Source organism: Cheilinus undulatus, linkage group 19, assembly GCF_018320785.1.
Source record: "Cheilinus undulatus linkage group 19, ASM1832078v1, whole genome shotgun sequence".
Classification (NCBI taxonomy): domain Eukaryota; kingdom Metazoa; phylum Chordata; class Actinopteri; order Labriformes; family Labridae; genus Cheilinus; species Cheilinus undulatus.
The window spans coordinates 6,164,081-6,231,258 of NC_054883.1; the positions used below are offsets into that span (position 1 = coordinate 6,164,081).

Genomic DNA, 67,178 nt, shown 5'->3' on the forward strand with positions numbered 1-67,178 from the left:
AATGTGTGTGAGTGTGTTTATTCTCCACCAACACACCCAGCAGGAGCCTGTGAATGCAGTCAGCATGTGCGAATGTAAGTTTGCAATGCCACAGATGGAGAGCCACTAATTTACTCATTATGGAGATTTAATATGGGCCAATGGTGCTGCAAAGATCACATGTAACTAATGCACTGCACTGACACTGTGGGCTTGATTCATATTCACATCCACTGAAATAATCAAACGAACAGACATGTAGTTATTTTATCCCTCCTAAATGCTTGAAATTAAATCAATCTCTGTCTTTTTATTTGTTTTTTATGCACAGGAATGACACGCTCAGTGCAGCAGCAGCAAATGGAGCCAATTCATGCGCTGGTTAGTCGTCTATTGGCTCCCTGCTGAGCTGAGCTCTGTCACAGCTCTGAGAAGTTAACACTGCTTCAGGCCTTTTATGGCATGATGGCAAATGGAGCAGTTTGACTTCATACATGTGCAGAATCATCTGCTAATTCTGCTCGTCTCCTAATAACACACCCTTCTGCTGCTCTGCAATATGGAATCATGTTTTATAAACAGTCATAATGCTTTAGAAACTGTGCAAATCTGATATCTTTAACCCTCAAACAGACCAGAGGATTTGAACACCGTCTGCTGGTTTCACTGAAATTATTATGCAAGCTTACTTTCATATATATGGACTACTAAATTATAAAATAAATCTGCAAAATGTCAGTGCTCTGTGTAACTTTTCTCCAATCGTATTTCCATGCACTGAATCAGCATTGTTTCTCCTAAAGACTCAAATCAGAGCTCTGCTGCTAGAAAATGGACCTGACTGTTGCTGAGCGCTAAGTTGTAACAATGATGCCCTCTGCTGGCAGCAAGAGGCACCGTTCATAAAACATGGAGGAAAATAAATTGGCAGGTAATTTCAAAACACCAGTAAGTGAAATATGTGAAAGTTCCCAAGATCCAAAAGTACCAGTGTTTTTACATTTTGAAATGTTTTGACAGAATGTTTTTTATTTATTTATTTTTTTTTTTCATTTTTCCAATCCTTTTTTTTCAATTGCCAAAATTTTAGAACTTTTTTGGTATAAGTTTAAAACTTAGTAATACAAATGTAACATTTTTGAGGAAAAAAAGGTTTTAAACAGTTATCAAAAAACATTTCAAATATGTTGGGAAAAATGACAAAAGTTTTCCTAAAATATTGAGCAGTTAAAAAAAAATAAACACAACTTATTATTTATCGGACAAATTACTGATTTTTTTTTTTTAATGAAAAAAATGCATTTGACAAAAGATTTACCAGTGTGTTAAAGACTGTTTTGAAACTTTGAAAGCTTTTTTCAAAAAATTCCGACAATTTCAAATATTTAAAACTTTTTTTGAAAAGGTTTCAGTTTTGGGCAAAATATTGGGAAATTTCAAAAAGATTGTAGATGAAATTTTAAAAGAAAATGTTAAAAATCTATTTTTCATTTTGGTTGAAAAAATTCAAAAGAATTTTTTAAAATTTCAAAAGATATTAGGGACGCTGGACAGTAAAACAAAGCTTTAAATTATTGAAGGTTTTTTTTTTTTTTTTGAGAAAATAAATTTGACAGAAATTTTGCAAGGAATTATGAAAACGATTCTGTCAAAACATAAAAGTTTTGTGAGACATTTCAACAGTAAAACATGTTGACAATAGGATAGAAAAATAGGTTAAATAAATGTTAGCAAAGAATTTCAAAAAATAAAAAAATGTTGAGAAAATTGTTAAAATGATAATAAATCAAAGCATCAAGGCTTTTTTCAAAAATGAGAAAATACACTTTTTTAGAAGTTTTGCAAAGGTGTTTTAGAAATCTCTAAAAGTTTTGTCAAAAATTTCAACAGTGTCAGGGCGCACCGGTAGTCGAGTGGTTAAGGCATGCACCGTATACGCAGGCGACCAGGGTTCAAATCCAGCCCATGGCACTATTCCTGCATGTCTCTCCCTGTTTCTAACTCTATCCACTGTTCTCTCTCTAACAAAGGCACAAAAAAGCCCAAAAATAAATCTTAAAAAAATGTTTTTAACAGTTTTTAATATAAATATAAATATTGATATATATTGAAATGTGGGAAAACACTGACAAAAGTTTAAAAATTATTGAGACAAAATTTTGCCCAAAGAAATTGTCAAGTTTGACATTAGTGTAAAAAATGTAGTGAAAAAAACAAGAATAGAGTACAAAAAGAATAACTGAAGAATAAAAATATTGAAGAGAGTTTTTAAAACATGTTGGGAAAGATTTTCAAGACTTTTCCAAAAGTATTGATTCAAGTTTCACATTTTTAAAGTTGACTAAAGTTTTCCAAAGAGTTTAAAGAACATCTTTAAAGTTTTGACCAAAATTTTGACCAAATTTTCAAATGTTTTTAAGTAAATTTGAACCAAAAAAAATTTTTCAACCAAAATCCTAACAAAAACATCAAAAGTTCTTACCACCAGACCTTACAAATGTTCTTTTTATTGTTCTCTACTGTAATCTGTTACCTGAAGAAAATCCTGATGCATCTTTGGCTCTCTCTCACTAGCTCACTCTCTCTCTTCCCCCTGCAGACAGCGTGTGTGCACCTTTGATCTGTTTCTCTCTCTCTCTCCTGGAGCAGAAAACCATTACACACACTTTGTGTCCAGATACACTTGTCATGCATTGCGGGGCTCAGATCCCGGGGAATCAAAGGTGCGGGTGATGCCTCCAGAAGCTGCATCAATTTGCATGAGAGCGGGCGCTGCCCTATGATGTAATTGCAGCAGCGGCGAAGGTCAGTGCCTCTGCTCGGCCTGTGTGTGATATCAAAGCCTGAATACACATTTCTTCTTTCTTCATAGTGATCTCCATGCACTTTAAAGACAATGATAACTCTGCTGATAGATTTTAAAAAACAGCTTTTAACTGTTTTCTCACTAAACTTTTTTGTGCTCTCTGAATATGTCGTTGAGCTCTCCTTGGACAAACATCAGTGAGTCTTTCATCCTGGGAGGGAGGCTGTTTACATGTGGTCCTATTCTCAAGGCCCTGCTGGTTCTGAATATAATGGACGGTCCTTTTTATTCATGTTCCAGCTCTGGCCCTGATCTGGTCCCAAGGATTTCACTGTATATCCAAGCCCAGTATCCTCATATTCAATGAAAGGCACTGAAAAAGTTCCTGACTACAGATCCCTTGCCGCTCAATAAAATGCATTATATGCTTTATGAGCTAAATCCAGCATGTTGGCCTTTGTAGTGACTCATTCTTTCTGAACATTGTGACATGATGTAGCTTCAGTTGTTCTCTGTTCTGGTTCCTGCTTGTTTTGGATCCTGTGAATCCCTCACTGCCACCACTGATTGATAGAACCAGGGCAACGTAAAACTTCTGTCACACCAATTTTGCCCCAATTCTGTCACCTCACATGGCTCCACTTAATGTATTACAGTATTTATCATACAATTGCACTGCTCCTTGAGGTATTTTAGCTGAAAATGTTAAGAAAATCAGTCAGATAATCTCTTCAGATGAAATCCTAAATCCACTGCCATCATTCAAAACAATTCAAGCGATCAGCTCACAGCTGCAGATCTTAGTTTTCTTCAAGTAAACTTTTTTTTTCAGCTATTCCTACCATGTCATTTTGTGCCATATCTGTTTAAATGAAGGTGTGTTGACTCAGCAGAAGCTTTATTCCTGCTAGAAGCTCTGCACAGCTTTAGCTGATATTGTTTCTTTTAGCTGATTAGCCGGCTAAACATTAAACAACCCGTCTGTTGAGTTTAGAACAAAACAGTTTTGAAAATAAGGATAAAATTTTCCGAGGCTGTGCCAAGTTATACTCACATTTAGCCAAAGCAGGAATGTGAATGTTAACATTTAAAGCTCACATATTTTACCCTTTTAAGACAAGTTTATATCAGTCTCAGAGGTCCCCAAAACATGCCTGTGAAATTTGTTGCTGAAAAAACACTCCAGTATCTGATTTTTGCATGTCTATAAACCTCTCAGTATCAGCCCTGCTTAGAACGAGCTTTCTGTGTCTGTGGCTTCAAATGTTACTGACCTGTCTGTCTCCGCCCCTGACTCCTCCCCTCTCTGGAAATGTATGTGGTTTAATGTATGGGAGGAGGGCGGAACTTTCTTCCAAGTGGGGAGGGCCAACCAAACCTGAGGGTGGGGCTAACTCCCCACATGACATCATGAGGGGAAAATATGAGAACGTGTTATGTAAGGTGGTGTTGTTGGACCCAAAATGCGGAAACGGAGGAGCAGTTTTAACAGTTTTATTGTGCAGGTAAGTGAGCAAGGGAGGGGGGATTCCAAGAGTCCAGGTGAGTGAGAGAGTGTGCTGGTGCTGGCTGCAGTGATCTGGGCTGGAGGCACTGGAAGAAGAGGAGAGGCACGTTAGAGGTAAGTCCAAAAAAAATCAAGCACTGGAAATCACTGATATCAATCATCAATAGAACACTGAGAAACTTCTCTGAGGATATCGAGAGAGAGTGAGCCTGGAGCTGGAGTTTACCGTCAGGTAAGGTAGGCAAGACTCAGGCGCTGTAGAGAGCTGCAGCCGATCTTAAGTAGTGTCTTCAATGAGTGATTCGCTGCAGGTGTGATCTCTCCACAGCACCGGGGGGGAGGGGTGAATGCCTCAGGGAGAGCAGAGGAAAGTTAGCAGCCAGCACGAGACTCCAGAAACCAGAAGTTTACCAAAATAAGACAAAGAATACAAATAAAACACCACAGAATGGCTTGTTTATGCACACATTTTCTGAAATGTTGGGGGGGGGGGCTTTTCTGGTACTTGAGGGGATTATGGACAGGCAAGGGGCACATATTTTTGTTAGAAAAGCCTGAAAAAGCATATTTTGTATATTATGTGACCTTATAAGAGGGTTGAAGGCCAGTGGTGCTAGCACCGCTAAAGTTAGCCTCACTCTGCAATCAAATTTGTATTGTTTACTCACTGACTTAGTAATCCTGTAATAAATAAACTGCTCTGTTTCATTGTTTCTGAGTTTTTACCTAAGTTTAGACTAGCAGTAACCTTGCAAAGCAGATGGATACACCTGTTTCTCACTGGCAAATCCATCTTGCAAAGCTCCCGTCTGAACTGTTTGGGCCTAGTTAGAAAGTGACAGGATCAATCAGTGTCAAAGGGCAGTACTTTCAGGTGCAGCGGAGCCGTGACGTAAACGAGCAGCAACAAGAGGCCGGTGCAATTCTGGCAAAAGAGCTTAGCATGGATGCTGCTAAAGCGCCAGTTTTATCAGAACTTGACGACATTTCCATCTGGCATGTCAGGTTATACTAGCAGACCAAACCCCATTAAAATGAACTAAATATGAAATTATTTACTTGGATCATCACTTTTTTTAATTTACATATTAGCATGCCTCAGCTAATGACTGTATTTTAAGATGGATAACACATCTCCATCTCCTCTCCTTGTAGGAAAGTAATTTTTTAGACATGCAGTTAAGAAAAGCTGGATTATTGTGCTAGTCTGATTTAAAGTGAGTTTTTTTAAATGCATATAAACATGCAAGTCTGACTGAAATCATACGAAATAAAATTCCACAAAATCAGACTAATATACTAGTAGTTGAAGCTTGATCCTCTCTTAGGACACTTTTTTATAGTCTACATGATCGTCTGGGGGATCTCTGATCTTTGTGGTGGTATCGTCCCTAATAAACAGCAATGAAGAAAATCAGCTGACGGCCGGCTGATCCCAATTATCGCCGGCTCCCACAGCCAATCACAGCTCTTTCTCTCTACACAGCAGTCCATCTAAATATGACTTACTTCTCACTAATTCTTGCTTGCATTAAAACTGATGCACCACGCTGCTGTTACTGGCAAAGCCTTACCTCTTCCACCCCAGCCTCCTCCTTTAGAGCACCCTTGTATTGAGATTTATTCTATTATGTATTGATTGCTTTTGAGCTAATACTATTGTAGTCAGTACACCTTGTCATTAATGTTCCATCCATATGGGGGTTTCTGCTCCATGGGAAGTCAAAGCTTGCTGCTTCACCAAGTCAAACTGTTCATTTTACAATAAAATTGTAAATGTATGATGAGAGTCAACCTGACTCAAATGCATTACATGTTGATGTGGTCAAGCTGACTTACTGAAGTTCAAACCAAGCATCAGAATGGGGAAGAAAGGGGACTTTGAACATGACATGGTTGTTGGTGCTGGTCTGAGTATTTAAAAAAAAAAAAGCTGATCTGTTGAGTCTTGATTTCAGCTGCGACATTCAGATGGTAGAGTCTGAGCTTTATGTGAACAACATGAGCGTGAATCCATCCTGCCTAATATCAACAGTCCAGGCTGCTGCTGGTGTAATGGTGTGGGGGTATTTTCTTGGCCCACTTTGGGCCCCTTAGTACCAACTGAGCATCATTTAAACTCCACAGCCTACCTGATAATTGTTGCTGTCCATGTCCATCCCTTTATGACCACACTGTACCCATCTTCTTATGGATAATTCCAGTAGGATAATGCACCATGTCACAAATCATCTTGAACATGACATCAACTTCACTGTACTCCAGTGGCCCCCACAGTCACCAGATCTCAATCCAACAGAGCACCGTTGGGATGTGGTGGAACAAGACATTCACGTTATGGATTCACAGCCGACAAATCTGCAGGAACTGTGTGATGCTGTCATGTCAAAATGGCCCAGAGTCTCTGAAAAATGTCTCAAAAACCTTTATGAAACGATACCACAAAGAATTAAGGCAGCTCTGTATGCAAAAGGGGGTCCAACCCCATACTAGCAGGGTGTACCTAATAAAGTGACCAGTGAGTGTATATGTTTCCCAGAAGATGACGGCCAGTATGAACAGCAAGTAAGGCAGCAAGCTGTTCAGAATGACTTTGTATGAGATGAATGAGTCAGTACCAAAGAAGAAGATGAGCCAGAGAGAGAGCGAGAGACTGTGATGCTTGGCGGGTATCGACATGTGTTTGTCTATTTGTATGACATCACGTATATACAGCACTGTGCAGAACTTTTAGGCATGTTTGGGCCAAAACTTGAGGCTGAAGTAAGGTGTAGATGTGGTGAAGAGATGTGCCTGCGGGCAGGGAGGTCTGACACAACCTCAGTCGTGCTCTGGATGTCCTTGCATATTACCAGGGGCATGGGAAAATAATCTGTTGGAAAAATAACAAAGTCCAAAACTTGGGGGTGGATGTGGGGAGTAAGCATTGCTTAGGGCCTTGATTCCCAACGTGGGGTCTGGAACCCTCTTAGGGGGGCCCCGGGGGGGGGGGGGCTCTGTCTGCCCTGAGGTTGTTAAAATCAGATTTGCACATATTTACAGAAATCATGGTATAACACTTATAAAAATGCATACAATGGTTGTTGGGTAAAATAATTTGTATTTAGTATTACTTTGTTTGGATATACACAAAAAAATAATTAAGATTTATGTTAATTTTGGCTAAAAAGTATAGCTATTTTTTTTGCATGTTGTTGGGGCTCAAGTTTTCTTAAATATACATAGGGAATGTCTGGCTTAGGGCGTCATCCAGGCAGGTAGTAGAGGTGCTATAAGCTCCTGATCTTTCTGTGGATGTCCCAAGGGCCTGAAAACTGGCAGCAGTTTAGGGCATATTATCAGTGGGGAGAGGCCCAGACAGTAGAAATGCTGTTGAGCTTGACCTCGGCTGCAGAGCGATGCATGTTTGTCAACATGTGTCAAGCTTGGCTCTGCCACCCAGCCCCACGCTGTGGCACACATTGTGCCCCATTATGAGGAGGAGACTGGAACAAGCCCAAAATGCTTGTGCTGAACTGTTGGATATTCAATCTCCATGATATTTCTCTACTGTGCATATAATCTATAAAAACACAAGCAGAGATGAGATGAGAGCGTAGTCAAAGTATGAAAGCTTCTCATCACTCTGAAACTGGACTAAAATGTTTCTGAGATTTCATCAACCAAACCTAGCCTATTATCTAGACTAGTAGTTTATAACTACTTAACTCACCTGGGCAGAAAATGCCATTTATACAACCCCCATTCCAAAAAAGCTGGGACACCGTGTAAAATGTAAATAAAAACAACGTAATTGTTTTCAAATCTCGTAAACCCAAATTTATTCACAGTAGAGCGTAACATATCAGATGTTGAACTGAGATATTTTACCATTTCATGAAAAATACGAACTCGTTTTGAATTTGATGGCTGCAATGTATCTCAATAAAGTAGGGACAGGGTCATGTTTACCACTCTGTAGGGAAGTGAGGCAACAAGTTGCTGAAGTTTTGGTAGAGGAATGTTTTCCCATTCTTGTTTGATGATGCTCAACAGTTCCTGATCTTCTCTGCTAGCAAATGTTTTCTATTAGTGAAAGGTCTGCAGACTGGGCAGTTGGACCTGGATTCCTCTACTGTGGAGCCATGCTGTTGTGATGCATGTGGTTTAGCATTGTCTTGCTGATATATGCAAGGCCTTCCCTAAAAGAGACGTCTAGATGGGAGCATATGTAGCCCCATATCATCAGAGATGTAGGCTTTTGAACACGCTAGGATAACAAGCTCGATGGTCCCTCTCCTTTTTAGCTGCAGGACACAGCATCTGTTGTTCCCAGAAAGGATTTCAAATTTGATTAATCTGACCACAGAACAGTTTTCCATTATTCCTTAGTCCGTATTAAATGAGCTTTGGCCCAGAGAAGACAGCAGCATTTCAACTGTGTTGACAAACAATGAAGTCTGGAAGTGTTCCTGAGCCCATGCAGTGATTTCCAGTACAGAATCATGTCTGTTTTTAATGCAGGGCCATCTGAAGGACAGAGGATCACAAGCATCCAGTACTGACTTTTGGCCTTGTCCCTTGTGCACAGAGATTTCTCCAGATTCTTTGGATCTTTCATGATATTATGTGGGATATTCAGAGTCCTCACAATTTTAAGTTGAGAGACATTTTTATGAAATTGTTCCACAAATTTTAGACACAGGTTCAGCAAACCTCAGCCCATCTTTACAGACTCTTACCCCTTTTCCATCAAAAGAACCAGGTTCTCATTTGGTGCTAGTGCTAGTGCTTCCCTGAAGTCCTTTTTTAACTTTTTGAGTTTATTTAGGAGCTGCATGTATCCTGCAGCAGCCTTCTCCCACTGGAGCTTTTCATATACCGGTTTTGTCCGCGAGGCTCCGTCCAATTTCCCCTGAATCTCTTCAGACGACCACAGTGCGAGGAGGCACTGGGTCTCCTCCTCCGACTTCTGCTGTTTCAGTTTTCCCTCCATTTCAGGTTTTGAAAAATAACTCCAACAAAATAACAGACGGCTCGCTCGGCAGCTTTAAAAATGGCTGTTTTCCACCGCTTCACGATCGTAACGATAACCCCGCCCCCTGACGTAGTTGGTGCTTCGCTCTGGCCCAGCAAAGAGTTGGCGCTTGCTAAGCACCAGTTTTTAGCACCTGGAGCCAGTGCTTTGTTGGTGGAAACAGAGAGAACCAGTGCTAACCCAGGCACTAGCCTGGAACTAGCACTAGCACCACCTCCGTCGAAAAGGGGCTTCTGAAATGCTCCTTTTATACCCAGTCATGTTACTGACCGCTAACCAGTTGTTTTTATAGTTACACTTAATTTTCCAGCCTACTTTTTAAAGATGTATTGCTGCCAACAAATTCAAAAGGAACAAATATTTTCCATGAAATGTCTCAGTTTTGTTTTGTTTATGTTCTATTGTGAGTGAAAATGTGTTTATGATATTTAATTGCATTTTGTTTTTATTTACATTCTACACAGCGGCTCGTTTTTTGGGGAATTGGGGTTGTAATTTGTGGGGGGTAACAGGTTGCCAGTTCTGTGGGAATTCCCCCTAAATTAGCAGCATAGTGCGACACTTCCTGTACAGTAGGAACTAAGAAGATTTCCTTGAGCCTCTGTCAATGCTAATAACCACAGTGGTCTCACTGAGCGCTCCCCCAGGGCTGTTTGACCATGCAGGCTATGGAGAGGGGGTGGTGTTTGAGCTGAAGCCTCTCAGACTGTCTGAACTCATTTAGCTCTTTGGGACACACTCCATCTCTCCGTCTCTCTTGCAGGAATGAGGTTCATCATAACCCCGCTGTGTTTGGAGATGACTGAGGATGGTGAGAGCACAGAAGCGAGGAATGGGAGAGATTCGGGAGCAGACAGTGAGGCTGAAAGACAGAAATACAGACGGACATACAAGTAGATATTCACAGGCCGACCCGAGGGGGGGGGGTGAAGGGGGGCTTCCTGGGCATGCCCCAGTGCTGACATCAGCAGAGGCAGAGCAACCCCCACTGAGCAAGAAGAACAAGGAAGAAGAGAGGGGAGGAGGGGGAGGGGATAAGGACGGGGGTACAACACTTGTAATCGGATCATTGGCTACAGTGCGTTGAGTCGATGTGATCAATAGAAACTGCACATGCAGCAGAGAGCTTTTTAATGGCCCTTCATCTCCATCAGACCTGAAGAGGAGGGAGAAAGAGGAAGTCACAGGAGCTAAGACGGCCTGCATCATATTACAACCTTAGATACTGCACAAAAACGCACACACATTTATAAATCTATGCTACAGCTGAACATAAAGTCCCTCCTGGTGCCTCCCAGGACTCCAGGCATGTCGTATTTCATTCCTCTGCACCTTTTCATTTCATTTCAAATGCATTACATTTCAGACCTTTCCATCCTGCGCCACCCCCCGCCATGCAAAAAAAAACCCTCACCCAGAACACCAGCACAGGACATACTCCGACCGTTGAATCCAATAAGCAGCCTGACTACAGCAGAGACTGTTCCTCATATCTAACTCAACAGAGATAGAAGTCTAGTCTGAAGTTTAAATGTGCTACCAGAGTCATATATTTCACTCATCTGCTTCATAGGATAAAAAATCATATTTATGAGTGCCTTAGAGAAGCCTCAGAGAAGGGCAAAGCAGTATAATAAACGCAGAGGAATTATTATTGAATCAAAAAGGTTCTTCTTTCTTCTTGTTCCTTCATACATAAATAGTGACACTAACCTGTCTCTTCAGGGCAAAGCAGAGCTGTTTTTAACCCACTCTGCAGTGAGCCATGGCCCACATATGTGATCTTGAATCAGAGAGCTTTGGGTATCTGTAAGGGTCGTCTCATTTGCCCTCTTTGTTATTTCCTCCATTAGCCGTAGGCGCTCTCTCCATTATGAATCATCATAGAGCCCGACTCATGATGCCATCCTCTTTCATGTTTCTTGTTTGTAGTCTGAGGGACAGGAAGGAGTGCAAAGGTCTGGGAATACATAAATCTCCACATTACACTGATAAACTTTCACAGCTTCATCTAGCAGTGACACACAGGAATATGTGCCTCTGACTGGAGGACTTAAATGGACATTGATAGGTGCTCCTTGTTGCCAGGAAACATTTCAGATTGATCTCACTGAGCCTTGAAATATTCCCTCTTTCTTGGAATATTGCCTTTACAAATCGCATACATTTTATTTGTTCAACAAACACAGTGCTAAGAGGTCATTAGTTATTCATTCTGTTGGATTTGTTATTAAAAAAAAGGTTAAAAGTGGAGAAAATAGGATGCACAGTGTAGCTTTTAAGTGTGTTTATAGTCTCAGATTTTGCTTTTAAACAGGAGTACAAAAGTAATGTCTGGTAGAGATGAATTCATCAATCAGCAACCTCAGGTGTTAAACATTTTGAAACTGCAGTTCCTCAGATGTCCACTTGAGGCTGGCTGCAAAAATAAGTCAAGCCCCTTAGGTCCCATGTTAAAATTTCCATTTTGACAGCAGGAATAAACATATTTACAGCTTAGATCAGACTTTTTTTTTTTGGTTTCTGTTGCTCATTTTGTGTAAGTACACACTGTGAGGTTGGTTTTTTAAAAGCTAATTCATCCCCTTTTTATTATATCAAGAGCAAGAGTTAGGCATAACTGGAGGCATTGCTGGTTTAACAGACACGTGGGCATGTTGAAGCTGATTGCTAGGAGCCTTAAAGGGATATTTCTGTCATTTTGAGGTTAGTAATATTATTTTATTAGCTACAAGAGATTTCAGTCTGCTTTGCCTCCTTAACCCTTTGACTCCCACACTAAGAAACTCATTTGTAAAAATATTTACCCAATCAGGAAGTGGATATGTGAGTCAACCTGCTGACTTGCCCGTTTAGGGTTTTTCTGGACATGTATTGATTTCTTTCATTTCTGCAATTTTTTTTGTTTGTTTTTTCATATATAAACATCACAGAGAGTAGAATTTGTTTAATAACGTTTCATTTATTTAACAAATATATTTCTTGACTTATGTGTAAATACTTTTCAAACCAACAATTAGGGTTGTTCTGATTCTGATACCAGTATCATAAATACATCCGATACTGCTTAAAATGCAGGTATTGGTATCGGTGAGTACACGAGTTTATGCACCAATCCGATACGGTTTGTTTGAGCTTCATGCTTCGTTTCCTTTAGCCACGCTAAATGTCAGTGCTAGAAACTGGAAATCAGTTCTTCTTCACTGCCGGAAAGCGCTGCATGCACAAGCCACAGTCTATGAGGCTACCCAGTGTGTGAAACAAATCCATCTGGTGTGAATCAGCAGAAAAACAACTTTAGGGTCTCAGAGATGCTACATCAGGCCTATTCAATTACAAATTCAATTAGGCCAAATTTTAACATCAAGAAATGTAGCTGGGTCTGACATGTTCGGCACCCATAAGCAGCTGGTAATGACAAATTTCAAACCAATACAGATCAATTTGATGAGAAATATACACTTTTTATTCATATTCTTGCTTTTAAATTTGGCAACATGACAAAAGCACATAAAAAGGGCGCAAAAACACAACAACGGAGCTGTATTTGAACATAACCTGAGGTAAGAGAAATGTTTGGGGGTTTTTTTTCACTTGAATAAAAATAAAATAAATTGAATGAAAAAATAAAATGAAATTCTGTGAATAATAATTTTGGTCACATCTTACCCAGGCATATCTTAAAGTGCATAAAAACTAAAGTAGCACAATTGTAGCTACAGTTGAAAAGGATGTGTTTTATGCTCGGTGTTTTGGGTCTACTTTTGCCAGCATCAATAGCCACGCTTCAAAACAACGCAGTACATCGTAGGTAGACTGTTCCAAGGCTATGCAGAGTGTTGCATTCATGGTCTGAAATACTGTAGGAATTTATGAAAACTTGCGAAACAGGTTGCCCTCTGCGTCTCTGGCATGACCACAGTCATGGCCCAGACTGTGGGCCGCTAATTGAATAGGTCTGCTTTAATGCGTCACAAAATAATACTGTGACTATCAACACTTTGAAAAGTGTAAATTGAACTCAGAACCCATGAGAATTATATATACTAGGGGGAAGCATTGAATTAAATGCTGTGGGAGTTGGCAATTTGGCTTTTTACTGAATGATATCCGACTGAAGGGACCCTGCACTACACCTCTGCATACAAGGAACTAAAATATGGGATGCCAAGGCCTCTGCTGCTGTGCTTTTAATTCCTTTCTATGTGCCTTTTTTAGTCCTTAACTTAACAAAAGCATGATGCTAAATAGCTGGAATATCCTTTTTATTCAGGCCCCATTAGGTCTTTCAAATGATTGCCGTCCAACACGGCTCTATTTCATTTGTTTAAGCCCAAAAATAATCTGCATATTGTGGTAATCATGAGCTGAAAATAAAGGTGAGCGCTAAAAAGGCCACATAGTCTCAAAGTCAGACTTGAAAGGGAAAAACTGTGGTTTTCTAGACATGGATTTTAGTCAGTCTCACATTTTAATGGCACCTACATAAGGACATCAAGGACAGTAACTGTGTAACAAAATGTGCAGCCAAAGAGATTTTTAAAACATTCATTCTCCTCTGTATAAACAGGTACGATTACATCTAATATCTGCAGTCTGACACTAAATAAAACCACATTTACTGGAATAAAGATTTTAATTGTCTGGCTATAATTTGAAAAACTATTCAGCAACAAGTCTTTCATTTGTTCCATTGAAAGCAGATTTTTTTCCTCCCTGCTTGGATCTACATGGTATCTTTGTGTTCAGCCAAATGCTCAGCCTCTACTTTCACTTCACGGATAATGATATAACCATGGCAACAGAGACACCTTGGAGAAGGGCAGAAAGAAAACTTCGACATTACTGTCAGTCAAAGGCCAGTGTTTTCAAATGAAAGATAAAACAGCTGATTATTCCAGCTGACATGCTGAGTAACGCCTCAAAACTGTAGCTTTGAAAAGAGGACTCAGCTGTGAGACATCACAACTTTAGTGTCAAGAAGCTTTAACCAACAATGCTAATCAGGGAAGTATTCACGAATCTACAGGATTATCCCAAGTCGCTCTGATCATCTGCATGTCAGATAACATTGTCATCATTAGGACTAATGTTCAGCGAGGACTCTCTGAGTGACACTTCATGGCCCACAGTGTGAAATCCTTCAAAACACTGAGAAAGTGCCAACCCTGAGACTCGGCCTAACCTTGCCTTGAGCCATGTGTTGATGAGTCTTGAGTGTGACTGAAACTTCAAAGGCATTTCAGCTCATGAGGCAGAGGATGCTCCTTCTCTCTCATCTTCACTCGACTGAATCCCTCTGCAGAAGGACATTTTGATGGAGGGGAGAGAGGGAGACAGAAAAAAAGGGGAGAAAAGTTTGCTTGGCATTTTCTTAGAGCAGCTTTGACCAGTGTGGATGGAGGGAGGGGATTAAAACTGGTGACATTGAAGTCACCAGCCATTTAGTTTGAACTTTAATGGTAAAAAACAAACATGATAAGCCATTTAGATTATTATTGTCCTGTTAATTTCAAGCAGAGTGCAGCAGTTCTAACAAAGTCAAATCATTGCACATCAGAGGTCTCCAATCAAGCCACTGTTCTGCATATTTGCGAATGTGTTCATGTCAGCAGCATCAAACATGAAACTAGCAATTGTGAGGTGAATAAAAAGCGACTTCCCCGCTTGATTTTTCCTTTTTTGTGCAAACAATTGTAGGCAGGAAGAGTGCGATCTTTTCAAAAACCTGATGGATGCACAAATTAACACACAGAGGAGAGAAGTCACAATGTTATAATTACAGCCCTTTCTTCCTCCTCCACTAACATAGAGGGTGGGATTTAATCTCTCTCTCTCTGCTCCACCTCTCAGTGCACAGCTCGGGCGATCGAGCATTAATTGCTGCAGAAAAAAGCGGTGGAGGCACAACAAGTGCTTCTCATCCTGTTGTAATTGTGTCTGCAGGAGTTGGAGGGCTCGAGAAGAAAGAGGGCTTTGCTGTTCTCAGGAGAGGCTTTGAGGCGCCTCTGGGGAGCGGGTGATGGGTGAGTGAGCGTGATGTGATGGCGCCCTCTGCTGGACTCATAATGGAGGAAAAGTTTTTCTGTTTCAGAGTCAGAACATGACAGGTGATCATGGAAAGTAAGGAAAAATGTAATGAAAATGCAAACCATGTTTTTTAACCTCCTTAGACATGAGCTTTTGTTTGTAATGAAATTTTAGTTTTTCCAACTTATCTGTGATCAGAAGGACCTGAGAAGTTTCAAAACTCAATCTTGTCTTCAAACAGGAAGTAGTTTTAACCAGAAGTGATGTTGCTTTTGCAGAAAATACTCAGTGCAGGAAATGTGTCGGTCATTTAGAGACATCAGTAGTGGAGTCACTTTTCTCAGTCTGATGATGGACCACAGGGACGCGTTTTGGCCAAAGTTTAAAATTTCTTGGAAATTTTCCTTTTCAAATCCCACACAAATTACTGATATAATTTCTATAAAAATCTTAAACATATTTCTAAAGTACTCCATCAAAAGAACCAAAAATTTCCTAAATATTCCAAAAATGTTTCAGCAAAACTGTGTCATTAATTTGTCATAAAGTTTAAATATTCCAATAAAATTTTCCCCAAATATTCCTCCAAATTTCAAAGCTAAATCCCCCTCAAATATCTTATAAAATTCCCAATAATTTAGAAATACCTTCCCCAAAATTTTAGGGAAATGATGGAAAATCCCCCTAAATATTTAAATAAATTCCCTGAAAGTTCCTTTAAAAATCTTGAAAATGTCAAAGGTCATCCCCTCTCAAAATCCCAAGTAGATTATTTAAATCCAAAGTTCAAATCATTTTTCCCAAGCTTCCATGAGAAAACCAAAAACTTCAAAGCCATTCCCCAGCCCAAAAAAACTCAAATCAAATCCCCCAAAATTAAAACACGGATCCAAGACTGAAAATTCCCAAACAAGTGTCCCAAATTCCCATGAAGATTCTCCAAAAACTTCCACTGAAACTCTCCAATGAACTCATCCCATAAAAATACTTGAAATTTTAAAGCAAATTCCCAAAAATTTCATGACAAATTCTCCTGTTTCAAGCAAATTACTTACAATTTAATGGATCTTCTTAACAATTATCTAAAAAATTCCAACAGCAGAAATAATTAAATCAGTACTTTGTTGTAAGAAAGTTAAAATGTTCTCATATGTAAATGCAGCGTCTTATGAGGTTTTTCCTCCTTTAAAAGATTCATTTTTAATAGTCCTGTTCAGCTGCCAGTGTTAGTAAAGCATTACCAAAGCAGAGTAAAGATACGGTATAAGAATTATGAAGGAGTTAGAAACACAGTTTTACAACAGTTTTACCACTTACAAGTTATTATGGAGGAATAAACATTTGTTTTTATTCTGTTGTAGACAGGACGGAGGATAGTCTGAGACTGGAGACAGAGCGAGTGAGGAAGATGTGCAGCAGCGTTTGAAACTGAGCTGTTCATGACAACAGTCTGTGAGCATGGAGGGAGTGCACATAAACACCAGGCCAGATGGTGCTGAGCTAGCACTGCAGCGGCCCACAGTAGAATCATTAAATCTTTGTCATGTTTTTGCCTTTTCAAGATAAATAAGTCAACTCCAAGAAAACAGCCACAAGTGACTCATCATCATGGTTGAAAAGGTCAATAAAGGGGCATTTCCCCTCATGGGCCTCTGTAGGGAGACTTCTGTTACCCTCAGGACTGAAATGTAATTCCTTTAATTTTCCTTATAATAAACTAAAACACTTTTATTTTGGAGGTTGGAATTTTTAAGATTTTTTTATGGCAAGTTAACTTTGAAGATGGAACAGCTCAGGCTTCAATATCATAGAAATCAATGTAGCAGCAATCATCGTTTAGTAACAGCAGATCGTGTGCTGTTTATCAAAAACCCATGTCAGGGCCGTGAGTCCACCCTTGTCTCTGGTAACAGGAAGTATTTTTTTTTTTTTACCAAAAATGATGTCAGCAGATCTCCTGAAGGTCTGTCTCTGCAGAAATTCAGCACAAGTAGAAACAGTGTCAGTCACTGAGAGAGAGATGGTGGTGGAGTCGTTCTTCTTATTTTGGTGATGGACCACAAGGATTCATTAAGGCCAAGCATCAACAACTTTCCACAAAAGTCCTGAATTTATTAGAAATGTTCTTTCTTAAATCCACACAAATAACCTAAAATTTCTGAGAAAATTGTTTAACATGTTTTTTTTACATATATTCCATAAAAGTACCCAAAATTTCTGAAATATTCCCAAAAGATTTCAGCCAATCCTTATCGTTAAGCCTACATATTCCAATCAAATTTTCCCTATAAATTCCATGTAAATTTCAGAAAAAGTTCAAGCAAATGGGCTCTATGCATGAACTGCTTCCGCATTTGGCGTTAGACCGCTCCCACACTTCCAGTCGGGAGAAGAGAAAGTTGATGATGGCAAATTCGTTGCGGTTTATTCGCTGTTTGCATGAGTTACCTGAGCTGACCGTCAATGACACCACCCCCTGCCGTGCATAGAGCCCATTCTCCAAATTTCAAAACTATTTCCCCCAAGTCCCATTAATTCCCAAAAATATTCCCCAAAATTCAATAAACTTTGAAAAATTCCTCCAAAATATCCCCCCAAAATTCAAAAAATTTCAATTTAAAATCTTTGAGAAAAAGGTTGATAAAATTCCCACAGGTTTACAGATACTTTCCCCAAATTTCCATGAAAATACTAAAAACATCAAAGCAAGTTTTCCCCAAAACTCAAATTAAATTCCCAAAAGTAATAAATATATCCTTTCTGAAAGTTCCATAAAAATCCCTGACATTTTCCAAACAAATTCCCCCAAACACTAAAACCAATTGCCCAAATTCCCAATGCAAATTCCTAACACTCCTAAATATACAAACATATCCCCCAGATTTCCGTAAAAATACTTGAACATTTTAAGTAAATTCCCCAAAATATACAAATTGCCTAAAATTTCCATGGAAAACTTGAATTAAATGGCCTTTTCCTAATTCAAGCAAATAACTTTTTGACATTCCAGACAAACAGCTCAAAAATCCTAATAGAAATAATCCCTATGTAGTAGGAAAGTTCAAATGTGATGTCCTCACGTCTTCTTGCAGGTCTTAGCAGGTTCAGAAAACAGATTTAAGTCGAGAGCTTGTGAAAACAACCATACGGTGTTGTAGTCATAGAAAAATCTAGCAAACATGAAAACCTGCTTTAGGCTTGTGTATGATTGTAAGATTATAAGCCAGTTTAAAGTGTTTGAATGTTACTGTGATTCATGTACAGGAGGAAATGACCTTTAACTGTTACTACTAACAGCCCAGATCAGTTTGAAACAGAAACAACAACAAAAAAAAACCAAAGATGACTGAGCCACGTGGATTTACCTCAGCTTAAGTGTAAGAGTAGTAAAACCAGTCCAGTCTAGGTTAACATGTGGGGGCTGAAAAAAGCAACTCTACTTCGCAGCTTTCCAATGACAGCTGACTAGAAACAGTAGATTTTGGGATGGCCAATGAGATTCAAGGGGGGCCTTGGTTGACCCTGGCTAGCCTTTAGATCTGCCTGTGGCCAGTATGAGAAAGACACTGCAGCAGTGCAGCGGCTCATCTCCACATTCATATTCAAACAGGAGCAAACCGCTCGAAGCTGCCAAACTTTATGATCAGTGTGACAGGCTGTAAAAACTGGACCTGAAGACCCAGCAGAGGCTAATGATGGTGATTTTTGCTGATTGCTTTAGCCATCTGGGAGTTATGTATGAAGATATTGTTACTTTGGTTGTCGGTTAACCTATGGAGGGTGTTCAGGGCATTTGTGGCTTTTTTTTTTCTTTTCTTTTTTTTTTTTTTGGCAATTTTCTGATTTTATTTCTAATAGTATTTTAGTGTTCTAATCCAAATTTTGGAGGGTTCTTTTTCCAATATAATTTTGACATTATAATACCAGAACCTGTAACAGGTCAACTTTATAAATTCATTCAGGGTGTTCATCACCTAAAGTGCCCTGTTATAACTCATTAAGCAACCCCCCCCCCCCAAGCCAATGAAATTTTAAAATAATAATAAAAATAATAATAACAGAAAGCATTTTATGACATTACATTTTCATTCTGAAGTCGTTGCTTTAAATTTGCAGTTTTATCTTGTTCGTCACCAAATGTCAGCTGTTTTCCCATGAGTGGAAATTGCATGTTTATTTCTTGTTTTTCTATAGGGGAACTATTGAATCAGAATCACAATCAGATTGGTTATTGTAACAATTTATAAAAATCCTAAGATGAAAAAAAAAGCATAAAGATTATAAACAAAGGTGTTGCTTATTATTGACCGATACAAGGCTATGATAACACCCTTTAAGTATTTAAAAAACTTTTAAAATTACAGAAATTGAAAAGGGGGTTGGTACTTAACCTGGCATTTAAAGGGTTTAATTCTTTAAATGAATCAATACCCAATATTTATGATCGGGTCTGATTTTGATTAAAAAATTACTGCAAATAAAAGTAGTTTTTTAAAATATATATTTTTCATTGCTATTTATGGCATCCATTTTAGTTATTTACACCATGAGTGTAATAGTTTAAAAAATCTTAAAATTAGAAAAAAAAGCATAAAAATCAAAGTTTTTGCTCATTAATAAATATAGAAAAAAAATTAGTAGAGCCTGAAAGGAAAGAGAGGAAAAATATGATTGCTTGTGTGTGTGTGTGTGTGTGTGTGTGTGTTCTATACATCACAACTATCAGGATTTTGCACTAAAATTGGCATTTAAAGGGTTATCAAAAAAAGTAATACATTTTTATGAGCAGGTCTGATCTTGATTGAAAAAAATAAATGCAAAAAATATTTTTAAATGTATATTTTTACTGCTATTTATGTGTGGTGTCCATTTTAGCCATTTACACCTTGAGTGTAACATTCTATTATTTTTTTAATCCCATTAATATCAAAGCTGTTGCTCATTATTAACATATTCAAGGCTTTGATAATCCTCTTTGAGGAAATTCAATTTTCATGTAGAATATGAAAAATATTAATTTTTATGTGTTTTTTTTACATCATAAACATCAGGATTTGCACTTAAATTGGCATTTAAAGGCTTAGATTTTTCCAAATTTGATATTAATGAGCAGGTCTGATCTGAATAAAAAATGTAGATGCAGAGGGAGCATGAATGGCCTGGTTGTGAGGTAATGTCCCAGTTACACAGGGAGCCCGGGTCTGGCGTGTGGCTCCTTTCTCACGTGTCTCTCCCTTACTCTTTCATCCCTGTTTCTGATTCTATCCACTGTCCTCCTCTATTAGCAAAGGCAGAAAAAGACCCAAAATAAAAATAAAGAAAAATATAATGCAAAAGAAGCTGAAAATAATAGGAATATAATTCTTGTTATTTATGTATGCTGCCTTCTTCAGCCACTTAGAGCCTGAGAGAATATTTCTTTGACACCATATAATAATTAAACTTTGATCTTGGTTTAGTCCGTTTTAAAAGTATGTTGATGATTTCTTGTCAAAATGTTTGTTTACATTATTAGCACAGCAGGTATAATACTGTCAAGTACAAGCTTCGTGTTCTAATGCAGGCCATATTAGCATCATATTTACATTTTCACACTGGTCAGTGAAAAATGAACCTTGGCCATAGAGTAGACCAGGGGTGTCCAAACTTTATCTATCGGGGCCACATACAGAAATATATGATACACCTCACCCTGATATTAAAGTAAGTAAAACCAATCTAATACAGGCCAAGATATACTCGATTTGGTGCTTAAATTGCTAGTTGATGGTTGACAAAGCAAATAGCCAGTCATTTTTAAGAATTTCAGACAGGCCAATCAGATTTCAGGGGGCCCTGCTCGGCTCTGGCTACCACTGGCTCCGCCCCTGGAACATCATTGGTGCTGCTATTTGCTGCCCTAATCCATTTATTATGAATCAAGATATCTTTATTATTTTGGTTGCCAATATGTTTACTATTTAGTGTTGTCTCAATTTAGTCCTTAAAAAAACAGCCAGTGTTAGCATGGTAGCACTGCCTTGTGCCGCAACTAAGAAGAATAATACAGTCTGGCACAAGCTTACTGCTCTACTGAGGGCTCTATTTCATTTAAAGATTTTTTGTGGGGCCAATCGAAACTGGCCCCTGGGCTACATTTGGCCTGCGGGCCATAGTTTATACACCTCTGTTTTAGACAGTCAAAATCCAAACCCTGCCAGAGACATGACCACACAATTATCGTTTTTCCACATTTATAGGTCAGAGGGGCTAAAACTAGTATCTGTAATGAGAAAATGTATAAGATGGCATGAATATATAAAAGCACAAGAATTTCCACATTTATTTCATCCATAGTCTAATAACTGATGTTTGCATCCTACGTCTTTCTCTCTCTCCAGGTAAGAGTGTGTATTCGAGTACTAACTGTTTCTCCTGCATTTGTACTGAAATGTTAACCCCACTTACAGCTGGCAGTGCTGCCTCCCACATAGCAAACATGTTGATACAGTGTCATCTTCAAGTCTATTTATTGTACACCTTTGATATTTTGAGTGTATAGACAACCCCCGCGCACTGACACACTTCACACACATTGTCAGTTTAATGTGGAAATGCAGAGCAGATGTGGAAATGCAGAGCAGTTACTGTACACACGGCTGTTTATTTAGAGGAACGTAGGCAAATAGAAAGTGAAAGATCTGCTTGTGCTGTAGGAGGAGAGTTGTGTCCCAGTGTATATTTGTGACATGATGAAGCATCGAGGTTATGTTTTTATCTGTGATGCAAATGAGTAAAACACAAAAGCAGAGGTTTGCGCTAAACATGGGTAATTTTATTTAGCTAGTGAGTCACCTAGAGGAGAAAACTGTCACATCCTTGTGGTTGATGTCTTGCCGTTTTTTGGGGGGGGAGTCCCGGTCAAGCCAAGCAGAAAGAAGAGAGTGATGTGTGGGGGTTTCTCCCAAAAGTGCACAGAGTTGTTTTGGACAGTCAGTCTGATTGAGCCTGAGGTACAGCAGAGTACATCGACACCGGAGCAGCAGGTTTCTCCTCAGACAAATGCACTTCAGAATGACAGAATCACAAGAGAAGAAAAAAAAAGATGTGCACTGGCCGGCTGATTGCCAGCCTGCTGCATAATTGTAATCTTTTGGTACACAGAAACAGATGCAGAAAGGAAGGGAACAGGTAGAGGGAAGGATTCGTCCTGTGATTGGCATGATTGTGGCTGTATTCCCAATTATTCATCCCACCTGTCAATCATCCGAACGTCTGTCTAAGGAGGATCAGATGTCTGAATACAGATTCAAGTAGATTTATTTATATATATCATCTTTAATTCTCTTCATGAAGCTCGCTGATCTCCCAAACAACTGAGGCATTAAGAAATTAACAAATAAGCCTTTGAAATCTGCTGACTACTCGGGTTAGTCAGTTAGTCGTTCACAAACAAAATCAAAGAAGAACACAGTTAGATAGTTAAGGGTGATGGTAGAGGCTGTTTAGGAGGACTGAAAGTGCTTTAGAGGAAGTGGGTTACGCTGTTTTTTTCTTGTGAGACAGGAACACAGGGTTTGATGCACCAGATACAGATGAGTCCACCTAGCGTCATGTTCAAGTGTTCAGATACATTGTCGTCTTCAGCGGAAAGATTTTGAGAGCCTTTCCTCCTCGTGGTTAGGCAAAAATTTGTATTTAAGGTCCTACGTCATTAGTGTTGCAGTTCTAGCAGAGAGCTTGCTTGAAGCTTACTGTTTATTTCTATTGCGCTCCTGGCAAGAGACAAAAAAACAGAGAGAAAGATGATCAGTGGATGGCATCAGAACAACAACATGGGGCACAAACAAGCAGCTACAAGTCCAACTTCAGAGCTGATCCCATTCATTAGAATAATTAAAGTAGTTTGCTTGTAGTTTACACTTCTGTGTCTGAGTAGAAGTTGAGATTTTTGGCACAATAATAAAATGTGACTTCCCTTAAGTCCTGAAGGTATCATCGATTAAAAGACAGAATCCCCCTCTATTAAAGGAAATGTTTTCATTCTCAGAAGACGCAGCGAATAAATGCCTTTAATGTGTTTATCTGCATATCTTCATTACACTCTACAAACATCTCTAAATGTCTCTTTTTGAGGGCATTCATATGTTCTGAGAAATATGCAAAGAAATCAGTCTAGCAATGAATGTTCTTTAATTAATTACCACTCAAAGACGTGCAATGAGTTTACAGCTTCGCTCACTTTGTGATAAATGTTTCAATTACAGTCCATTTAAAGCAGTTTCTATACAACTGCTCCTCTTAAGAGGTTTCATTACTTTTATCAGTTTTAATCATTCATGCATGAAACTAAATGATGGTTTCAGAACGTTAAAAAACAGGAAATATAACTTTTAAAGAGGTCTGGCAATTCAAAATAGCTGATTGCTTAATTTTGCACCATCATATACAACGCTACAGTACATTTTCACTTCTAGTAGGGTGTCAAACACAGAGGTGGAAAAAGTAAAAGACTATTGTACTCAATTAAAAGTACAGTTAGTCTGGTTAAAATTGACCTAAGTCAAAGTTAAAGTATTGGTCTATAAATCTAATCAAGATTTAATTAAAAAATGTATGCAAAGGGCATACATTTAAAATTTACTCAAAGTACTGAGTAGCTACTAGGGCTGGGAAATTAATTGCAAAATTAGATTCAATAGCAATATGGCCTGCTGCAATTTACAAATCGCACAAGTTGCAATATTTCTTTAACTTGAAATGTGTCAAAATACAAGTTTAATAAACCCATTTATTCTATTTTTTGTAGCAGAGAGTTAATGTATAGTGCTTAACAAATCTATTAGACCACCTGTCATACTTGTCTCAAAGCATCATGAAGTGCTTTAATTTTAATAGGGACTCTTTCATTTTCAGTGAACTCTCCACGTTTTACCATTTTGAACAGGAATGAGGAATTTCAAACTGAATTCACCCAAATTTGAGCCGGCTCACTGGGCTTCTCTGAGAAGTCAGAAATGAATCAAGAATAACATTCAACCACTAAAACTCATTTTTCTCTTCAGGAATGCAATTAAATAACTATAATTTGAATTTATCAAGAAATGTTAATGTGCTTTACTATTTTTTCAGTTTTTTTGTAAATCAGTAAACTTGAAAATTCATGGATAAAAATAATAATTATATTTTAGCATTAAAAATATTTGAGTTAAAGAGCTTCTACATATTGGTGTATTAACCATTGTAGAAACATAAAAAATGATTTTGGTAATTACCAATGCTGTTAATTTAGGGCAGCTGTGGCATAAACCTTACTTTGGTTAGTCTAATAAATTTGTTAAGCACTGTACATTATGCCAAAATTCAAGTCTCAAAGCTTTTATAACGGTCTACAAAAATCCTCCCTTTCTTGTTATAAGTGTGTTTTTCTTAAACAAAACAAGGATCATAAAAATGATAATGCCCTTCAATAAAGCAATTGACATCAAAATTGCCATATGAGCAAAAATAATTAATTCTATCCAAATTTGATGAAGCTTAGTGTTAAGTTCACATAAGTCGTATCCAAAGCTGTGGTCAGCTTCACCTCCTCCACCCCAGCCACCTCCTTTATAGCTTAAAGCTTGTTGCAGCCTCATATTTAGATTCATGCCGCTATGGATTTATTTCTTCTGAATTAATTTCATTGTTTTTAATATACATTGTCATAAATGTATCTATTCATATGGGGGTTTTTAGCCATGCACTCCCTGGAAAGTCAAAGCACCCAACCCAAGGAGCATCTTTTGACCAGAGCCTTCTTCACCAAGTAAAACTGTATATCCATTTTGCAATAAAATGGTTAAACGTATGATGAGAGTGTTCCTGACTGAATGTTGGTTATAATATTGAATGATGTATTGCTTAAATATACATGCATATTTTTTTTGCATATTAACTCACATTTGTGTTTTAGGGGGAAAAAATTGCAATTCGATTATTTTTGCAAACATTCAGCCCGAGAAGCTACCAAGAGGCTTTAAAAGTGAAATATGGCCTGTCCTTAATGTGCAATAACAACAAGAAAATATGGACTTCTAACCAGGTAATTCATTATTAGGACTGACCTAACCTAAAGTACAATGCAACAGCTGTCTTGGGAAGAAATGTGGAATCATTCTCTTGTTATGTGCATGTACTGACCGTCATGTGTTGTGCAAAGTTAATTTTGGCAGCTATTTTTAATTTTAGTCTTAGTCTTTAGATGAAATGTCTTTTAGTTTTAGTCACATTTCAGTCATTTCTACCCATTCTAGTTTTCGTCTATGAAATCTCTCAAACATTTTAGTCTAGTTTTAGTCCACAAAAAGTCCTCACATTTTAGTCTTTACTTTTAGTCAAAGTATTCATTTTCTTGCCTAAATCTGGTACCAAATCATGGTAGTGTGTCTTCCAGTGTTAATTTTGGCAGCTATTTTTCAATTTTAGTCTCAGTCTTAGTCTTTAGATAAAATGTCTTTTAGTTTTAGACGCATTTTAGTCATATATATCCTTTTTAGTTTTACTCTAGTTTTAGTCAACGAAAACTCCAAACATTTTAGTCTAGTTTTAGTCCATAAAAAATCCTCACGGGCCAATCAGAGCAACAAAACACGTGACGTCGTAGCTGCTACCAAGAAGTAAACTCCATAGAGAGCTGCATAACACGAACCATGGAGATTGTAGACATGTCAGTACACGACTTTTGTTGTTTTTGAAAAGAAAACAACTCACTGCTGTTCTTTGTTCTTCTTTTAACAAAGAAATGTCGTCAAGTTCTGACAAAACTGGCGCTTTAGCAGCGTCCATGCTAATCTCTTCCAGCATAATTGCACGGGCCTCTTGTTGCTGCTTGCTTGCATCACGACTCCGCCGTACCTAAAAGTATGGCCCCTTGTCGTAGATTGGTCCTGTCACTTTCTAACTGGGCTCAAACTGTTCAGATGGGAGCTTTGCAAGATGGATTCGCCCGTGAGAAACACGGAAATGGGCATATCCATCTGCTTTGCAAGGTTAGGATTTTGAACATCCAACTTAAACTACATTACATTTTAGTCTAGTTTTAGTCATCTTGATGAAAACTGAACTTACCTTTTGTCAGTTTTCATCATCACAGATTTATTTTTGTTAGTCTTAGTCTAGGATTTGTCATGGAGAAAAAAGCTGTCAACAAACATTTTTAGTCATAGGTTTAGTTGACAAAATTAACACTGGTGTTGTGAAAGCCAAACAACTGGTCGTTTTCATGTTGTTGGCAGAAAGCTTAGACCTGCTTGTTGTTGCTTTTAGTGTTCATTTTTTTTACACAGTTCTCGATGCTTTTTAAAAATGTAATTAAGTACAACACTTCACTCAAAACATACTTAAGCAAAAGTAGCGATTTAAAAAAGTACAAGTACACAAAAAAGCTACTCAATTACAGTAATTTGAGTAAATGTAATTTGATACTTTCCACCACTGTTTATAGTGAATCTTTCTTCTGATTTCCTATGGTATCTTATCAGTGTTGGGGGTAATGCAGTACAAAGTAATAGGTTAAAGTACTCAGATTTGTTTTTTGTTGCGACAAATAATGTACTACATTATTTTTGCAATACAAGTAATATGTTATTGGAAGCGTTTTTCATAAAAGAAATCAGTTACTAAAACAAAAACTTCAACCCAACCTTCCTTTTTGGTGGGCACAGAAAAGAAAGATAGAAGCTCTATAAAGAAATGCACTGTTTCTGTTTCTCTCCTACCTGTTGACATATAGCTGTGTGCCAGTTGAAAGTAAACAAAGCTAGACACGGGCATCGCTAGCTTATTGATCTAGTGAGACAGCAGAGAGGACACCGTGACGCTGTGAAATTTTCCCCGTTCTGTTGAATTTTAAATGAAAGGAACAACATTTGACTTAGATGGTGAAACTAAGTTCAAGGCTCTTGATGTATTGTTCTAAATGAAACAGCTGTGCACCTGTCTCAATTTATTCATAATTAATTAGGCATTGTGTTTGTAATTTGTATGCCTCAGTCTAGTTGGTTGTAAGATTCTGAACATATTAAATAGCTGTAAAGGTTTTTTTTTTAAGTCTGTTAGTGCTCTTATTAGACTGCAGAGCTATAAACCAGACTGATGTTAGAGTTGATACTTTCAAGATTTACAGCAAGCTGGAAGCCTTTTGTGACCAACATCTGGAATCAGAAATTAAAGGGTTTTAATTTCTGGTAATGCAGTTCTCAAGTGCAGAGTTTAACATTTTTTCTGTTGAGGCACTCTTTAAAAATGTGAAAAATCTCAAGTCACCCCAGTGAAAATGTACTAACAAAAAAACTAACATTCTACACTCCTACTGCTGAGGGATTCATGTAGTAATTGGACTGATGAGATAAATCTGTAATGCATCTCGTAACACAACTGGAAATTCATAATTTTCACAGAAAGGTTGTGAAGATGGTAAAAATACACTGATGCATTTTGGCACACCTGATAAACTGGCAATAGCCTATTAATAAGCTGACCTTGACGCTTATGCGATGTCAGGAGAAGGTTATGAGATAATTTTGATTATTTGTGCAGAGATAGCTAGTTGATATGACAATCGGAGTATGTTTGGGTTAATTTTTAAGCATTCTGAAGGCAGCCCAGGTTGCATCAGCACTCTGGTTGCTCTATATGTAACACAGTAGAGTAACAAGTTAGTTTTAAAAGTAATGCTTATTATTGTCACATGGCATTGCATCTTATAGTTTATCATATCTTACTCTTTCTAACTGGATCCTATAATACATTAATGTATCTTTGCTTATCGCATCATTTGTACAATATTCTATCATACTGTACCTTACTGTAACAATTGCACATTACACTATACAAAGAGCTGATTTACAAACCTGGTTTCAATGACAAAACTATCAGACTGAAATCACAGAGACCCAAATAATGCTATGTGTATTTTCTATTACATTATAACCCCACATACAGTACCCAAGTAAATACAAACAGTTCATGCTGGAAAACCCTCCAATATGGCTGAGTTTAAACAATTCTGCGAAGAAGAGTAGGCCACAATTCCTCCACAGTGATGCAAAAGACTCATCATCAGTTATCCCAAATGCTTGATTTCAGTTATTGCTGCCAAGGATGGCACAACCAGTTATGAGGTTCAGGGGGCAATTACTTTTTCACAAAGGGCCATATAGATTTGGATTTTTCCCTTAATAAATAAAATCATCATTTAGAAACTGCATTTTGTATTTACTTGGGTTGTCTTTGTGAGATATTAAAACTAGTTTGATTATCCGAAACATTCAAGTGTGACAAATATACAAAAACATCAGGAATCAGGAAGGGGGCAAATACTTTTTCAGCACACTATAACCAGAAGAAATGAAAGGTACTGTCACAATTTATGATAATAAAAGAAAATAACTCAAAATAAAAAGCATTTACGGTTCTCCTTAGATTAATAAAACTATCATCAATCAGGATACATGGAGCTTTCTTGGAAGATAAGAGGAAAATTTTGAGATGAGCTCAGCAGGCCTCAGATTTGTTCTAACCCAGGTATTCAGTCATGTTTACACAGACTACACTAAGCTTGTTGTAATGCCGGTCTTGGGGATAAACACATGACTACACACACAGTCATTCAATATGACATGAGTAATCAAAACACACCTTACATATCAAACTTTGAAGGGTGTGGTGTGGATTTAAAAGCAGGGGAGCAGTGTGTAACTCTCAGTGTGCCACTGCTTTGTGCGTATTAAAATCAGATAAATGGTTTGATTTTCACAGGTGGAACAGTGGCCTTTATAGTATGGTGCACGCCTTTAGAGTGGGAAAAGGTTTGTTTACACATGCTACAAACTCAAGAAATTCTCTGAAATTTAGCTGCATGTGCAATTGCAAGCAGACAGTTTTTACCCTGAATCTACCCATGATTTATCCTGTCAGAGTCCCAGTAATTTTTTGATATAAAGAGGAAGAACACAAGAGGAAGTAGATAGTAAAATTCCCAGCGAGCAAGTGAGGGAGCAAGGAAGGTGATGTTTATATCCTGCAGCTAGTGCGATCTTAGCGTATGTAATAAAGCTGCTTTGTGCTCTTTTCTGCTTAGAAGTCTGTTCTTTGCCACTCATTTGTTTATGGGGTTCCATACAAACACATGTAGCATAGCCACAGTGTTAATTTCATCGACTAAAACTGTGACTTAAACTATTCGTTGACAGCCTTTTTTCCATGACAAAACTGGACTAAAACTAACAAAAAAAAATCTGTGATGAATAAAACTGACAAGAACTAAGTTTAATATCCATCAAGATGACTAAAACTAGATTAAAATGTAATTTAGTTTTTGTCGGAGATTCAAAATCTGTGATATTTCTCCACTGTGGGTGAATCTGTCAAAATGCAATGCATCTATATCTATTCTGTCTCTTAGCTGTAGAAAGCAGGGACCCCAGGTTTGGCAGAGTGCAGAGAACACACTACCATGATTTGGTACCAGATTCAGGCAAGAAAATAAATGCTTGGCCTAAAAGTAAAGACTAAAATGTGAGGACTTTTAATGGACTAAAAATAGACTAAAATGTTTTGAGTTTTTGTCAACTAAAAATAGACTAAAATTGAAGAGGGGTGAAATGACTGAAACTAAAATGCATTTCATTTAAAGACTAAAACTAAAATTAAAAATAGCTGCCAAAATTTACACTGGCTGATACTCAAGATGCTGATACTGATAGACGAGTGACACACAAACAGTGCCAACATTTTGTCTCACATTCAACCATGAAAACAGATCAAAGTTTGTCCCACAGATGACTTTTTCTACCAAATAAAAAACATTTCTTTAAATCTGCTAATTGTGCTTGTTGCCAGCCATAAATTGATGGGACACAACAGATCTGATTTAGCTACTGAGATCTATTTATGCTACATTCTAAATGATTATCATATGGCAAATGTTTGTCAACAAGGCCGATGCTCAACCTATGCATCTGCATGCCCCTAATTATAGTCAGACTGTCGTTTTCCTATTCAACAGCACCTTATTTTATGTCACGTCTTTCCAACAGGAAAAAACTCCCACTTTGGGGAGCATGTGATTTAGCAACCCAAGAAGACTTCAGAAGTAGGATTTTTTTTTAAAAATAAAGAAACTGAGGTGTGAAGAGGCTCAAAGCCACAATGACTCCCAGAGGGAATGTTCAAACTGAGAAAAAACTCAGGAAAGTTGGCAGTTATATAGTATGTTTTAATTTCTTTAAAAATCAAACCTTACCCTGCTCTTTGATAATTACAGGAAGTCACTATTTAATAGCCTAATAAAATGTGTGAAGAAAAAATGTTCATTTTCCACATTAAAACCCTCTGCCTTCATTGATTTAAGGTCTAATATAAAGATAATAAAACCCCATTGCTAGAGCAGACTTCAATTTTAACTTTACTGGTGTAATACAAATGTTTCCATAGCACCATGAGCTGTTTTACTAATGTATATCAAGAGCCAGGAAGGAGCTAACCTCTAATTATTAATAGCCTAATTAGTCATTCTAATAAAAACCTGCGGCAACATTTAGATCGAAAGTTATCTTTAAAAAAAACACCATTAGAAGGTGTTTCATTAGAGGTAGCTTTGCTGGTTTGACACCTCTCAAAGTTGGAGAAGGGCGGGCCAGACAATAGAGAACAATTAACCTTGTCAGGCAAAGGAGGGCGAGGCCTCAGCCAGGCCGATCCTGTCATGTAGGAGGTCAGGGCTACAAAAGCAGCACAGTGCAAAGCCTGCACAGCACAGGATGAAACAGGCTTTCTACTGACAGGTTGTTTTCAGAAGCCTGAAAACATTGACTTGAAATATTTATGAGAAAGTAACCCAGCGCATATTAACAAGGTCGGCTGCGAGGAGTCAATACAGCATCAATGGAGCTGCAGCAGTAGGGGAGTGGGAAAAAAAGAAGGGAGAGAGTCATGGGGGTTTTCTAAACTCTATATGATTAGCATACTGTGAATCTAAGAATGGATTCAGCACAGTGATAGCGATGACAACATGTTAGTCGCTCCTTTACTGCTGTTTTCCCACTCCATTAGAATCCCAGTTTTTACTTCATTTTTGGTACACCACTGCAAAATATTTAGCTCCCCCTCTGCTGAAACTGTCTGAGGCAGACTGTACCAGCTCTGAGGCACGCTGCAGCCAGTTTGCAGGCCGAGGGCTTATGTTGTTAAAGACTAATAAAGCATGAGGAGCCTGTGGAGAGCAGAGAGGCTCGGCGTTCAAAGGGAGATCAGAGCTTACATCTGCCTTTGTCTGATGGAGAGGAATGCCAGGAATGTGGGCTATTTCAGGAAAGCTCTATGCATCTAACTCCGATTGGGCAGATTTGCAATCGCAATCTCAACGAGCACAAGATGGCTGATGAAGAATCACGGCTTCCTGAACCTGCTTATGAGTAATGTAGTAGCATGTCAGTGTGCCGACAGGCCTCTGGGAACTTCCGTTTATGCCAGAGCATTCATTCAGCCAAAGGAAGTTACAACCTCTGTGTGAGAGCAGGTGGAACCAGATCAGCTGATTGTAGTCTGGCAACAGGCTGCTACAGTGACTCAGTGAAAGTTGGCCTCCCTTTGGATTACAGGGTAACTACAGTGAACTCTCTCTGGCATCCAAACAAGCTGTTTACACAAGAAAGGGGTCTGTATGTGTGTTTATCTCACCTTCCTCAGAACCTCCTCCTCTTCCTGACGTTTCTCATAATGTGCAAAATCATCAAAGATTGAGGTGGTATGCTTGTAAGTGGCGATTATTTTAAGCACTTGTTTGGCCTTCTCCAGAGGCACTTCCTGAGTGTCCCTGGAGTTGGTCACTGGCTTGTTGTCATTGTTCTCCAGCCGAATGTGTCGCAGCTGGTTGTTGGGCACGTCTTTGATGAAGACCCACTTCACCTCAAACTTGCCCTTCCACTTGTCCTGAGACCATACGCCTGCATAGGCATTGTAGTCCACCGGCGAGCGCATCTCGGCCACGCCACAGAAGTGCCCACTGCCATTGACGCTGAACAACAGGTAAAGGGGCCCCTTGTTGCCCAGCGAGCGGTAGGCACCATCCAGACGCTTGTTGCCGTGTTCTGTGCTGCACCAGATAGAGTACTTGATGGAGCGGTGGATGTCGTCTTCTGAATAGCTCTTGATAATGAAAACACGTCCGTTTTTCAAGTTCCAGTCAAAGTCTTTGGGGTTGTAGTTGTTGAGGGCACGGAGTTTCTCCAGCACGGGATGTACTTCTCCGGAGCAAGGGGAGGCACTCAATGGGACCCCCCCACCCAGACCGAAGCCCTCACCGCGGTTCCTAGGAGCCACCCAGCGGTTGGGGGGTGGCCCAGGCTGTTGGGGTTGTTGCTGATGAAGGGGCTGTGGGGGACCAGGCTGGGAGGTAAGGTGCAGGTGTGGGGGGCCAGGGGGGAGAGGGTGAGGGTGTTGGGGGGACTGGAGAGACTGGAGCTGGAAGGGCTGGTGTTGGTGTTGGGGCTGGTGCTGAGGCTGAGGGGGGAGGGGGTTCTGCAGTAGGGGCTGGTGCTGAGCGAGGAGGGGCTGCTGCACCAGAGGCTGTGGGGGCATCATAGTCTGAGCTAATGTGGGCTTGTTAAGAGAGCCCTTATCGTCCCAAGTACCAATGTTCATATTGTGCTTTATAGGAGGTGGGGGTATGGCGGCACCTCCCCCCATCCCCATGTTGGCTTTGGGTTTGACCTTGGGCTGTGGCTTAGCCGGCTTCTTGGCGATGGCTGCCCAGGAGGCGGGTTTAGGTGCTGACGAGCTAACAGACGGGGGGAGGCTATTGGCCGCTATGCTGCTCATACCTGCCGTGCCTCCGAGGGGTGAGCCCACGGTTTTAGTGACAGCTGCCACCATGTCCGTACCCAGTTTTAACCCTGTCATACCCTGTTCAATGCTGTTCAGGACTGGAACTTTACTGAGCTGTGTGTCACTTCCAAACCCTGCCTGTCCATCCGTAATAGCCCGACCCAGCGAGCTGGGGGCGTACCCATAGCTGTTACTGTAGACCGAGCTTTGCGTGGACTGACCCTGAGAGACGCTGGTACCCCAGGTGGAAAAGTCCGCATTACCAGGGAAAAAGTTGAAACCATGCTGACCCAGGAAGGGAGGGGTGTTCCCCAGGGCACCTGGCTGGCTGAAAACACCGTCAGGGATAAAATGTGGTTCGCCATTGCTCATCTGTCCATAGGTAGTTAGGTAGGGCATGGGGGGGTCTCCTGCTGTGGACCAAGCAGCTTCTCCCAGAGAGTAAGGAAAACCGATTGATGGAGCATAGTAGCTTGGCATGTAGGGGTCAGACATTGGTGGATAGCTGTTGTTCTGTATGGCAAGGGGAGACAGTAAATTAGTGTAGTAAAATAAAAAGGGTTTTAATAACAAGAAAGGTAATAATTTAACATAATACTGAAAATAATAAAAGATAGACTGTTGGGTTATAGAAGCACAAATCATACTGGGAACAAAAAGAAAATGACAAAACTAAAATGACTACATTTGGTTTTACAACATCAAAAATACAAAATGACTTTGTATTTAAAGCTCTGCTGAATACTTTTTAGTTTGTGTCTCTTTTGACGCTCCCTGTGAACAAAATGGTACACATCATAATTTGCCAATATTTCTTGTTCATTTATAAGTGGCATTTCCTGCTGTCTTTTAACAGATATATCACTCGCTGTTATTTTTTTGCTGTATAAAATGTAAAGATGTTTTCACTCAAGAAGTGCTGGTCTTCTGGATGAACATAATATTAAATCTACTGCCAGTAGGAGTGCAGTTATGATCTGCTACACAAGAGGATCAGACGTTGAACTTTCCTGTTTTTAAACCAACAGCAATCTTGATGAGTCAAATATATAGATATCATTCTATCAGAAAAAAACCCCGATGATGATGTCTATAAACAGTGCTGCTAGATTTATGCACAAGCAAACATTCTTGCTCATAGGTTCAGTTCAGATAATGCATATTTTACACCTGTGTACTGCAAACTTATGGGCAAACTATAAGAAATCAAGGACGCAGAGGCTACAGGTAGCCTTTAATGATGCGCTGAGGTTAGTACAGAAGAGATCAAGATAGCGCAGTGCAAGTGAAATGTTTCTAACTGCATGAGTTAATACTCTACATGCTGTATTAAGAAATCTTGTGTATAAATATATCTGCTGACTTGGTTCCACTGGGAACAAAATCATTTTGGCTCTGACATCAGATACAGTACTGTTAGATATACGACACCATCATGGAGACGTTGGAAGAGGTCCCTTTAAAGTGCAAAATGTTTACAATTTTTGTCATAAACTTAATTAATTTCTGCACATTAATTGTGCCTTTATGAAAACATGTATGTCTTGTAGTGTCCTTTCATATGTTGTGTTGTTTAATATCTGGACCCTGAGTCTGTAGTAAAGTTTGAATTAAAGAAAGGCTGAATAGTAATTGTCTCATCTGACATTACCATCTGGTAGCAAAGATGGGTGTTAAAAATAACCATAGAAATAAAAAATCTAGTCCCAGATGGCGTGATTCATGTGTGGGGTTACACTGAAGCATCAATATCAGTTTACTCTGTAACAGGTTGTAACAGGTTGGTATAACAATAAAGGTGTTGGCAGTATTACAGGATATTGTAGGATGTTACCTGATTTGTCTGGCCGCTTAAATAAGGCTCAAAATCATCATCATTCACTCCATCCTTCTGATGCATCGATCCGTTTTGCACTGTGAGGAAAAGACATTCAATCAAATGAGCTGCACTGTAGCACTGAGAAGCTAACATTTAAGGTATAAGATCTCCTTGACATGACAAGATTTCATAGTTGTGTAACATCAGCGCCACACAATAGGCATAGCATAAAAACTGCTGCAACTTAAAAGCTAAATCTACCAGTATGGTAGCATTTAAGCTAATTCGAAATCAAAACAGGTGGCACTGCCACACTAATTAGCCTCCTTTTTGAGCTCGTGCACCATCTAAACAACACTTACCTTTATTTCCTTGTCCTTTAGGTCTCTGAAATAACAGGCAGCACAGGAAAAAGAGGTGAGACTTGTCATATCACGACAGGAAACATGAAACACAGAGACAGAGAGTGCAGGCTGTATCCTACCCGTGTGAATTAACAGTCGATGGTAGCAGAGGTACCTCGAGCTAAAACCCCCAGCCCGGATGTTACATTTACAGGTAACTTGTTATTGACTGGATGTCAAACACTCTGACATCCCGTAAATGCTGCCGCATTGGCACCCGGCTCCAGCTACAGTCGGCCTGCATTAGAGCTAATAGCTATCATATATCAAAGACTTTTTAGCCTGTTTGATCCGGCATGACAAACCAAATCAAACTGTTGTCGACAAAGTTTCATTTCGCCGCTCGGCTAATCTGATAGCACATTTGAGATGTCAGTACACGAACCTGATCGACTGTGGTTGCAGACATCCTCCAAGAACCGAAACTGATCGCTGTTAGTGAGACTGTCCACGGCTTCCCCTGCCTCTCTCTCTCTCTCTCTTTCCGCTCGGCTCTCCGGTGCTTTCCTGGCTCGTCTCTCGGGTTGTCCAATCACTCTGTAGCGGGTACAAGGCGGCGTTTTCCTCCCGTCCTCAGACCTGACGACGATCCGGTTCTTCTGGCTGTTACAAACGGCGTCTTTACGTTTGCAGGAGAAGGCGTCGGTGAATGTGTCGGTTCCTGCCACAGATTGAGTTTTGAACAGTCAATCTCAAAGTGACTAGTGTCTTACTGGAATATCCCTCACCATATCCCACAATGGCGGATAGGCTTTTTACTCTGCTTCCGTTCCGATCTGCTGCTCCGTGACCTTCCGCCTGTGACGCTCTGAGTCATGTTACAAACTGACACTTCACATGACAGTCACAAACACACAACAAGTTCCCTTATACTTTCTTAATATTTGCCGCACAAGCTAATATAACACCGGTTTACTGTCATGCTAATATCCTATCTGTGATAGCCTTTTGAAATTTGTCAGTACTGCATGAGGACTTTTTTTTTTTAGCTTAGCCAGCAGGCTACATGCCAATCCCAGCTGAAGATGTTAATGGATGCATGAATTTAAAGTGGTAAAAACGAACCAAAATCATAGAAAAACATTTCACATATGTAGTGGAGAGAAAATGAAAGCAAGAATTACAAACAGCCGTAGTGTCAGTGGTGGTACTAATATATTTAGGTCCATTTCTTTTCAAATTCAACTGTATTTGTGAAGGAAATGTTGCACTACCCAGGCTCAGCAGGGGCTAGCTAGGGAATTAGGGCCCCTAAAAAGAATATTACACAGGGGTCCCCTTAGCCAGCCAGCAAAGCTACAAATGTTGCATCATTTTTAAAAATATATATGCATTTTGATGTATTTTTTAACAATAATTTCCCAATTTATGAGCAATTTATTTTAATATGGCTAAATTAAATTTACTCGCATTATTTTGTAGTGCTGGGCCACTCTGTTTAGACATTTTTAAGAGAAGCGTCCCCCTGAATTGTATTTTACTCTATTTAATACAAATTTCAGTCTGCTGGCCGATTCATTTAGTCACTTTGATACAATAATGACACTAATTATTAAGAAAAATTAAATAAAAACACACTTTTCATTGTAGGCATTTGGAAGTCCATTTCCACCACTAAAAAAGAAAAATGTGGAAGTAAGGAAATTAAATAAAAGAAATCCAAAGTCATAATTATATGATTAAAGTTTAAAATTACAAGATAAAAAAAATCATAATTAAAAATAAAAAGTCAAAATTATGAGCTAAAAAGTAATTTAGTCAATTATAACATTTTATGTCATAATTTTGACTTTTTAATTCAAAATCTTGACTTTGTATCTCATTATTATAACTTTTTCCCTCTAATTCTGACTTTTTAACTCATAATCATGCCTTTTAATCTCATAATTATGACTTCTTAATTCATAATCATGACTTTTTATTTTATTACTATGACCTTTTATTTCATAATTATGACATGCCCATGAGGCTCAGAAATATATTGATATCAGCAAGTGTGTTGGATCAGTGGTGTTAGCCTCCAGGCTACCATTTACTTCCTTTTGGAGCTGAAAATGGTCTTAATTAAAGGGGCAGCTTGTACTATTTAGCCTTGTAGCATTTGGCTGAATAAACTTGGTAAAAATGAAACAAAATATAAATACGCCTATCAAAGTGAGTGTTTAATCACCTGAAAATATAAAATTCTCTTCATAATTATAGAATGAGTCTTCTGTAAGACGGGTCTTCGCTCCCCAAGGAGATTGCAATACTGTATTTTTGCATCTTGAGATATATATATATATATATATATATATATATATATATATATATGTATGTATGTATGTATGTATATATAGTATTTAAGGTAAACTTGACCTATTTCTTTTACAGAAAAAAAAATCTGCTAGAGTAAAGTCTGTCTTTTTATGTACAGTAAAATTAACTGTATTATTGCTTCTTTTACTGTACTTTAAAGTCTTCCTCCACCACTGCTCCACAGAGCTGCGCTGTTACAATACTGTAAAGGACTACAAGTCCTCCGTGACTAAACGAGAGTCATCGCTGCCACTCTCGCGATAGTTCCGCAGTGGGTCGCGGAGCAGTATGGCAGCCGTCGCGCTGAGGTCCTGCCGCAGAGGACTTTCACAGATTTTAAGCAATGGAGGGCTCGCAGCTTTGTCTTCAAAGCGTCTTGAAGGTTTGTTTAAGTCTTCGCTTGGCAACAGTTAGTTACATAACGCTTTAGTTTAATTTTAGGGCATTTAAACGCTCAGAAGGGGGTGTGGCTCAAAGACTGCGTCGTCTTACAAAATTTAGGGCTGTAAATGTTGCGGCGTTTGCGCCTGTGTTGTGTATTTTGCGCAGTCTACACTGAATCTTGTAGTATGTGTGAACGCTTCAATATTGGTTAGCGTGTTAAAAAACTATTACCCTCCTTCTTTGCGTTTTATATTTGGTATATTGATGATAATTCAGAAATCCCCACGCTGTTTCTCCATGTGCGTTTCAAGAAGCCTTTACCTATTAAAAAGGGTGTGATTGTAATCAGTCGGTAGTATATTTGGCTTCTATGGCTTACATTGAGTAATTTACATAACATAGCAGAGGAGTAATACTTTGTACTGTGTCAACCAGGAGACAGGAGACACAAGTCCACAGTTCAATATGCTGCACGACCAGATCTCCCCAAGCTGGCCTACAGGAGGGTGAAGGGGAAGAGTCCAGGAGTGGTCTTCCTCCCAGGATATGGCTCCAACATGAATGGACAGAAAGCTGAGTCATTGGAGGAGTTCTGTAGATCACTAGGTCACTCATACCTTAGGTAAGTCTTTCAAATGAACAACCGGAGAAGGATGTATGCCAAAACCATGCCACATGATAATCTTACATCAGTCAGATTTAATAGACAAACCTCCCACATAAAATACTAGTTCTTAAGTCTTGTGTTTTATCTTTAAAGACTGAGAAACAGCCACGGTACATGCTAAACATTCCCCTGGTCATTAAATCTTATTAAACAGATTATCCTAGTTGTCAAGTCAAGTTACATTTATTTGTATGGCACTTTTAAAGTGGCAGATGGAGCTAAATAAAAAAATTCAAAGACTTCATAGAACCACAGTAACATTAAATCATGCTAAAAATTACGTTTAAATAGACATACCATATTTAAACACTAAGGCTGATGTCAGAGCCCTAGGAAAAAAGGTGCGCTCTAAGCTGGGATTTGAATGATTAAACAGAGTTGGCACATCTGATGTGAGGAGGTGGTTGGTTCCGAAAACACATGCCCACAACTTGGAGAGCACGGGCACCCTGGAGTGTTGGCTGAGCTCATGGGACAGCCAGGAGAGACCGATCAGAGGGCTGGAGTGAACACACTGGGGTGTAGGGGATTAAAAGGCCTTATAAATGTGAAGGACCCAATCTACGGAGCAACTTACAAACAAGTCATGAAACTTTTCAGTGAATTCTAAAATCAACAGGGAGCCAGTGGAGAAATGCAAGCAAGGGGGTGTGTGCTCACACTTTGGGTACCTGTTAAAAATCTGGCAGCAGCATTTTGCATGTACTGCAGGTGTGAAATGGAGATCCAGAGAAGTTATGAAAGTTTTGGCACAAGATTGCTGTCCTACATCAAGTGTAGAATGAAATAATACATTGAACTCAAAGTTATAGTTTTATTAAACACCTGTTGCAAGATCTGGTTGAGTTTGTTTTCAGCTGGTATTATATATAACTTGGAAAAATACAGTCTCTTGTGCTTTTAATGAAACTTTTTTTCTAAAAAAAGATAATCTTCACTGGGGCGGTCTTGTATTGCGTGAAATATAAAGTTGTAAAGTTAAGATGTTCAACGATTCCTGTGTAGCCAGTGGAAGTAACTTCCAGTCCAGACTAAAATTCCAGTGCGGCCGTTATTTCTCAGTCCATAAAGTCCGCGGGGGTTTTGCCCGGTTATCAGTTACTCATGAGCCTTAGTTCAACATAAGGTTAAGAGTTAAACAGCAGCCTTACTCTCATGCACTCAACCTGTATGGACCTGTAAAAGATAGAGATGCACCAATGGTTAAAACATGGGCCCATGCTGATCTTTAACATGACAGTTCAGCCAATGCAAATACCCTACTATTTTTTTCATCATATTTTTTGGTGTGAGACTCCCTCAATGCCAACAGTTTCTCTTGTGTGAAGCCAGATCAGAGTTTGTCCAGCAGGTGATTTCTGGCTCACTGAAATATCCTCTTTGAATCAACAGTACTACGTGTCAGCATACAGTTGATTTGACACAACAGATAAACACTGTCAACTGTTCATGACCCATTCTTTTCTGATGGCTAGTGATTGTCAACAAGATAAATATTGACCAGTACTGATGTTATTCTGATGCGTTGGTGCATCCATAGTGACATCCACCAATTTTACACGCAGGAAATCAGAAATAAGTAGAGATGCATTGATTGTGAAAATTAGAATATATGAATTTTAATTAAGAGTTTATGCACCAATGGTTTAGCTTTATATTTTGCTTCATTTAGCCATGCTAAATGTTAGTGCTATTAACCGGGAGTCAGTTCTTCTTCGCTGCCAGAAAGCACTGCATGCACAGGCTGCCGTTTTTAGAGCAGCAAAGAAGAACTGAAGGACCCACTGCAGCAGCAAAGAATGGTCACTGTGTGACAGTTTTTCTCTGAATGTGATCGTTAAAATACCTTCCAGGCCAGCGCTGTCGTACACGACAAGATGTGACACAGTTTATCAAAAGTTAAATAACTTTAAAACCATGAATCATTGGCTCTTACTTGTTTTTCCTCTCGAAGCTAGCCGTTATGCCATCAAACAGTAAACCCAATATTGAACGTCTTTTTATCCATTTCAATCGAATTACGATCATTTATTACTGCTAGCCCGAATGCTAACCGCCATATTGTTTACCCTTTATGAGGGTCTGTCGGCCAATGACAGGCTGTTCCGTGATCACGTCATGCTGCCTGAATAGAGAATAATGGAGAGATAGAGGGAGCCTGTGATGCAGCCCCCTTTATTATTGTTATTTTAATATTTAGCAGTAAAACTCAATTATCAGCAGAAAAACAACTTTAGGGTCACAGAGATGCTGTACGTTATGATTCTATTTGTTGAGCCATGTTCTGAGTCAAATATAGGTCTAAAATAATTTGCTAGTCTGCACAGTCAGTCCAGAAAGTTCACACTGGTATCGATCAGTTCTCGGTATTGGCCGATACCCAACACCTTGGTATTGGAATCGTATCCTGAAGGAAAAATGGTATCAGAACATCCCTAACACTGATGTTTAACAACAATTTAGCCAATACAAACAGCAAGGTCTTTTTCATTACCTCTGTCTAGGACTGGGTGACATGGTTAAAAGATTGAATTTTGGGGGTTTTCAAATATAAAGAAACCACTAAAACAAGTTTCTTTTATTTTCATCAACAATATGTGACAAAATTGAACTAAATTTTCCTTTTACAGGTTAAAGTGTGAGCTGTAAACTTGTCTTTATTAGAATGTTATGGAGGGTTATTTACATGAACACTCAGGATCTGAAAACAGGCTGAAAGTAATGCCAATGTCTCTCCATGATCTATGCAAGTAAACAAGACCATTACAGGATTATTGATTATTCCTGTATTTGTATTTGATTGTTGTCATCTTTGCCACTGAATCAGTATCAGATAAAAATGTTGTCAAGCGGACTAAAACTACTACTAATTTCAGTTTCTACTAAATTAGAATGAATATGATTATTAAAAACTGAGCAGGAAGTTTTTCTTTGTTTGAGGGGATGTTTTCCTTGAATTTGAGAACAATGGTTACACATGAGCGATATGTAAGAAAAAAATCTATCATTTTAAATGGGTTTGCCAGAACTAACTACCTAGAATCAAAGCTTCTGATTGCAGTAAAGTTTAACAGAAAATCTCAGTTTTCATTATTCTGAATCTCAATTTTTTTCCAAAAACCCAATTTATCGATTTTATCAATTTATTGCATAGCGCGACCTTCAATATACCAACATTTTCTCTCATGTTTGACCATGAAAACCAATCTGAGTTTGTTTAACTGGGCACTTCCTCTGCTCTTTAGAAATGTTCTTTTTTAATTCAGCAGCTAAAAATACCAGATGTGGGCATAGGAACTATAGGAAACAACAGATAAACATTGGTAACTGATATCTGTTCAGGCCACATCATTTTGCTGATGTGTGATTTTTGTAAACAGGGCTGATATCGGCTGATGTCAAGGTTAAACTGGTGCATCGATGTGCCTCTAGAAATCAGTTCATCAAAAACTATCCAGGTACAGATTTCTATGTGGTAAAATGCCAAGGTTTGTTGTCACTGCCCTCAGGAGGAGATAAATACAACTTAAAAAAATTCTCGGTTGTTGAATTTGGGTCAGTTCAGTCCTTTCTGATGTACTTCGGGTTGTTTAGGAAACTAAGTACTGATTGTCTTTCAATCAGTGACCTGGGGTCAGCAAATTTTACTCTAAGTTGAAATTAGAGCTGGGAAATTAATTGAAAATTAAATTAAATCACAAAATGACCTGCTGCAATTTCAAATCGCAGACAGTGCAATATTTCCTTAACCTGAAATGTGTCAAAATACCACTTTGATATGATTATTTTGCAGCAGAGGTTTTCTGCTCTTCACATTATGCATACATTTAAGTTTCTTTTGTAATCACGTATATGATTTTCTTGATAAAAATGAGAATAACATGAAAACATTAACATTCCTTTCAGTTTATCAGTTGATATCAAATTTGCTATATGAGTCAAATCACATTTAATTTTTTTTTTTTTTCCAAATCTTTCATACCAAGTTTAATGTATCTAATAATGTGCTGGTTATAATGTATAATGATTTATTGCTTGTGCTGAACAACGCGTAACACGAGGAACGTAAAAATAATCACATATCAAATCGCAATTGCAATATTGGGGAAAAAAATCGCAATTAGATTACTTTTGCGAGTTGTTCAGCTCTAGTTGAAATGATTGATCTGTAATGGATTTTTATCTGCATCTTTATGCAGATATCCGTTTGTAGAGATAAATGGATCATTGTCCAGTTACCACTGATGGCACTGAGCTGGTATGTTAAACCGTGAAAAAAGTTCCACCTAGCCTGCTAACATCTAACTAGTTAATACAGCTTTGACTACAAGTGTACCCTAAATAAAAACCAGAGGACTTTCAGATCCAATCCAGATCCACTTTACAGATTCTTGGATTTATGTAGAGTCATTAACTAGATACCAATATTTTATAAATGAAATGCCAAATCATTATGTTCTGACTTATCAACTTTTCATAATCAGTCAATCATTCAAGTGTTTTAAAATTATTATTTCAATACTCTGATTGTCTGTGAAAGCCTTGTCTGGATGCTGTGGGGTATGAAATACACTTATCCTCATCATATTGACTAATCAAAGATCCAACCCCATGTTTAGTGTAGTTTAAGAACTATTTACTGTGCTCATAATGTCTAAAAGAAAGTAAATGCCTTTGTTTTACCCAATGATGCCTACAGCTTTGACCTGTTGTATTTATGTTTCCAGGTTTGACTACACAGGCCACGGAGCCTCAGAGGGGGTGCTAGCTGAAGGAACTATTGGGACCTGGAAAAAAGATGTCCTCTTCGTGTTGGATGAGTTAGCAGAGGGGCCACAGGTAAATATTTCCAGGGTCATGCCCCTTTGCAGGTCACTGGTGGTTAGTAATCAATGGAGTTATGAAAACTTTGCTCTACAAGGATGAGAGGTGAGAGTCATCTCCCATTTAGAGCAGGTGAAGTTGTATTTACAGAGGAAAAAAGGACTCTATACCAGAAAACATGCTCTCAGTTACCACTGCTTTTCCAGTTTTTATTGTGAGGTCGTTGTCACAAAAACTGGAAAAGTTTTGCAAAACTTTGGAACACACACAAAACAAAACAAAACATGCAACTTGCATTACATTGATTTTAATGAAAAATTAAACTTGCTTGGCTGTATTCATTCAATATGTGTAAGCTGAATTACAAGAATATAATGTTCATGGCAACTAGGGCTGGACGATTTTGGAAAATAATGTAATTGTGATTTTTTTTTCTTAATTATTGCGATTGAGATTTGATAAGCAATTATTCCTTAACTTTCTTTTATTCCTACACAAGGGTTGAACAATTTTCTAAAAATGTCTAATTCTGATGATTTTGACTTGTATTGCAAATTAGATATGAATTGTTTCATTGAAGGGTTTTTGTCATTCTCATGATTAATCAAAAAGAAATTACAAAAATGAAGGTGGGATTTTTTTTGTAGACTATTCTAAAAAAATGGCACTTAAATGATTGCATGATATGTCATACACAACAGCTCTCCGGCAAAAAAAGTTTAAATCTGCAATTTTGACACAGATATCTGGTCAAAGAAATATTGCACCTTCTGCGATTTGAAAATTGCAGGAGGCCATATTGCTATTTAATCTAATTTTCCATTAATTGCCCAGCCCTAATGGTAACCTACGACCTAGGGGTGCACCCACAGCCAGTTAAAAGACAGATGTTTCTGTGGAAATCATCTTCATGCCTTTCCGTTGACAAATCTGTGAACAAAGCATGCTGCCATCATGTTTCTTCTGTTTTATGACCATCCCTGTGAGGTCTGTGTTCACAATATGCTGTTCAGTCGGATATTTTTAAAGTTACGCCTGCTACTTCTTAGGCTGAAAGTTACAACAAGGCAGAGCCTAAACAGAGCTCGAGTCTTGTCACTAAATGATAAAGTTACCGTTCAATCATATTTTCATCTCAGGAAGTAGATTATGTCTCACTGGACTTACGTAAAAATGAAACTGCCTGATCATGATGGCGTGGATTGTGGAATAAAGCTTTACTAGGGCTGTAGCCAATTAAAGAAAATGAAGTTTTTCACCCACACACTGACCAATCGATTGGTCTTTCAGGTAATGAAAGAGAGGGATAATCTTCCCTTTATCTCAGAACCTGCTTAATCTGTGCCAGGTTCCTCGTTGCACCCTTCTCATAGTCTAAATGATCTAAAAATGAAAAAAAAAAACAAGCTTTATGAAGCATTATTTATCATTTTTATCCTCATTATGCTGTACTAAAATAACAGCTGAATCAGCAAGCACCTGCCTTTAATCATTTAATTTCTGTGATCATGGTACAGTGACTGTTTAGCATCATATAACCTACAAAATAACCTCAGATTATGGTTTATTGATTTACAAAACATGTCCCAACCTGTGCCATGTCATTTACAAGCATATATCAGACATCATGTAGTGTTTACTGAAGGGGGAAAAGTCTGCTGGTCAGGACTTGATGACCAGGAGAAACCGTTTTTTGTCTCCTCTGCTCTTGTTAGCAGACGCTAACACTGACATGAACGTTTTAGTGAGATTATATATAGGGACTCAATTCTTGTATTTGCTGACTAGTGAATTAAACAGACCAGTACAAACATCCTGCATTTTCGTGTTGAGTTCAAGATATGTAGATTCCAAGTTATTTCCAGCCTAACTGCTGTGAAACAATCAGAATATAACATGTTCTGCGTCACTTTGTGTGCCTCTCTATGTGATTGCTCAGCACTGTATTGCTCCACTCTGTTTCCTGCTGGGCATCTGTCAGTCAGTCAGCTGTGCACTTGAGTCAGTCAGTTCTCACTAGGGCTGGGAAATTAATAAAAAAAACAGTAAATCAAAACCGACATTTGGAGCCTCTAACTGACATAAACGTGCTATGATTATTGTTTCAATTTCTTTTCCTTGTAATTCTCTCTCTACTAATTCACAGCCCACAACCCCCTTAAAAACACACTGCTGGCTGTGTAGTCAGGTGATAGGCAGCCAGGTGTCACAAGGCATGCAGCCTGCTGGAAACCCAAAAGAAGAAGTAGTAGTTACATGACACACAGTGTGAGCAGCAAAGTCATCTTCTACTTTTTATTCAACAGTATACAAAAATTTTTTTTTTGTTAGCAATAAATACCAGTTGTTTATTTTCTATTTTTCAAGGAAAATGTGACTTAAAAAAAGAATTTCAGCTGATGTATTTTTTGATTTTAATAATTAACCATAAATTGTTAATCCGTGCATGTCCCAATCTGAATTTTCATTCTTACCATGATTGTCCAGCCCTTGTTTTCACCAAGGTTATAATAGCTTTTGGAATTTCATGAGTTTTAATTTTTATTTATTTTTTACTTTTCGCTTTAGATTTCAGTTTAGTTTTTATTTGTTTTTCCTGCTGGTTTTTTGTTTAGTTTAGTTTTGATTTAGAAAAAAAGGCTTTGTTTTAGTTTAGTTTTTATTTGTTTTAGGGTTAGTTTTTTAGCAATATGAGACACCTGTCAAAGGCCAGATCCCAAAGGGCTCTTCACTTTTCATTTTTTTATTCAATTTTTATGTTTGTAAACAACTCAAGACCTAAAATTTACATTTTGTGAAGTCTTCTGTAATAAAATCAGGCTACTTTACTCTCTCCTGACCTGGGTGTTCATGTCAGACAGTCTGCTGCTGACAAAGACTAAAACTAAGGAAATTTGTCTCTAATTTTATTTAATTTTAGTTAGTTTTGTCAGCACATAATTTAGTTTCAGTTAGTTTTCTTTTTTCTCATAAAGCTCAGTTTTTATTTAGTTTCAGTTAACTAAAAAGATTTTTACCCATTAGTTTGAGTTATTTAGTTAGTTTTAGTTAACTATAATAACCTTGGTTCTCACAGGCGTGCACTCGACCAACCAAAGAAATCTTCCTAGCAGGAACCTTGGTTGGATGAGAGAGTGTTGATAGGGATGTACGATATTATCAGCCTAATATCGGTATTGGCAGATATTAAAATTTCTGCCGATATTTACATCAGATATTTTGGCCGTGAATATCAGCATATACTGACTGTAACATTTGGCCATATATACTAATAACTTAGTGAAGTTTTAGGCCGGACCACCAGACCTATGTAAGTTCAGATCTTTTTCTTTATTCATCCTCATTCTCTATACTTGAAAGCGTGTTTTCAGAAAGAAAGTTTGTTTCTTTGTTCATCCTTAATCCTTAGATTGGATTCAAAGGACTGAATTTTAGTTATGTAAAACATTTAAATATAAGTATCGACTAAAATGAAACTGTAAATATTAGGGGTGGGAATCACTAGTGGCCCCACGATCCAATATTATTGCGATTTTAAACATTTCGCAATACAGTGAGTATTTTGATACCATATATTGCGATATATATACCATTTTTTCAATGTTTAGCTGATTCAGCATTAGTCTTTCCCTCATTTTTGTTGTATTTCTGCAGTATTTTATTTTCATGTAACACTTCTTGCCAACCTCATGTGTCATGTCCGTCTCATTTGTGCCCTGCTTTCATTCCTAATGTCCTTCACCTGGTGCTGCCATTTTTGTTGTACTAACTTTCTCCTGTTCTATGATTAGAGACTAATTTGGAAAAAAATCAGAACCTGGTGGAAGAGAATTTATCACCAGACAAAATATCGCAAAACCACGCTGTATCGATTTTTTTCTCCCGCCCTTAGTAAATATTGGATATCGGCAAAATAATATTGTGCATCCCTAAGTGTTGACCAACCAGTTGACCTACAGACTGGAGGGTGTCAGCCCTGAGTTTTATATTTAGTGTGCCTAAATGATTCAGAGGCATTAGGATACAAACTGGCTTCAGTCTGTCACGTCTCCAGGTGTGTCGTCAACGTCCCCCTGACCTTGAAACGTGCCTGCATTTCTGTCGTAGTTTGCTGACAGATGTGCACATTTTGCAGCCGGGTCACTCTAATAGATCACATGCTTTAAGAAGTGGCATAAACCAGTTTAAGGCCCCATTTTGTTTGTATGCAACATTTATAAAAGATTCACAACAATTAGAGCCCTTTAATTCTGTCAATGACTTGTCTTTTAAGCTGCTAAGATGGTAGAATGATCAACGGAGACAAGTATGTCTGTTGTCAAATATAAACATTTTCTTCTGTTATCTGATTAAAATTTGTTGATTTCTACACAAAGGATTCATTTACTTCAGCCCAATAGTTTTCAGCAGGTTTCCTCCAACATTGTGTTGCTAATTATACCAATATGAAAGCTGACAATCTGTCAAGCAAGTCAGCACTTTATTGAAATCTCTCAGCAATAACAGATGGAGCAGAATAACATAGCAGCTATTGCACATTTTCTATGTCACAAGAGTAAATGATTTAAATGAGTCTCCATCTTATTTGCAAACAAGGTCCATAGTGGAGATTGGCAGTCGAAACTGAAAATCTGAGGCACTCATCTGTAGCATAAAACTCCTTTATTCCACAGGAATGTATCAGTGTGTTACACATGAAGACAACCAACAAGTGTCAAAGATAGAAAACCAGGGTAAAGCAAAGAAAAACAGAACATCCCTTCACATTGTACACAAACATTATAAATAATCATGTCAGTACGTGCAAGTAAGACCACTGTCTGACAGCAGACTTAATAAGAATGAAAAATATCACAGTTTAAAAAACACAGTCAGAAAGCACTGGCAGTTCACTATCAAGCACCACACCATCAACAGGTTGCAATTTGACAATTATTTAGTGATGATTTTGAACTTAGGGAATCTGCCTTAGCTCCTGGGCACAACAAACCCCCTTTTTAGGGCCCTACAGGTAGAGTGAATAGAGAAAAAGAGTATAGGGGTGGGGGGAATACGAGAACAAAAGGAAGGAGAGATTATAGGAACGCAGGTAGGGGCATTGTTGAGGTGTGATCCTGCTCCTGAAACTTGGCTATGTAGCATCACTAGACAGTGTGTTTAATATAGTGCTGTTACTCAATTAAAAAAGTTAATCACATCACTATGCTGTGATAAATCGTGATTAATCACAGCATTTTGAAGTGGGTAAATCTGGCACAACTTCACCAACTTCCAAGGTGCATGGAGGATGAGGAGAGTCTTGAAGAGAACAGAAATCTCCTGCAACACTTGTAGTTTAGAGAACAACTTTATTAGACCATTTGACTAATAAAGTTGTTCTCTAAACTACAAGTGTTGCTGGAGATGTCTGTTCTCTTAATCACAGCATATTTTAATAGTTTGAGTTTATTTTTATCGTTTAGATTTTTAATTGTTGTTTTATTTTTATTCTTTTAATTCTATGTACAGCACATTAAAGTGCTGATCTGAGTCCTTATCGATACCTCTATCAATACTTGCTATAGTTTGGTGGAAAGACAAAATAAGTGCAAATATTTAAACTACAAGTGGTCTTAGCTGAGTAGTGCTTGAGTTAAAAAGCCATCAAATATAAACACATATTCACACTCTATTTATTGAAGTTTCTCATAAAAAATGAAATTTTCCCAGGTTTATGTGACATTTGAACACATCATAACATAGAATACAGTAGTCTAATTTACTGAGGTTACCTGAACGCATCATATTTTCCGTCTTCAGCTCATAAAGTTCGCTAATTAACTTCAATTTTGCCGTTTCAACCGCGGATTTCTACTCTGGATTAATACTGTTAACAGGACTTGCAGACGGAGAGAGTGGTATGACCATGGCTTGATCCCGTGTTGTTGTTAGCATCTTTGCTAACATTAGCAAAGATGTGCTTTGCCTGAAGGTGGAACTTCAGACTTGCTGTGCTTCGGTGTAAAGACAGTTCATCACTGCAGCATGTACCCACAGTTTTGGTTTTATCTTAACTAACATTCTCCAGCTTTTTAAAAAGAAAACTGCCACTAAGCAGACCTGGGTCTGTCTCCTCACTCATCACTTCTGGCTGTGTCTGACCCTCTCACCTCTTCACCCTCAGGCATGTAAACATCCGCGCTGGAGGACTACGGGAGCAAGTTGTGGTCAAACTTAGTTATATGATTATATTGCGTTATTTTTTTTAAGACGTTAAGATCTCAAGATTGATGACAAGTGTTGACACGTTAATATTAACAGCCCTACATTAATAGCATTAATAGGAATCTGTAGGATGTAAATACAGCCATATCAAAATGGTAGTTAGAAAGAAGGAGCTTCTGCAATATGATGCTATAATGATGATTAAGCTACAACCATTTTTATAAGGAGGTCAACCACTACATGGGACCCCTGGCCACCAATATCAAGTCCTCTGCTAAGAATGTTGGTCTTATATTTGACAGTCATTTAAACTTTGACTCTCAGATAACTAAAGTAGTACAATCCTGCTTCTTTCAGCTTAGAAACATTGCAAAAATCAAACACATATTAACAGCAAATCATACTAAATTTTTAATCCGCACCCTGATTTCTCCTGGTTAGATTACTGTAACTCTCTTCTCTGGCATCAGTCAGTCCTCTATTTCATGTCTTCAGTCTGTACAAAACGCAGCAGCTCGGTTATTAACACACTCTAGTCGTCATTCCCATATCACTCCAGTTCTTGCATCTCTTCATTGGCTTCCAGTTACTTTTAGGATCAGTTTCAAAATGTTATTTATTACATACAAGGCCCTGCATGGGCTAGCTCCGACATATATAAATGAACTACTGAGCCTCTATTCTAGCAGTCGCCATCTTCGATCATCTGATCAGGGTCTTCTAATGGTCCCTCATTCACGTTTTAAATCCAGAGGTGATCCAGAGGTGATCGTGCATTTGCAGTGACAGCTCCTAAACTTTGGAACAATCTTCCTGGTAACATCAGGTTTGCCGAACCTGTCGTGTCTCTTAAAAAGCTGCTAAAAACTCATTTTTATTGATTAGCTTTTTTATAATCTCTACCCCCTCTGTTTTACTTTTGTCTGTAGATACATGTGTTGCAATTGAACATTCAGTATGTTGGTTGTGTTACTTATTCGGGCTATGTTTGTTATGTTTGTTTGCTTATCTGTCAACCCCTTTCTGGTTTTGTAAAGCACTTTGTAACTGTGTGTTTTAAAAAGTGCTATATAAATAAAATTATTATTAACTGACTGGAACTGTAGGTAACTGACATGGCTAAAGAGATAGTAAAGTTAAATATCATACTAGAGACACAAAAAAATATAAATTCTATATATTCTGTTGATGTTAGTACAGTAGAAGAATCACAGTGACACCTACATAAATTCATACTGGTGTGACATACAGTGTAGATCCTTAAAATCCCAGCTGAACACAGAAACTTTCAGCAAAACTACTGTAGAAATACTCTAAATATAGACAACTGTGTTCAATTGTGCTTAACCATCCACGTGAAGTTATGATAAATAAAACAAATGCTTTGAAGGAAAATTACTTTAAGTATCAGTATTCATTTTTGATGTTGCTCTTAACAAATCCTATACGTTTAAACCTGTAGAAAAAAAACGTACATTGCTACTCAGCATAACAAATCACCAAATAAAGGATTTATTTGAGGAGTGTTAGATTCAACTAACATTAAATTTAGTCATGGAAGAGGAATGAAAAATAACTCCTTTAATTTTAAAATCTTAGATTTATTGTACTGTATGTTCCCCTGTGTGTCCAGAAGATGGCACTGTGCTACCATATTTCAGGTCATATTTTATTTCTCTGTCATGGTTGCTTCACATCAGTCTGGTTGTATTCATGGATTTTTTTCAGCAAGGTTATGAATTTAATTTGAAGTCTATTAACACTTATTTCTGTTTTTTTTTTTAGATACTGGTGGGTTCCAGTATAGGTGGTTGGCTCATGTTACTTGCAGCCATTGCAAGACCAGAGAAAATTGCAGCACTTGTGGGCATTTCAACTGCTGCTGATCACATCGTCACATCCTTCAACACTCTCCCTCTAGAGGTAGGATCATATAATGTTATCCCTTAGATCAGGGGTTCTCAACCTTTTCGGCCTGCGACCCCCCAAATATAGGTGATAGAGAATGGGGACCCCCACTGTGCCTGAAGGTGGTTGAACAGCCATGCACAATTAAGACTAGTCATGTGCAGACAAGGCCGCCCATAAGGGGGGAAAAATGGGACAGCTTTCTGGGTCCCAGCCAAACTGGGGGCTCATGGAGGTCAGCAAAACCATGGTCCATTGTAAAGTTAAGCTGTGACATCCATATTTCATATTTAACCTGAATAATAACCACACTTATCAAAGAAACAAATGTCTTTTTTAATCATTTATGTAGTAAAAAAGCCTTCTTAAAAATGTAAAACCCTTTTGTTAAAAAAAGAATAAAAATGGTTTAAAAATTGCTACAGTGGGTTAATAATGGCAAAGAAAATGGTGGAAAGGTGGTGAAGTTGGATTTTTAAAGTAGCAGAAATAGGTTAGAAGTGGCAACAATGGGCATTAGTAGTGGTAAAAAGTAGTTAAAATGTGGCTGAAATGGCTTTAAATTGGCAAAAATGGGTGGAAATTTAGTGAAATGGGATGAAACGTTAATATAAACTGGCAAAAAAGGGTTACTGGGAAAGAAAAAATAGGCAGATATTGGCAGAAATTGGTTAAACTACCAAAATTGGGCATATGAAATGGTGAAATGTGGTTCAAATGTGAAAAATTGTGTGTAGAAGGGGGTTTATAGTGGCAATAATGGGTCAACAGAGGCAACATTAAGCTTAAGTGGCAAGAATTGGTTCATAAGTGGCAAAAATAGGCGGAAAAAAGTGGTAGAAAGAGTTTTAAAAACTGACAAAAATAGATGTTAAATGGTGAAAATGTGTTAAAATTGGTGGGAAAAAAATTATGAAAAGGGGCAAAAAATTTGTCAAAATTGGTGTAAAGTGGTAACGGTGCAATATGAAGTTTTATTTACGGCATTTGGAGACCCCCTCGGTGTCCAAAGGGGGTCCTGACCCCAGGGTTGAGAACCACTGCCTTAGATTATATTTTTGTTATTTCATTGAAAGCTTTAAAATGTTTTTCTGGTCTGATTTTGATGTTTTCATATTTGAATGCAGACACGCAAAGAGTTTGAGGAGAAGGGGGAGTGGACGGTGCCCACTAAACACTCAGAGGAGGGTTTTTACAAGTTTAGCATGGACTTTCTGAAGGAGGCAGAAAACCACTGTGTGCTCCAGAGTCCCATCCCCATCACCTGTCCTGTACGGCTCATCCACGGGCTCAAGGACGACGACGTTCCGTGGCACATCTCCATGCAGGTCGCCGAACGCGTCCTCAGCCCCGACGTGGACGTCATCCTGCGGCGACACGGGCAGCACCGCATGTCTGAGAAAGACGACATCAAGCTTATGGTCTACACTATTGACGATCTCATAGACAAGCTGACCACTTTGGTCTGAGTACCGGGCAGGGGAGTGAGCTTGAGAGGTTGCTGAGATAAAGAGAGAAGGACTTTGTTTACTTGGAAGTCAACCCTCAAGAAATTACCAAACAATGGCATGTGTCTCTGCCAAATACGACCTTTTATCCACCCCGTTCTCCTCGTACTTCATCTGTCATTTCAACATGCCGTTGCAGTGAAAACTACACTAAGGGGGGCTCTCCTGTTAGCTGTTCCCTTATATCTTCAGGTTGCATATGTCTGTGTTACACGTTAATATACAGAGTGTTATGTTGGCCTGTAATAGGTCTGCTGTGTCTGCCGCTGTTCTTATTGTTCGTTTCCCCTCCCTCTTTACTTAGATGCATAGTTTTCCTGTGCCTTTTTTAATCTCTTTTCAACTGTTTTGGCCAATAAAACCTCTGCACACGAGAGTGCAGGTCTCAGTCTGTTAATACAACAAACACAACACAACCACCGTAGTCTCTAAGTAGCAAGAATGACGAGAAACTAAAAGCTGTATTACTGGAAGTTAAGCACTCAAGTCCTCATAAGTGCGTTATGCATTTTTTAGGTAATCTGATTACTTAACAGATGAAAAGGGGATCAGAACATTTCTATTATGCAATTCTAGATTGAATTATAGCGAATCGCTGCACCAAGAGACATTATTTTATGTAGTGAGTTACAATCATAACAGTTGTTTCTCCATCCATGTGGGGATTATTTTAGTTAGCAGGACTTTCTGTTACATGACTCCTCATTTCTGCTGGCCTTTAGCCACAGTGAAGCCTGCAGAATGGAGCCACTGGACTGTTGATTATTAACATGTAATTGGCCACGAGCTGCACACTGCTCAATGGGGCGAAACCAACCATTTAACCGTCTCAGAACCACTTAACTGCAGCACTGACCTTTAACTTGTGCCTGAGTTATGTAGCCAGTAATTTTTCTGTCAGAAAAAAAATCTGAATCAATTTGTGGGAGCAGATAGGATGACGGTTTAACACTTGCAGGGGGGAGTACATAACGATGCTTTTCCATATTTAAAAGGTGTGCTTTACTTTAGTTAAATCATAAAGGGACATGGTTATATTAGTAACCCCATACTGAATTTGTTTTCATGACTGTCTGCAAGAAAGAAAGCATTCTTTCTGTATTCAGCAGAGCACTGTAGCTCTGGGAATGGATTTGCCACAAAAATAAACCTCCTTTATTCAATAACTGAAGAGAAATGGTTCCACTTACTTGAGCTAAATAACTAGTGCTGTACTCAAGACCACACTATCAGAGACCAGAGTGCACCAAGACCATAAAAATCAATTTTAAAAACCAGGATAAGGTTTAACAGTTAAAGAGCATTCTCTCTTTGATTTTAGTTTTCTTTTTAATAAATTTCACAAATAAAAACAAGGTGTCGGCAAATCTTTGAAAGCACAACCTGCAAAAATATTAAATCTTAGCAAGTTTGTTAAACTAACTTCTTTTAAAACATAAATCCTTGCATGTATTTAAAAGCCACTGACAGGTCCAGAATTGTTTTAAATATCTGAAAATGAGATGTATATCTAGATTTGTCAGGTGAATGAGGCCTAGAGTAAGTGTTCAGAGGTATTTCTGACTTAGAAGTAAGATGGACTGATGTCTGAGTTTTTGCAGGTTTAACTTTTTTTGTTTGTTTGTTTTAGCAAGTGCTTCTCCTTATCATCACATTATGAAGACAAAGAATAACAGATCAGTGCTGGTCTCAATGGAAAATCCCGAGTCTGGCCAGTCCAGGGCCAAGACAAGACCAGGACTTTCAAAATGAAGACTAAGACCGTTGTTGAGTACTACAACACCATAAATGACAGACCCTTTAACAAACAGAAAGCTTAATAGACTGCCTTGAGTAGAAGCCAAAAAGATAATGAAATGTAAGAGGAAGAAAAACTATTCTGAGTTAAAATGTTACAATCTTTGCTCAGAAGTGTCAAAATTTCAGGAGTGTTAAAAAAAAAAACTACAGATCTATAGTCATGTTTAACCCAAAGCTGCCACACTAGGATTACAAAAGTTAACTGAGCTGGAATACTTTACATCTTCTGTGAGGAGCTGGTTATGATATTAACACTGATGTCTGTGTATGACCCACAAAGGCTACAAGATTGATTATATCTGTACAGTTATTTTAATGTCTGTTACTGCTGTCATGAGGCTGGTGTCAGGCGAGTCAATAAATAGCATGCTGAAAAAATAGCTGTATTTTATATTTTCTGCCACAAATATTAACAAGGAGTACCATGTTTTGCTGTGAAAATAAAACAGTAATATAATTTTGGTTTAATGAAGGGACACTTTAATGTTTACAGTACAAGCTCAGCAAAGAGCTCTGCTGAGGAGGTCGCCGAAATAAAAAAAAGCTAAAAGTAAGTAAACTTTATTATAGAGCACTTTTCACAGACAGAAGTCACAAAGTGCTTTACATCAAACGAGACACACAAAACAGAAACAAACAATATTTTAAAAAAAAACTGACCAGCAACAAATACTGGTGAACAAAATAAAAATCATTTACAGTGCAATGACAGGGTGCATAGAACTATTCATAGGCCTGTCTGAACAAGTATGTTTTTAACTGTTTTTTAAAAGATTCAGCTGAGTCAGAAAGGCGAATCGACATGGGCAGGGAGTTCCAGAGTTTTGGTACTAAGGCCTCAAAAGCTCTGTCACCATGTGTTTTAAAATTTGTCTTTGGTACAGACAGCAGGTTAAGTGAGTTGGATCTTAGTGAATGGGTTGGCAGGTGTGGGTGAATGAGTTCTGTTAAGTATTCACGGGCCTGACCATGGAGTGCTGTGAAAGTGAAGCTGAGAGTTTTAAATCTAATCCTGTAAGCAATAGGGAGCCAGTGTACAGATTTTAGTGTGGGAGTGATGTGAGACCGTTTATTTGACCTGTGATTACGCGAGCAGCAGCATTCTGAATTGACTGTAACCGGTTTATGGCGGACATACTGAGTGAGGTGAAGAGGCTGTTACAGTAGTCAATACGGGATGAGATGAGAGCGTGAGTGATCATTTCAAGTTCAGTAGGTGTAACAAATGTTCTGAGTTTGTTGATATTTCTTAAATGATAGAAGCGAGATCTTGTTGGCTGCTTTATATGAAGGTCGAGTGAAAGTGATGGATCAAAGATAACACCAAGATTACGAATGTTGGAGTGTACTGTTGGCGTGAGGGGTCCAGTGTGTTGCATGACTGTAGGAACATGTATGTCTTTGGCTATAATAAGAACTTCTGTTTTACTGTCATTTAGTTGGAGATAGTTGGCTGTGGTCCAGTCCCTTATGGCATTAAGGCAGTCAAGGAGCCTGGACAACCTAAAGGCCTCACTAGGTTTGAAGGATGAATGAAGCTGTGTATCATCTGCATAAAGATGATAAGAAATATTAAAACTTTGTATGATCTGTCCTAAAGGAAGCAGATAGAGAGAAAACAGTAAAGGTCCCAAGACCGAGCCCTGAGGGACACCACATGATAAAGGAGATGGGTCAGACAAGTGCTCCCCAACAGAAACAGTGAAAGTCGTGTCAGGTAGATATGAAGAAAACCAATCCAAGGCTTTACCTGATAGTCCCACCCGGTCTCGCAGAGTCTTAATGAGTATGTGGTGGTCAACCGTGTCAAACGCAGAGCTAAGGTCAAGGAGGACCAACACTGAGCAGTCATCTCCATCAGCAGACATTAAGATATCATTGGAGACCCTCAACAGAGCTGTCTCAGTGGAGCGTCGCTTCCTAAAACCTGACTGGAACTTGTCATAGATATTGTTACTCTCCAACACAGCAGTGAGGTGATTGGCCACAACTTTCTCCAGTATTTTAGACATAAAAGGCAGTTTGGAAATGGGCCTATAATTCACAGGTAAACCTGGATCTAAATTAGGTTTCTCTAAAATTGGTTGGATCATGGCATGTTTAAAGTAGGTGGGGACACAGCCAGAGGACAGTGATGAGTTTATGATGGATAACACAGCAGGATCGATGGTGGGTAAAAGCTTTAGGAACAAAGAGGGTGGGAGAATAACTAAGGGGCTTCTAGAAGTTCCTCATAGGAAGAAAGTCTGTATCCTGTTTTGGTAGGATGGTTGAAAATATTGTCTAAATTGCACAAACACTACTAAAGTAATGCCACAGTATTACTGCCATAGTATTAAAAAATGACATAGTATTACTGCAGTGCAGATCATGTTTGAGGTATGGCTGTAAGAACAAGACTAATTCTGTAATACAGTTTTATTGAACATAAACATTTTTCAGTGTCTTTCTTCTGCACCAACATACCGCTGCGTTCAGGTCTTCCACTGATCAAAGCAGAGCGGTAGATCTTAAGACAGCTGTCTCAGAACCTCTGTCGCTCTCTTAACTTCTGACAGACTCAAAACATGTTCCTTTAAACAGATTTGATCTTAAGAAAAAGAAGGAAGTCCCACGGTGCTAGATCAGATGAATAAGGAGAGTGATCAAACTGTGATTTGTTTTTGGGCCAGAAAATACTTCACCGTGAGTGCATCGAGAGCTGGTGCCTTGTCTTGATCAAGAATGAAACCACTTTTCCACATTTTTGGTCTCTTTCTTCTTGCAGTTTTTCTAGAACCTGTTTGTGATAGTGTTGATTCATGATTGACTTTTCTGGAACCTACTCATCCAAAATTAAACCCTTGATGTCAAAGAAAATCAACCTTGAGCAGCATTGATGTTGGACTTGCTTTGTGGTGCTCTCTTCATCTTGGTGACGAAGGTGTTTTCCAACACATTGACTTCCAGTTTGTCTCAGGACGATATTAGAAGATCCAAGTTTCATTGCATGTAATCACTCCCTCCAAAAAAATATGGATTTTCTTCAGTTTGTTAAAAAATGTCTCCAAACATTTGCTTGTGTTTTACCTTTTCATTAACCTGACATGCCAGATGGATTTGTTTCACACATACATCTGGTAAACCTTCCATAGACGGCGTTTGGGAAAGGGCAGAGCCTTTGAAAAAAAACTTGGGGGATGATTGGATGAACGTTGTGTCTGTCACATCTTTACGGGCCAATCAGAGCAACAAAACAAATGATGTAGCTCGCTATCGAGTTGCTCCCCTGCCGAGAAATAAATCCATGGAGAACTGCATAACGTGAACCATGGTGACTATAGACATGTCAGTACATGACTTTTGTTGTTTTTGAAACAAAATCAACTCACTGCTGTTCTTTGTTCTTTTTTTAACAAAGAAATGTCATCAAGTTCTGATAAAACTGACGCTTCTGCCATAATTGCACTGGCCTCTTTTTTCTGCTCGATTACGTCACGACTCCACCGTGCCCGAAAGTACTGCCCCTCGTCGCTGATTGGTCCTGTCACTTTCTAACCGGGCCCAAATGGTTCAGACGGGAGCTTTGCAAGATGGATTCGGCAGTGAGAAACACGGAGACAGGAGTATCCATTTGCTTTGCAAGGTTACCTTTTCATCAGGCGTCAAGTTTTGGGACAAGTCTGGCATAATCTTTTGTCATGTTTAAATTTTCATGCAAAATTTGCTGAACTGTCTTTTTATCAACGAAGACCATCTCACTCTGATTCTTTTACTGAGTCATAGATCATTTTGAACGATCTGTTTAATTTGTTTGATATTTTCGTACATTTTTGATTTGTATGGGTGCCCAGAAAGCTCACCATCTTGGACACCCTCTCTGCTTTCATAAAATCTTTTGTGCCATTCAAACTTACGTGGCATGCTGTGTTCCCCATGACGTGCAGATTCAGCTGCTGTTTTGTTCATTTTCACCAAAAATATCAAGTTAATTAGTGCTCAACTTTAAAGCTACTCATTTTCAAATGTCTTAGTAAAAATGTGCATGCTAGCAGTGGACTAAAGACATCAGCTCATGAAAACTTAAAGCAGTTGTGAGTGATTACCCAACCTTTAATATATAACACTCAGTGTGACTGTGAGCCACGTGGTTTTGTCCCCATAAGTGCAGGCTCATTGCTTAATAGCATACCCTGTATAGCAGTTTTAGATTAGTGAAAACAAGGAAACAGCTTCTATTGGCTGCCAATGGCTTTTATGGTTTGTTTCCTGTATTGTCATGGAGTTTAAAGCTCTTTTGAGGAACTTCCGGTTTTTAGAGATGTTGGCACCCTTATGAACAAATGTGGTTCCTCTTTACTCTTTTCTGTACATACAGGTAAGTTTTTCAAAAAAAAAATTATTTTCCTGCTTTCTAAAGTCAACTATAGATCTATTCATCTGACACCTACTCCGCGGCAGTGGTTACAAGCATTAGCATTATAACATCAAATACTTCTGAGCATCCACACTATTGATATTCGCGTCGGCCATTTTGTTTATTTTTCTTCTTCCGCGCCAGCTATCTCCTCCTTCATACTTTGTCATATCGACACCGTTTAAACTTTAAAAAATTCAGTTTCTTCATTCAACAGCTACGACTTTTCCATTTCTAATTTTTTTAATTTTAAAAATATTTAACTTTGTTTAATAATGTTAAACAGATGGCCAAATTTCACAAATCTGCACTTTCTTCAACTCCTCATAACTTTGGCATTCCTTGGGCTATTTTCACAATTCTACTATCAAACTCTTCAGCTTCTTGTGCTTTTTTCAGCTATTTATAATACTTTTTAATACTATTTATACTGTTTAAACTTTTTTTCTTTTTCTAAAATTAAAATAATATTATTTCAGATGGGCCAGCTCTTTAAATCCTCTAAAAAAATTTTTTTCGTTAACTAAATTCTATATTTTGAGCAATGATTTCACATTCTTCACAAATCAGGTATTACACTCTTTAGCCTTTAAGCTATTTTCAGCTATTTTTCCACTATTTTCAGCTATTTTTTTCACTATTATTATGCTATTTTCGGCTTTTTCTATGCTTTTTCAGCCATTGAAAGCATTTCTGCTACTTTGAGGCTGTTTTCTGCTATTTTCAGCTATTGTAAGGCTACTTTCAGCTATTCTAAAGCTATTTTCTGCTACTTTTGGCTATTTTTAGGCTATTTTCAGCTTTTGTAGGCTACTTTTAGCCGTTCTTATCCTTTTTTAGCCATTGAATGCCATTTTCAGCTACCCTTATGCCATTTTATGCTATTTTCACACTATTTTATGCTATTTTTGTGCTTTTTGGCTATTTTCAGCAGTTCTTCCACAATTCAGCTCTTAGTAGCCCCACGCAATTTCAGCTGGAATTGCAATTTTGATCTAGTTGCCTTTGTAAGACACACAAAACTATTACAGTTAATGTATGTTTTAACATCAACTTTGAAACTCATCACGTTGGCTTTAAATTCAAGTATTTGACAGTCCAGCTTGCCACCAAAGGCAGACCTGCTGCTGTTTTAACCTATTTCATGAGGCAAAGAGAGGATTTCTCCATTGTCCTGCAGTTAGTTAATGACCAGTATCGACTTTATTGGGTTTTTAAAGGGAAACTGATCAATACGGTATCATCATGTGCCCTGGTTGGTTCATGCTCTCTCTGAGCTGCAAAGCTGAACGTGCACTACTGACCACTGTCCTGACGCGATGACACGTCGCATTCTGTGCTGGAGAGTCTCTGGGGACCCCTCCTGGAGGAGCTGGCATATAAAACGAGTGGCTCGCCCCTCCCGGACAGTCCGGATTCAGCCTGCGCCCCATGCGCCCGTGCTGCCTGCGCTTCATGGATGCTTCAGCAGCACTTCAGCATCCTCTGCCCTGCCCAGCTCAGCGGAACTGAAGCACGGTGACACGGACGAATCTCTCTCTCTTTTTCGGTGAGTGGACGAAGCTTTTAATGAAAACAACTGATTTGAACTCATGACAGTGTGTTTAATGTTGATGCCAGCAATGCAGTGTCGCATTTTTGTGCTTTAGCTTTGCGCAGTTACCTTTGAGTTAGTTAAAATGTTTGCTAATAAGCAGCAGAACTTAAAGTAATGTGGTTCGTTATTTTATTGTCGGGTATTTGTTTGAATATGCCGAATTTAACTTAAGATAAATGCGCCAAACATTAGCAAACAAACGAATTAACACTAACCTTTTCTATGCGGCACATGGGGATGACGTAATCCAATTAAACTCTATATTAGGCTAAAAATAGAACTGTTACGGATGCCTGTTAGAGGACAAACTTTATGAAAATGCTTTTAATAATTTAATTTAAGGCGTGAAGACAGCCTACTGGAGGTCATACTTGGACCGTCGTCTCACAGCGTGCCGGAAACAGGGTTGATTGTTGCCATGGCAATAAGAGGGCTGGTCTCTCCCTGTGCGGGACGGCAGCCAGAGACCACACCCTTCTGCTATAGCATCAGAGCTGAGCTTTGGACACACAAACCTGCCTTCTATGCCTCTCTTCTAAAGCTGAGATAATTATAAATGCTTTATTACTACAGTTAAGTGGGAAATGTGGATAAAAATGGGCCCACCTAAATGCAAAATGTAACTCAGATATTTTAAAAATCACTTCTGTGGTAACATTTGCAATGTTTTTCTTCATGTCCATTTTTTTTTTTTTTTTGTCTCTAGGCTTGTTCTACCCCACTCCAGTGTTGCGGGAGAGTGTTGCAGCCATGGCAAACAGAGGGCCCAGCTACGGACTGAGCCGAGAGGTGCAGGAGAAGATCGAGCAGAAGTATGACCCCGACCTGGAGCAGCGGCTGGTGGACTGGATTCTCGCACAGTGCGGAGGAAATCTGGAGAGGCCACAGGCGGGGAGGCAGAACTTCCAGAAATGGCTGATGGATGGGACAGTGAGTAACTGCAGTACCTGGACTTAAAATAGAAATTATCATTTAATTATTTAAGCAAAAACACAGCAGCTCTGTCAGATTTAAAGAGCCGGATGAAGTAAAAAAAAAAAAAGAAAAGAAAAACAGTTTTTTTTATGTTACAAGCTGATTCCCCAGTTTGCAAACGTAGGCTTTTGCAGTGAGTCATTTTGATAACACTGACCACTGCAATGGAAAGGCTAAGCACTGTAAGACCTAATTACCAGTCAATTACATAATGCACTCTGCATTGTCCTGCAGTGTCTTCTTTCTTGATGCTGCAGCTGACTCTAATGTTTCAGAAATCATTCAAGGAAATCCACCAGAGACCAGACAGAGATGTCAATTGACAAAAAACATTACATTTTCACTTTGTGAAATGACTTTATATGAGTCAGCTTGCTCGGCTTAACCTCCTGAGACCTGAGCCTTTGTTTGGAGAGTATTTTTATTTTCTCCCACTTATTTGGGATAAATATGGTCTGATAAGTTAAAGCATCAGTCTTGTCATTGAACAGGAATTTCTTGGAAATTTTCCTTTCCAAAACCCCAAAAAATCCATTATTAAATAAAATGTCTGAAAAATTTTAAACATATTTTTGAAATATATCATGAAAAATACCCAAATATTTCTTTAGATAGTCCTCAAATCTTTCACTGAAAATTCCCCATAAAGCCTGAAAATTCCAATTTTAAAAATCCCCAAAAATTCCATGCAAATGCCTGAAAATTTTCAAGCAAATTTCCCAAATATTAAAGTAAATTCCCCCTTAAATTTCTTGGCAAATTCTAGAAATTTTCAAAAACATTCTCCAAAATTCCATGAAAATGATGGAATGATGGATGGTTTGGGATTTTTCTTAGTTTTCTGAGAAAAATCATGAAAAATTCAAAGGGCAATCCTGAACCCCAAATTCCCAATCCAATTCCCCCCAAATTTGGTAATAATTTCCCCATATTCCCATGAAAATGCATCTTAAAAATTAAAATAAATTCAAAGCCACGAAACCCTCCAAAAATATACAAATGTGTCCTCTTAATTTCCATAAAAATACTTTGATAACTTCCAAGAAAATTCCCTAAAATATCCAAACAGCAAATTATCCCAACATTTCAAGCAAATACCTTGAACTTGAACAGACGTTTTGGACAATTATGACATCAAATCCAATACCCAAAATGATTGCTATAATTTAGCAAAGCTGAAATGTAATATTCTCATATGTGGTTGCAGGGTCTTAGGAGGTTAATCTAAATCCAATTCATATTCTTTTTCTTGAGAAATTATAAAATTTTTTTGGGTGGGGTGGAGGAAAACTGAAAAGGCGCTTTAAAACAATCTGTATTATGCATGTGAAATTAGAGCATCAGATGTTTAGGTGAGGCTAGTGTGCCAATGAAAATCAAGCTTCATATTTCTGATATCTTTGTCCAAGACCCTCTGCAGACTCATCAACAGCCTTTACCCAAGGGGGAAGGAGCCAATCAAAAAGATTCCTGAGACTCAGATGGCCTTCAAACAAATGGAGAAGATCTCTCAGTTCCTGCAAGCAGCTGAAGCTTATGGAGTCACAACCACTGACATTTTCCAAACTGTGGACCTCTGGGAAGGTGATGTCTCTCTGCAAAGCTCCATCTAGTATTGGATTACTAGTATTACATGACATGACAACATTTTCCATTGATCTGCTGTAGGAAAGGACATGGCAGCAGTGCAAAGAACTCTCATGGCTTTGGGCAGCGTGGCTGTCACTAAGGATGACGGCCACTACAGAGGAGATCGAGACTGGTTTCACAGGTAAGATACACTCCAACAACTGCATTACCTTTAATGCTGTGTGCTCCACAACCTCTGTTTATAATGCCTGTATATTACCCGTAGGAAAGCCCAGGGTTATCGACGAGAGTTCAGCGAAGAGCAGCTTCGCCAGGGCCAGTGTCTGATCGGCCTGCAGATGGGCAGCAACCGCGGGGCTTCCCAATCTGGTATGACGGGCTACGGTATGCACCGTCAGATCATGTAGACCACTTAACCTGCTCCCCTGCTTCTACGCTTTATTTTCTACTAATAACTCAGAAGCTGTACCATCACATCCTCACTAGCCCTGCCACGTTAACCTCAAATTCCCTGGAACTGCTGCTCCCCTAAACAGAGTGATCAATGATGTCAGATGCTGTAGATCTCTTTTCCTGTTCCTCTGCTCCCTCTCAACATGTGCTGTTTCTCTTTGTTTCCATGTGCAGATGATTATCTAATGTGGAACTTAAAGTCATACAATATCAATTTAGTCTTTGTCTGGAGAATTTAAAGCTCCTGTGAGGAGTTTTTAGATAGTTATGAAACAGACTGACATCTACAATGATGCCTCTTTATGGCCTTCATGAAACAAACAAGCCAATCAGGAAGATCAATTTCCTATAATTTTATGTTATTTTCAATGCCTTTAACTGATGCCACGGGGTAGAAGTCAGATGAGCAGCATTCTTTTATTTACATTTTTCAAGATGAGCGTTAGATTTGACTGTGAAAAGAAATGCATGTACTGGAAAAGATCAGCAAAGAAATAAAAGACAAAATAGAAACTGAAAAGTTCCTCACAGGTGCTTTGAGATCAAATCTCTGTATAATGAAGCTCTCAGTGTTACACATTTGAAAACTGTTTGAAAAGCACGTTTAAAGCTATTTATTTATATGTTTACATTTTATTCCATGGGTCATTGTGCTTGGATGTTACAGTGTAATGATTTAGCCTTAAACTTAATGGAACTCAGTGACAAATGATGTCTCTGCTATCTCGTCTGTAGACTTGTTGCAGTATCTTCTGTAACCAAATCAACCTCACGTTGTGCCTGGTTATGGGACTACAGAGACTGGGTCCTGATTTAGTGTCTGCAAATTCTAAATGAGTTTTATTCATTCTGAGCCATGCCCTTGTTATTTGTTTGTTAGATTACATGGTTGTCCTTTTTTGTGTACCACAGCCAACACGTCTGACTGGTATAGACATTGCTTGAATGTGCACTTTGGTGTATTGTCATGTTTCTATTTTTGAATATATATTTATATCTGGAGGCTTGTGGGAAGATTAATTGAACAATAAAGTAAAAGTGAACGTATATTTGTGTCAGTGTGTAACACAAGCTGGGTGCCTTGATAACATGGACGTGTATGAGTGTGTTCTGTGTGCTCAGAGAGGTTTTTTTCTTATCTTGGTTTTATGTTCCAGCTCCTCCCTTGAGCCCATCCCTGCTGTCTCTCCCAGCTGTACACAATCTAATAAAGGGGCAGCAGCATAATGATTATGATGGTTCTTCTTCAACAAAGCCTTATTCAAGCCTGTGCTCCTCTAGCTGGTGCTGTATTGCTTTTAAATATTTCATTGAGCCTTTATGGAGCTTGTACCAAAATCAAATCCACAAAACTGTTAGAAAAAACATTCCTTAGTTGTGTTATTTGTTATATCGGCGATTGGCCTTTGTCAATTAACAAACACCCAATTCTCCTCATAGCAAAATTATGTGGGGCATTACACAGACTCAGTAGACCATGTATAACACATTTCTAACTTAAAAAAATACACCTATCTTTAATGCCAAGGATAGGAAATGTTACTTATATGTCATGTTGGGCTTTTGTGGGTATTTATTATCATCTATTATTGGAAAATACATTTACTTTCCAGTCTTGATGGCAAAGTGGCGTAATTTTGTCTATTCATTTGTATTCATACAGCATAGGTCAAAATCAATTTTAGGGTCTTCTTTCAACATAGATCTGCCCTCTCCACAATCATGATTTATTAATAACATCAATGCATGTGTGCTGGATCGGCAAAATAAGGGCTTTTTTACCCTTTTTCACCACTGTTTATGTTAATTTAAGCATCTTTTTCCCATTTTTACCGTTTTTAATTCACTTTTGAACCCCGTTTTCTTACTTCAACTAGCCAATTTTTGCAGCTTTTTTCCACTTATTACCCTTTTGAGACTTTTTAACAGCTTTTCACCATTTTGGTACCCTTTTTGCATTTCTGTAACTAATTTTGGCCCATTTAAAAAAATCTACAACTGTATTTTACTTTTAGCTATTTTTTTCCCACTTTGAACTCATTTTTGACAGTTTTTGACCTGATTTTACAGGTTTATCTGACTTTTTTTTTTACCTTTTTTTTTGCCATTTTTGTCACTACTTTCCCCCTTTTCCCTTTTTTCTCTTATTGCATTTCTATAAATGTTTTTGGCCATTTTAATCCCATTGTTGCCTCTTTTGAATCCTTTTCACCACTGCTTTCACAAGTTATGCCACTTTTTTGACACCTATTTCATTTTTAAACTAGAAAAGCACTCAGAGTGCAGACCTCTGCCATTAGCCCTATCTCCCAATAGTGAAGAATCCTTTAAATATCATTCCTGGATCCAGACAGTGATCTGGATCACTCCCAAAATCTAATTTGTCGATTACTCCCTCCCCGGTGGAGTGGAGACACGGTGAGGCAAAGCATTGGCTTCGCTACATGTGAAAGTCATGTCAGAGGATGGATAGTCCTCTATTCCTCCCAGCTTTGTGAGTATTCTCGCTACAATTCGCTGTCTTTCTCTCTCTGTTACGCTCCAACTTGTCTCCTCGACCGGGCATGCGTCTTTCAAACTCTATAAACCCCAAAACTTTGGATAAGTTACTCATGTCCGCCATCTTCTGGTGTAAAGTGGTAACAGCGCAGCCCTGTCTCCAGTACAGAATCCTTTAAAAAATTCCTGGATCTAGACGGTGATCCAGATCACTCGCAAAATCTAATCAGTTCTTACTTATGCTATTTCTGACATTTCCTGAAAATTTCATGAAAATCCGTCCATGACTTATTGAGTTATGTTGCTAACAAACTAACAAACAAACCCACCCAATCACATAACCTCCTTAGCGGAGGTAATTATTCAACCAATCAAATGACCGCATCAGAATGTTTAGTGTGTTTCAATCAGGGACTTTATTAGTTGAAGTCAAGAAAATAGCCATGCAAGGTCTCTTAAAGGACATTTAAAGGTCATGTGACACCTGTGTTATGGTGGGTACCTATGGGCTAAAATCAAACCAACCACTGTGGCCTGGGCGCAGGATCAAAAATGTCAATGTCCATGCAAAAAATAAAGTTTCTTAGGTGTTTCTCACAAACCATTTGTGTTCTCCTAGTGTGCTCCTAATTCATGCCTTCCTGGTAAAAACATTTACCTTCCCCG

At 38.5% G+C, this 67,178-nt stretch overlaps 3 protein-coding genes across 4 annotated transcripts; 2 read left to right on the forward strand and 1 right to left on the reverse strand.

The window, feature by feature from the left end:
- Positions 1-22,036: 22,036 nt before the first annotated feature.
- ythdf3 (YTH N(6)-methyladenosine RNA binding protein 3) lies at positions 22,037-36,200 on the reverse strand. Of its 2 annotated transcripts, none has more exons than XM_041813795.1 (5): positions 35,795-36,200; positions 35,368-35,392; positions 35,021-35,100; positions 32,041-33,699; positions 22,037-23,093 (listed from the first exon to the last, which is right to left on the reverse strand). In XM_041813795.1, the coding sequence occupies exons 1-5, from the start codon at positions 35,816-35,818 to the stop codon at positions 23,070-23,072; spliced, it is 1,812 nt and encodes a 603-aa protein (XP_041669729.1). In that variant the 5' UTR covers positions 35,819-36,200; the 3' UTR covers positions 22,037-23,069. The 2 variants fall into 2 exon arrangements, with proteins under 2 accessions (XP_041669729.1, XP_041669730.1); XM_041813796.1 differs by lacking the exon at positions 35,795-36,200 and adding an exon at positions 35,490-35,773.
- A 1,751-nt stretch (positions 36,201-37,951) lies between these two features.
- abhd10b (abhydrolase domain containing 10, depalmitoylase b) lies at positions 37,952-53,576 on the forward strand. The gene is made up of 5 exons (XM_041813797.1): positions 37,952-38,089; positions 38,527-38,713; positions 43,486-43,597; positions 51,572-51,709; positions 52,822-53,576. The coding sequence occupies exons 1-5, from the start codon at positions 37,996-37,998 to the stop codon at positions 53,161-53,163; spliced, it is 873 nt and encodes a 290-aa protein (XP_041669731.1). The 5' UTR covers positions 37,952-37,995; the 3' UTR covers positions 53,164-53,576.
- Positions 53,577-60,857: 7,281 nt separating this feature from the next.
- Positions 60,858-64,870, forward strand: tagln3b (transgelin 3b). The gene is given in 6 exon segments (XM_041814334.1): positions 60,858-60,908; positions 60,911-60,947; positions 61,723-61,925; positions 63,380-63,554; positions 63,639-63,741; positions 63,826-64,870. Coding segments are annotated over 6 exon segments (711 nt in total). The 3' UTR covers positions 63,968-64,870.
- Positions 64,871-67,178: the final 2,308 nt, after the last annotated feature.

Bases quoted from the DNA above. Each gene is read 5' to 3' on its own strand.
- abhd10b (XM_041813797.1), top strand. From the start codon at position 37,996: ATGGCAGCCGTCGCGCTGAGGTCCTGCCGCAGAGGACTTTCACAGATT. The intron at 43,598-51,571 runs GTAAATATTTCC...TTTTTTTTTTAG, and splicing joins AGTTAGCAGAGGGGCCACAG to ATACTGGTGGGTTCCAGTAT. The intron at 51,710-52,821 runs GTAGGATCATAT...ATTTGAATGCAG, and splicing joins TCAACACTCTCCCTCTAGAG to ACACGCAAAGAGTTTGAGGA.
- ythdf3 (XM_041813795.1), bottom strand. From the start codon at position 35,818: ATGTCTGCAACCACAGTCGATCAG. The intron at 35,393-35,794 runs GTTCGTGTACTG...CTGTTATTTCAG, and splicing joins CTGCAACCACAGTCGATCAG to AGACCTAAAGGACAAGGAAA. The intron at 23,094-32,040 runs GTGAGATAAACA...GTCTCTTGCCAG, and splicing joins AGGAGGAGGTTCTGAGGAAG to GAGCGCAATAGAAATAAACA.